This window comes from Quercus lobata, chromosome 2, assembly GCF_001633185.2.
Source record: "Quercus lobata isolate SW786 chromosome 2, ValleyOak3.0 Primary Assembly, whole genome shotgun sequence".
NCBI classification, from domain to species: domain Eukaryota; kingdom Viridiplantae; phylum Streptophyta; class Magnoliopsida; order Fagales; family Fagaceae; genus Quercus; species Quercus lobata.
This window is the reverse complement of record NC_044905.1, coordinates 542139-613623: the sequence shown is the minus strand read 5'-3', so window position 1 is coordinate 613623 and position 71485 is coordinate 542139. Positions and strand designations below refer to the sequence as shown.

Genomic DNA, 71485 nt, shown 5'->3' with positions numbered 1-71485 from the left:
TTAATATGTAAGGTCTTTCAATCATGTATATTTAAATGGATGGGCGTATAATTCTTCACTGATATTATATTGTCAATTGCTGCTAGATTGTTCACTGGAGAAATCACTTAAGATTCCCAGAAGATGCAAAGTTGACACTAGAGGCCAAGGATCTTATTTGCAGGTTGCTGTGTGATGTTGAGCAAAGGCTCGGCACTGGAGGGGCACGCCAAATTAAAGTAAGGTTTTTTTGTCCACCAAAATGTTACAAAGAGTCCATTAGCTTTCTTGTCTGCCTTCTGAAAACTGTTTTATCAGGCTCATCCTTGGTTCAAGGATGTCGTGTGGGATAAACTCTATGAAATGGAGGCAGCATTCAAGCCAGAAGTCAACGGGGAGCTAGATACACAGAACTTTATGAAGTTTGATGAAGTATAAGTCATCTACCACAACTATTATTACTGCTACTAATTTTTCACCATACCATTATTGTTGCTTCTGCTGTCATTCCTTTGCTACCACTAATACCACTTAATCTATTTCCACCACCAAAAGCATCAGATTATCTTGAGTTACTGGCCGTCACTCTCTCTTACTATGATTTAAGAGTTGTTGATAAAAAGCTTTTCCCAAAAAACTGAAGCTAGTAGGAGAAGGTGAATTTAAGCACTTAATCGTTAGTCTAACACTCCTCACGTGTGGGCTACTCTCCCTCAATAAATGAGGTCCAACATGTAAATTTTTTATCTATTTTAAATGGGAGGTAAAGTGGAGACAAGGTGTGAACTTAGAACTACCTACTCTAATATTATGATAAACTACCACTAATCCCAAAAGCTTAATCTGATAGGAAATGATGAATGTAATCACTTAACTATTATTTGTTAACATTTAAGGGAAATTCTAATTAATATAAATGGTTGATAAATTAGTTGATATTATGGTGTTGCAGTCACCACAACAAGCAGCAGCGTTCATAAATGGGTGAAAGCTCAAATTTGCATCAATTGCAAAATTATGACCAAGCTTACACTTTTCTTGAAATTATCATGCTATTTTCATACAATGAACTAGGGTGATATTCATAGATTAGTTACTCTTTGTGTGCATTATGGAGCTTCTATTATTTCTTTCACAGTGGAATGAATGGAAAGGTTTTTCTTTCGTACTCTCTTGATTTTTCTTGATTATTGTCTATACTTTTGGGATCTCTCACCATTTTCTTACCCATGGAACTTCTAATTTGGCACAAATTTAGGTCATACATCTTATATCTTACTATTTTCCTATCTTCAAAATATTGATCCGCGGTTTCACATAAAATAGAGTAAGAGAATGCTGGTGGACGTTACAGGTTAACTCTCTGGAAATGCATTTTAGTAATTGTGCAAATTGAAGGTCCACTAAACATTGACATGTTTAGGTTTTCCCTATTTCATTGTATGTTGTATCTAGATGCTTTCTTCATTACTCATATGTCTATTATGACCCTTTATAGATTCCTTGTCTAACAAATTGGATACTTTGAATTTGCTTTTAGTTGGATCCTCCAGCCCAAGCAAGAACTGGCTCAGGCCCCTCACGGAAGGTTTGTTGCAATTATGCTGTGTGGTGCTTTGATTATTTGCCTGCTTGCTTTCACCTTTCTTAAGATTTCATGAAATGACACTCACCTCCAAACTACGGACTAAATTACATCCTCCCTTTCTTTCTTGCAAGATTAATGTGTTTATTCCAGGGGTAATCTCAGGAATTTTATAGTTTGTGGGCCTTTTTGGTTAAAAATTGTTACTCATGGGAAAATGGTCATTCTACCCATGTAGAAAGGGTAAAGTAGGAGAAATTATAAGGTCTTCATGGTGGACAAGTGATGTGGTCCACCATTCTACTAAAAGACTCTCATTTGTTTAAAATTGTTGAGTCAGAATTTTTTTTTAAAACAGAAACTAATTACGGACTCAAAAATTTTAAACAAGTGGGAGTCTTTTAGTGGAATGGTGGACAAGTGACGTGGTTCACCATGAGGACTGTATAATTTCTCGTAAAGTAGGAAGATTTCTTTTAACCAAGGGGCAGGTAGTCCAAAAAATGCAAATGCTCTTTTCACATAGTTAGGTCAAACCTCAAGTTTATGGTTGATTATCATTTTGATTAAGGTTTGGGAAGAAGTGTCATTTTGTGAAACATCAAAGAGGGTTGTAATTTTACCAAAATTTTAATTGATGCCATATAATATGACTAAAATGTTATTCAACATCTTAGGCATTCCTGTCTTTTGGCTATAGGGTGCATTGTAATTAAAAGAACTTGCCAGTTTCTCCAGACACCATTCTGCTGATTATATGAATTTTAAGCCTTTTTTATTCTTAGAATTAGTATGAAGTTTGATGGTTTTACTCCTTATGTCATGCAGATGCTATTAACCCCAAAAGATCTAAGCTTCGTTGGCTATACATACAAGAATTTTGACGCTGTGAAAGGACTTAACCAAACTTTTGGTATGCATTTTTTACTTTTGATTTCAGTAGTTTGCTTTCTCTGAATAATTGCAGCATTTACTTTTCTTGTATTAGTCAACATGCATGAATTCCTCTCTTAGTAGGCATCTGCAAGCGTAGTTGTTTATGCATCCTCCTTTAGTTTTCTTTCTTTTCTACTTATTTGTGTATTTAGAATTTTCTGAATTCCATTTCAGACCTGTTATGGTTTGTCCATTGGAAAAAAATATTTCAGTATTGGTCTATTTCAGCCAAACATTTCAGGGGTTACCGCTAAAGTTATATATATTAAATAATTTATATACCTTAAGTTTGCATCCCATGATATTATACCATATCAAATTATTAATTCAAAATCAAATAATGTACATTTTTAATATCATCATTACATAATATAAGAATACATGTCATATATAAGTAAAGAAAAAATATATATTAATGAAGAAAAAACAATGTCATATGTGAGTAAAGTAAACAAGAAAAACACATTGTCAAAGGAAAATAATAATAAAATGTCATATGTGAGTGAAGTAATAAAAAAAATTAGTTTAGGAAAAAAATACCGATTCGTTTATATACTAATCAAAATCACCATAATCACCATACCGGGTGGAATTTAGTGGAATGGACCGAAATGGGTGGAATGGAGCTGAAAGGGCCGAAATTTAGAACGAGATGGAATAGAGGAGTGATTTGTACTGGTTAATTAATTGGAATGGAAAATTCCGGCTGTTCTGGGCGGAACTGAACGGAATTCAAAACTATAATTCACCATGTGCATAAAATGAAGTATATATTTCGTGTTATACCAGTGCTGGCATTATGGTCAATTTTATTGTCCATATTAATGTTGATTTTGAACGTGAATGACCTGTCCAAACCCTGATTCTTTTCAGTGCTGAACAAAGATGTCAGTGTAAAGGTTCAGTTTTGGGAGGACAGATTATTGAGAGTAGAGTGTACAGATGCTTTTCAGACAGGAATAGTTTATCCAACAGTTCTTCCCTCAATGGGTTGGTTAAGTTGGGCTGTTAAGTGGGTCCAATGAATTGCTGGTCCTCCTTTTTGTCTGTGTGGGGAACAAAATCTAATGAATTGTGTCTCACAACTGAATGATAGGACAAGACTCATTAGTATGAGAATTGGGGCTACAATCTTTTGTTGGGCATTAGGGTTTAGTAGCATTTATATTTTTTAGTAGGTCACATCAATGAGTGCAACTATGACATGGAACCAACCCAACAGTGGTTGAACCCAATCATGGCCAAAATAATGCCTTTGGGAGGGGTTCCTAGGTAGTGCACTTGCATGGGTGAAATCCACTTAAGGTAGAATGGAGGTTTCATGCTTCCCATAAAATGCTTATGTTCAAGTGGAATTTTTCTGGAAAACAAGGCAACTATTCCCATGATCTCATTGGGTGAATCCAGGGAAAACAGTGTGATAATTAGTGGAATCTGACCAAAAAAGCCCTTTTGCAAGTACTTCTGGTTCAGAGTTCAAATATCCACTCTGTGCCCCAATTTTCATGTTAATACAAGGAGTGGAATTTATAGTTTGAAATATAGTTAATGTCATACTCATATCACAGGATGAGATTTTGAAATGATTATTAAGCATATTTGGAACACAGAGCACCTATTTATTTAATGCCATAGATATCATGCAAGGATATGTGTCTGTGCTATCTCCAAATGTCTTTGTGGTAATTTTGAATTTGTGGTAACGGTAAACTGTTGGGATACTTTCTGAAATTTTCCAATTTTTGTGCTTCTCCCTATTAGGGAAGAAATATGATGTTTTGAACTCTTTTAACCTTTACAGATTTCAAAAGAAGTATGTCACCAAAACGGCCATCTATTGATTCTATATTTAGTAAGGAATCTTCTTTTATCATCTCCTCTGTCAAGTAAAGGATATATTCATAACAACCAGCAAGTTTTGTGTAATTTAAATGAATGGAAAATTGATAGCCAGTATTTGCAGGTAATTCTAGGACAGATTATACTACTAAACAGACAGCCGAGGACACAGAGGTGCAGATGCTTGCATCATCAGGTGATCCCATGTTACCATAAAATAAAATCATGGGGTGACAAAGTGGGAAGTTTGCTTGCCACCTGGATGTTTGCATATGTTGTAGCTTGGCTGCCATGGCAATTTTTACATATAACCACCATTTAAGTGTACAGCAGTATTTGAAGAACTTCTTAAAGAGCCCAGTGGAGGGAAAATGAGGCTTTAATTAGCTGAAAGAATTTGTGTATTAGAATTAAGAATTTAGAGCAGAGAGTTCTGGAACTTGTATCCTGGCTGCCCAGGTTGGCAGAGTTATACTTGCCTTCTCTAGTGGCAGTTTCTGGTCAAATTTTAATTAATGCCAAGTTACCAGGAGAGACTCAATAGACGTGTTAAATTAAGAAATTATTCACTGCAACTGTTTGTAACCCTTGATGGGCACAAGTGACAAACTAGCTATTTAAATATATTGCCGCAAGGTGTAAGACTCGTGAGGTGTTAGAATGTGTCATTTAATTACTTTCTGAATTTAGATTATTCTAGCTGTGGAATGTCTTTTTAAAGTTTACAATACATACAGAGGATTTTGAGTCTTGAATCTTTATATTGCCATGCTCTCTCTCTCTCTCTCCTAATCTTTTGCACTGGCATCCATGGTTTGTACATGAAGTTAATATGCAATGCAAAAATAAGAGGTATCTCATGTATTAGATATGTTATCTTTTCTGATTTCTCGCATAGCTTGTGAGTTTTATGCGATGGTTATAGGATTAACACATTGTGAGAGGAATGATGTATATATCAAATGCATTCGATATTAATTATTAAGGGAAGAGAGATTGTAGTTGTGGTCTTTGGTTTTGTAGGAAGAAATGCTAACAAAGTCACCCGTGGGCTATCTACTAGCTACTCCAAGAATGAGTATACGAGTCACGAGGATCTTACTGTAATGCTTGGATTTAAAATTTATATCCTCTTTTGGCTGGAATCGAGAATACATCTTCAACGAGGATGTCTTTTTATTTTTTATTTTTTTGAGAAGATTGAACGAGGATGCCTAGTTGGAACATTTTCTTGGTAACATTTCCTTGTAGTCAGCAAATATATATATATATATATATATATATGACAAGAGGACCTTCGTAAAAAAGAAAAGAAATTCAGTAAAAAAAAAAAAAACAACATTTTCTAGCTTGTTTGTTTCTTTTTTCATCTCTGTCAAACGATAAAACAATTTTCCCCTTGCAAGGTTGGAACTCCAAGGTCCAAACTCTAGAAAAGAGAAATACCATTAAGTCACGAGACTACTACTATTACTATCCATATAATAAATTGATGATAATGAAAAGCAATAAACAAATCTGTTTTAATTAATAACCCAAATTCAGTTTAAATACACATGCGCGCATGCACATGCACGCATTATCTTTTTTTCCCTCTTAATTAAGGATGGATGGTAATGAAGGATGCATAATAAGTTCATACAGCAAGCCAATGGTTGCAAAAGTCTAAATTTTTCTTCTTTGCACGTGCAATTGTAGTCATGCATATTCATAGAGGAATTGAATTCATTAAGTTGACATTTACAGACAAATTAAAACAAAATAAAGAAGCTAACGCTCTTCTAGATTGAGTCCAATTTATTGGACAATTTTGCCACATACAAGAAGCACGTGATCAATTAAATTCATTAAAGTGTGATATATCAACCTAGCAAATCTAGAGTCTTATTGGTGGCCCACTTTAAATTTGCAATAAATAAATAAATAAAATTCACATGTGTAGGATATATCCCAATTTTTTTATTTTTTTATTTTATCTACACATCTATTTTATTTAAGCTAAAATTAGTTAAAGTTCCTTACATACAACACCTAAGGTTTTTCAATTAAATTAAACTATGTGATAAGTTGGATTTAATTTTCTTTGGAAATAAAAACACTTTTTTTTTAATTTTTTTTTATAATTTAATATTTATAACAATGGGGGAGACATAATTTGGATTATGGATTTCTCTATTGAAAATAGAGAAGAAATGTCATTTAAGCTACAAAGATTTGCATTATGTGCAAATAATTAAAGTCCTTGTGCAAACACAACTATATTTTGTTTGTTTCAAATTCATAACATACTCGCATGTTAATCTATAGTTCACGATTATCACATACATATATGATAACCATTGATAATTGCGGAAAAATAGATTTAAGTGTATCATTCACAAGCTAAATATTGTAGATTTGGGTGTGGAAAAGATTACGTCTCTAAAATTTTCCATTTGGAAAACAACTATCCTTCTAATAATTCAAAGTTATGAAATTCAATAGTATGATGTATTGAAACAAAACCCAAAAGCAATGCAATGCAATGCAGAGTGTGCACTGTTGTGTACGTAAGAAAAGTAATTTTTGGATGGAGTTATTAGGATTGGAAAATGAAAAGGAAGGGTCAAGGAGCATGAGATGAGATGAGATGGGTGGAGATGCTTTAATATGCTCTTCTAGATTTGACATCTGTCCTTCTCATAACTCATCACACCCCCACATACTCTCTCTCTCCTCTTACCTTTTTCTTTTTATTTATTTTCTTTTTAAGTAATAAATATAGTGTTTATTTATTTATCTATCTTCTCTCCACTCCATTTCTTTCTTGCTCTTCCAAGTTTCATGTTTGAGTTTGAAGTTGAAGTTGAACTTCAACGCCCACACCCACAACCACACCCACATCAATACAAATTTATTATTAAAAAGAAAGACTTCATTTTGAGATGTTATTTTTTAATGGTAAGCAAACCTTTTCCATGTATCTTTATTGTTTCTTCATTCTTTTATTCTTTTCAATGGCTTTCATATGTCAAAAAGTCTATGTAAGAGAGAAATAAAGAAACTAAAAGAAAGAAAGAAAGAAAGAAAGAGATAGAAGAGAAGACTCTACTGTTGACAAATTAGGTAGTCACTACTCACTACTGACTTTCTTCTTCTTCTTCTTCTTCTTCTTTCACCTTCTTTGTCATGATTGATTAATTAGTCCATAGAGAGAGAGAGCTGGGTCTTTTACTAGAGGCTGAGGTGGGTTGCCTCAGATCCAGGGAAGTCTAAGTAATAAGTGAAAAAAGGTGCCATCTTTTCTAGGGTTTTCCTGTGATTCTTGGGACTTTGTGTTTCTTTTTCATGACACCCTTTTTTCTCTATCTTTCTTGTGTTAGGGGGATAAGGGGTTGGTTTCAAATTTAATTAATTTAATGCAATTTCGTTATCACAGTTTTTATTTATTTATTTGGCTTTGTATGTGTGTGTGTCCAATTAAAGTTGTTTTCTTTTGTTTCTGGGTGTTTCTCTCTCATTGTAGTTGATGATGGAAGTAGATAAAGAAGAGTCCAGAGATGAAGTTGATAAGGCCCCAACTGAAACAGGTCTATGCTATCCATTTTAGGTTTATATTTCTATATACGGAAGTTGGGGATCCCTTGTTGGTTATGTGTTGACCAGATCTGACTTTTACTACCCATTTCCCTATCACAACCTTTTTAGCTCGACCCTCAAAGCAAAGCAAAGCAAAGCAAGGTAAAGTTTGCATCATAAGTCATAACCTGAATTTTAGGCAATGGGGGGAATTAATGGTGCGTTGAGACTCGCCATTCACATTCCAATATCATTCTTATTAATCAGAAGAAAAGAAGGTAATGGATTAGTAGTTGTAAAATGACAGGCTGTGAAGGTTTGGGGGGTAACTTTTTGTACTACTGCTGCTGCCTAGATAAGGGTTTTGATTTTGATGGAGGAGATGTCTCCGGCGGTCACGGTGCCATTTAGAGTAGGTAACTCAGTCTCAGTGTGTGATAACCCGACCATAGCTACCCACATAGATATCAGTAGTACACTTAAGCTAATGGCAGACACGGCTGGTCTATTATCTGATTCTGTTGCTGCTGGTGATGTGGTGGTGGACTGTACTTGTGGTGATTTGGTGAATGAAGTTAAGGTGTTGGATAACGTATCTCAAAATGAAACCAATTGGGCTGCCGCTGCTGATGATAACGGTGTGATAGCCCGTGGAAGTGAGGAAGATGATACCTTATCATTGGAGTTGGAGGGTGATCAGATTCTTGATAGCTCTTGTTCTTTTTCAGTGGCGAGTGAGACCAGTAGTTTATGTGGAGAGGGAGAGGATATCTTTGCTCTTGATATAAGAACACCGACTTCCATAGACATTGAGAAGAACATATGTGGTGATGTTGATGTTGTTGCTAAGGCCCCCAATTCAGAAGAAGGAAATGATGAGACTAAGACAGAGATTGTGAGTGATCCTGTTGCTGTGCCTGTGAGCCCTGATGAAGAAGCTGGTGATGGTTCTGACCCAAAGCCATCTGCAGTCGTTCATCAGTTACCTCTGCGTCTGGAAAGAGGGGCCAGTGGAACATCATCCGGCCGCAGTGTTTTTGAGATAGAGTTTGTGCCTCTTTGGGGATTTACATCTATGTGTGGAAGAAGACCTGAGATGGAAGATGCTTTTGCTACTGTGCCTCATTTTCTGAAGATTCCTATCCAAATGCTAATCGGTGACCGTGTATTTGATGGCATGACTAGATGTTTACCTGACCAGACTGTTCATTTCTTTGGAGTCTATGATGGCCATGGAGGGTCTCAGGTACTATTTATTTTGTTTCCCTCCTTTACATAAGCTCTCTCCTTTTCTTTTCCTTACTGTCAAATGATGCATAACGGTCTTCGTGACAAGTTATTTACTCCCATGAGGTACTAATTTGTTCAGGTTGCAAACTATTGTTGTGATCGTATCCATATGGCTTTGGCTGAGGAGATAGAATTTGTTAAGAAAGGCCTAACTGATGGAAGTATCAAGGACAATTGCCAAGAGCAGTGGAAAAAAGCATTCACCAATTGTTTTCTTAAGGTCGATGATGAAGTTGGAGGAAAAACTGGTCTTGAGCCTGTCGCACCGGAAACTGTTGGTTCTACAGCTGTGGTTGCCATTATTTGTTCCTCACATATCATTGTTGCAAACTGTGGAGATTCAAGAGCAGTTCTGTGTCGTGGAAAAGAACCTATGGCATTGTCAGTTGATCATAAAGTAATAGACCTCTAATAGTAGTTTTGCATCTTTCTATAGTAATAATTGATTTTAGGAAACTGATAATCATTTAATAAATTTTTTTGTTGATATTGTTTCAGCCAAATCGAGAAGATGAATATGCTAGAATTGAGGCAGCCGGAGGCAAGGTCATACAGTGGAATGGGCATCGTGTTTTTGGAGTTCTTGCAATGTCAAGGTCTATTGGTGTGTGCTTCTTCACCATGACTTTATCCAATCTCATTGCATGTTTTGATCTTTGAGTTTCCTTGAGGTTGGCCCCGCACCAGGGGTTTCTTTTGTCAAAAGCTTTGTTATAGGCTGGTTGCCCCATCGTGATGCTAATCTCTAGTTACATTTTAAATAATTTGTATGGTCTTTGGATGCCAACCTGGAGTTATGTTTATGAATGTATTGCATTTTGTATGTGCCAATTTGTGGCTCACGTAGTTTACAGCATTAAAATTAAGTGCAGTTGTGTGCTGAGGTGTTATGACCTCTGGAGATTCTTCCTCTAAATTTTTTGGGCTAACCTTGAGATGTAAGCTTCACTATGCCGCTGAATCAGGATACTGATTGGATTAGTCCGATTTCAACCTAAATTAATTTGTAAACAGGGAAATGAAGGGAAACTGAAATTAGCAGATCATATTTAAGCAGTTTTTATAACTGGTTCACTTTAATTATTTCACCGTGTTATGAAAGCAACTTTTGAGTTGTCAATGAGAGTTTCTGATTCTTGTGCTCATGGAGGTGCCTTAGAAAGTTTGGAATATCTGTTATATCCTGATGAACTCTATTTTGGGTTGCATTTGATATGTGTGGACAGTTTTCTAACTTCTAAGTCTGCTAAGCTTTCATGTAAGAAGAGTAGAACATTGTGGATAGACACTATTCTTTTAAACTTTTAAAAGCCTACCATCGTTCCTCAAGTATATAGTTTTAATTTGTACAAACCATGTCTTCTGTGTTAATATCCTTAAATTTGGAAATCACATAGAAACTAGAAACTAAATTAGCGGATGTCTTTTTCTGTGGTATTTGAAATAATTTTATTCTGGTTCTGTCAATATTATATAATTAATTTATATTCCAATGAGGGCAGGGGTCTCAGGTTCAACTCCTAAAGTTGACCTGTGAACACTCGAACAATAGAATATTGATATTTGTGAAGGACATTGATGCCTTTCTGAAATCAAACCTCATAATAATTTACTTCTTTAATTGTTTATTGTAACGGTCTTATGCAGATCATTTCAAACTAGCTTCTTCTTCCTTAGAGTTTGTAATTCCTATCATTTTCACTTTACTGTTGGAGCCTTACTTCATCCAAAAAATGATAGATTATGTGCAGTATAACACAATATGATTTTTCCTCTTGTGAGATTTTCATGCTACTTAGACTCCAGAGATGATAATTTATTCTTTTTAGTTAAGTACTTTAGCAATTACATATCAAAAAGAACTTCAGCAATTAAAATACAAGTAGTTTGTCTGACTTGGTTGTGGGTTGTAGGTGATAGATATTTGAAACCGTGGATAATTCCAGAACCAGAGGTGATGTTTATTCCGCGGTCAAAAGAAGATGAATGCCTTATTTTAGCTAGTGATGGTTTATGGGATGTCATGACAAATGAAGAGGTATGTGACTTGGCTCGGAAAAGAATACTTTTGTGGCACAAAAAGAATGGTGTTACTCTTCCCACTGAAAGAGGCGAGGGAATTGATCCTGCAGCTCAAGCAGCAGCAGAATTCCTCTCAAACCGTGCTATTCAAAAAGGAAGTAAGGACAACATAACTGTGATTGTGGTGGATTTGAAAGCTCAAAGGAAGTTCAAAAGTAAAACATGACAGTTCGTTCACCCTCCTATTAGCTGTTTGATTCATGATTGTATGTTGGAGTATAAAATATGATCCAATATGGTTTTGCCCATCTTCTTTTCACCTGGGCTTTATGGCTTATTGAGAATAGCAGTCTGTATTTACTATAGAATATCCATGATTCTAGAACTCCTCACTGTTTCAAGAGTCTTGTTGTACACTGTGCTGAGTTCTGGGTATGTAAATCTTATCAGCTTATTGTAGGACAATAGATGGTGACAGTTCCATGTTTTTAGCATTGTGGCTAAATTGTATTCATTATGCCTCCGAGTTAAATGGCTCTGTGAGGTATTTACCTCGTATTATTTCAACTGTGCGGTACTAATGAATTTTTTTTTAAGTCTCAGACATTGTACCAATTGCTTTTGCTAGAACTCTGCTCATTTTGTGAGATAGCAATGGATATGGTGCGGTATAAGTGGTTGCTCTGCTGATAATGGCAATGGAACAGTGGCATAAAGTGATAAAGTTAGATTTGCAGCAGTCTATGGTTATAACGATTCTGACAACTTTTGTTCATAACAATGAAGTGGCATGTTGTGATTGGTGTTAATAAAAGTGATGTTTGTGTAGGCCACGTGTAATTTACATGTAATTTGTCATGTCAGTCATTGTGAATTGTGAAAAAGGATGGTAAAAATTGTTGTTTCTAGTATTAGTGGTTCAGATAGCGATGGGCAGTATTTGAAGATGATTGAGTGGGATCATTGATTGCCTTTACCTATAGTAAAGTGACTAAATGGAGATGTTAGATGGAAGTTAGGAAACGTGTGTTGTGTTTTCTGCATGCCATTAGTAGCAATGTGTAAATGATTGGAGTGTGTAATGTTCATTTCAGATGCATGTAGATTCCACTTTTAACTTAGATGGATTTGTCATATTTTTGTTTTAGCTCGTACAATTAGAAGCCAACAAAATTTTATGCGTCTCTTACAACAATATGAGTAGGATTCTTGGAAAGCCACTTATTAAAATGTGAATTGGCGTGAGCCACCCATCCAAAAAGACATCTTAGTTGTGTCAACTCAATGAGACTCGAATGGAATCCATTTTTGGTCAACAAGGCTCATGATCATTGAACTGGTTCTATGTAACTTAAGAAATCCAATCAAATAGAATTTGATTGATCAGCAATCTATGGGGTCAAGGATTGAGGGAAAACAGCTGTTGGATAGCAACAAGGGAATTTAGACTGATGGAAATCACCTCCTGTATTACATGTTATCTTGGTTTAAAAATCTCATGGATTAAACGCCCTCTTGTTTAGTTTGTTTTTATGGTAGGGCCATTAGATCCAACGGCTCAACCATGCATTAAACATCCTCTTGTTTCATTTCTACTCACAGAAAGTCTAACAATAACAATAACAATAAAACTTTTGTGTTACAATTTTTATCACAACTAGTTGTGGGTCCACGTGTTGCGTGTGATAATATTTTTAGAATAGTCTCATTAAATTTATTTTTTGCAATTTAGACTAATTTAATAAATAGTAATGTATTTTGTAAGGGTACAGTTTGAGTCCTAAGCTCAAAAGTTAAAAGAATCCAAGTCCCAAGAGCCCAATACAATGAATTTGTAGAGAGTGAGTTGGAAAACTAGGCTCTAATGAGTTAGGTAACGATTATAATGGGTCCAAATGACAATAAAGTAAAAATGGACTGGTTGTATCTAATGAAAATCGACCTCGGAACGGTCCGAGGAGATCAGTTTTTGTATATAATTCTTGAAATTGATTACAAGTACAGTTCTTATTGCTATAGTGTTTTTCTCTTTATTCTTCCATCCCCTTTCTCTCTGGGCTTCCCTTCTATTTTATACTATCTTTTCCCTTTCATCTCTACCATCCATGTGTAAATTAGATTGTTGATGTTGATCCTTGTCATATCAGTACCTTTTTGAAGTCTTTGGGGAGTAGTTGTAAGGCTAAAAACTATTGTTCAGATATCACTTTCTCATTAATGTTGCTAGAGAGTTAGCTGCAGAGCATTCAATATGGTGGTAACAGCTTTCCCTTAGATATTTTCTAGCTCCTATTTGTCCTGTACGTTCACAATGCATATTCTTATCAATAGAACTTCCTAAAACATCACTTTGGATGACAGAACACACTTTCTGACCTCTGTTTCGTTTAGTTGAGGAGATACTCTTTCTCAACCTACCTCCCCAGCCTTCACAGTCATAGTTTGCTTGTGAAGTTCAAAGTCTTACATCTTCCTTGTTGTTGATCTGTCCTCGGACCACTAGGCCTCAAGGTTTTCAGACCCGGACTGTTCATTGAACTGTAAAAGGGAGAGGTTTAAGGTTTTTGAGGTCGAACCGTGATGACGTCATAATTAATTTAATAATTATTTAAATATAAATAAATATATTAAATTTGTAAATATTAGCAAAATTTACTAAAAATATCTTAAAAATTGAAACAAAATACATAAAATAGTACATTATAAGGTTAATAAAAAATAGTACAACATAAATAAGCATAAAAAGAAATTTTTATAATAATCCTTTAAGAGAAATCATTTCAATTAACTAAAAACGACTTTTAAAATTAATTCATAAATTGCATAGGTATTATTCTTAAATAAAAAGTTAATTTAGTAATATTTAATATGTTGAGAAAGATGACATAGAAGTTTAGAAACTATAAATCATGTAAATTTAATAATATTGCATATTAGCTCCCAAGAAGAGCACTTGGTCTATTGGTCATGGCTTTAGTCTTGCTTACAAGGTGTGAGAGCTCAAGTTTAGATCTTGGTAGCCGCATTTTTCTTTAATTTTCCCCTATTCCATGACTGGTTGAACCGGCCTACGGTTCGTCTATTTCTCTCACAACTCATTGATACCCGGTTCTCTAGGCTTAAAAAAATCGAATTTCAGTCCGGTTCCCAATTTTTCCGGTCGGACCGCCCGGTCCGGTCCGGGTTGCAAAACCTTGCTAGGCCTCCTCGGACAAGGCCTAAGGCCCAACATATATTTTTGGGCCCCTTATCCCTACATATTTCATAATCATATTTTCATTTATTATATAAACAATCACAAATGTAATATATATAATTTTTGTCGTACCAAAATGAAAACAATACAATTTTTCTCAAGAATTCAAAAGGTATTAAAAATATTAAATTTTTAATAAAAATTAGGGATAAAACCCTTTTTCGTCCTTACATTTTCACATGATTCTCACTTTGGTCCCTATCTTTTCTTTAAATTTAATTTTTTTTTAAATTTTCTGACGTGGCTTTTAAAAAAAAAAATTAAAATGCTGACGTGGCATATAAAAATGCCAAATAATATTTTTTAATAATATTTTAATCGCCACATTAGTGCTACATAAGCGCCACGTCAGCTAATAGACTATTCCGTCTGCCACCTAGGATTTGGCTGTTAGGGCATTGACGGTAAGGACAAAAATGAGATTGCCTTTTTGATTTTAGGGACTAAAAGCGGTGAAAAAAAAAGTTAGGGACTAAAGTGAGAATCGTGTGAAAATGTAGGGACGAAAAAGGGTTTTATCCCTAAAAATTATTCATAACATTTTGTGTATCATTAAAAAGTATATAAAATTTGATTTTTTTTTTTTTTTTTTTTTTATTTTTAAAAAAAGCATATAATGTAAACAGTTTTTCAAACGTTGAATGCGGGGATCAAGCACAAAAGATCCAGAGGTGGGCATAATAGAATTTCAAGGAAATATTTAATAATATATTTGAAAAGTGACCGGACATAGAAATATGTCATTTTATTCCCAAAGAAAAAAAAGTGTTGTTTTAACGTATAGGTATAGGGAATAGATTGGTAACCAAGGATTTACAAAGGGGAAATTTTGGTAGAGAAAACTTTTTTGTGGGGATGTAAAAATAAGAAGTATTGTGTTAATACCATCATAATCTAATCTAACACCTAATCCAACATATGGAAAATGAGTAGATAAATAAATAATTTTAAACACAAAATTGGATTTTTTTTTTTTTTAATAAAAAAAATCTCAAAGAATACACAAATGAGATAAGGAATATGAGCAATACAAAATATTTGTTGTGGGGCCCGAAATCTGAGGACCCAGCCCACTTTGTATTAAAAGCCCAAAGCCCAGGCCGAGGAGCCTTACTGCTAAGAACGCACAATGAAAGCTCCTTGAAGGTCCAAGGATGTGGCCAAGGACGACTTTACGCCCAATATCTCACAAAAAAGCCTGAAGAAAAGGACAAATTCAGTACAAGAGCAGCACAAGGGAGAAGGCTGCCAACGCCTTAATGTGGAGCCCATCGCCTGACAAACCCATACTCATACCATGCTGTCCAGCTTTTCCCAACTACTCTGATGTGAGGATTGACAAGACGAGTAACCACCCCAAACAAGGAGAATCGGACACGTAGGTGAAGAATGAGAATGAAATACTAGTATAAAAGGGAAGTTCGTGGCATTGACAAAGGGGGCCTTCCTGGGGGAACCAGAAAAAAGGGGGAGGACGAACTCATAAAAAAGGAGAACGGTGAGAGCGAGACGCTCCTCGGACTAATTCCGAGGAGATAGATCCTCACACCACATCCGTGTAAGGCTTAGACATGCAGGCCAAATCCACCTTCAAATGGGCTCCCATGAAAATCCTGACTAACCAGTTACCTAACGACCAAGGTCTAGCCTTTCCAAACCCACTCTCTACAAATCATATTGTTTGGGCCTTTTACATACGAGCCCAAAGTCATCTTTGGGTCGTTAAAAATCGTGTCCCTACATTTGTAAATGCTTAAAACAATTACTCAAGCATCTAAAAATATCATATAATAAAGACATAACAATTTGCTACTAATTTGTTAAACTAAATATTTACAAATAATGAAAGGAAATTGCACAAATACTATCTTCTTCAACTACATTAACTGTTCTTCATCATATTGTCCAAGCTTTTTTACTGTTTTTCAAATAAACTAAAACCTGACAACAACACAAAATATGGACATATTATAAAATGATTTTCCCCTAAATCTGGTCAACAACATTAAAACTATTTTGTGTTGAAAATAAAATGATAAAAAAAAAAACTTGCATTAAGTAACACATATAAATTAGTCAATAATAAGACAATGGGAGTACAAACCTCATAAAAAAAAATCCAACAAAAAATGAAAAAATAAAAGAGAGAGAGAGAGGGGGCGAGAAATAACCTTTTTTTGTGTGGGAAAAATATGCATAAAATGGGAGAGAATGACAAATTTGTAGTAAGAAAATGAGAATAAGAAAAGTCAAAATAAAGGAAGATAAATGAACAAAATTATATGTAAAGTTAAAACCGTCTAAGAAGAATATATATAGACAAGACTTAGTTATAACATCAAAATTAAAGTAGGTGAATATGTAAAGTTAAAACTGTCTAAGATGAATTTGTAAAGCCAATGTATTTATATATTTAATATTGTCAAAAATAAAATTAAAGGTAAAAAATAATTATTGTGGGGGCTATGACCCAAAGTGATGAGTTTGGCCTTGGGCTTGTCCGAGGACACTAGCGAGTTCGAGGAGACAACATGACTTAGATGATCTACGTTACAAGCCTTGTCATGGGAGACAAAGAAAGAAGGTCCGAGGAGGGACCTCTCCTCGGACGCTGAAAATCTGGAGCAAACGTACGTTCAAACTGTTGAGGCATACTCCCTAAACATGTGAGAAGGAAGAAAAAGGAGAGGGAGAGATCGAGAGCATGTAAAAGAACCCTAATACGGTGATTTGTGATCTTAAAAGTTCCAGTCTCCTCGGAAAAAGGTCTTTTGACCGTGACAGATCTTACTTCATGTTCATTTACCTTTAAATCTCATGCAAGTCGTAGTTCAACTTAGATCTTTGACCCATACTCTAAATAAATTCATTGTATTGGACTCTTTGGGCCAAGATTCTAAGAAATCCGGAGTTGGGCTCCAAATCCAGTCCCTACAATTATGAAAAACAATAATGATGTGGCAATGATATGGAGGATGAGGTGGCTTAATAGGAGTGTAGCAATAATAAATGTTATGCTTCAGCTTTTATATATATATATATATATATATAGATTTTGATGTGGTCAACTATGGGTAAAGAAAAAATGGTGAATTCATATGAAAATGAACGCCCACCACTCACAATCAATTTTCGAAATATGGCTATTATAATAACTTTTATATTATTGGCAGAAAAGTTAGTTATTTTTGGTTAAAACTTAAAAGTAGGAAAAGAACTCACCACTTGGTCATTTGTCGAGCCACATTAGCGGCTATGCCATCATTTTCTTCCCATCTTTTAATTAATTAATTAATTAATATATATATATATATATATATATAAATATTAATGTATGCAATAATACATTATACATTTACACATTCTCAAAAGTCAAAACTAATTGTAACTTACTAATCATGATAGGACCATCACTTTTTACTACCATAACTTTACACATTCTTGAACCTAAATGTAACTTATAATAAAAAAATACATATAATACAAACAACTTGGGCAGAGACACCATTTATTTTATATTTAGTTTATACTCACACGAAAAAATCCTATTCCACCACTATATTCATAATTGTATGCTAGTGTAGTATTCAAGGCTACGTTGAAGGGTCCAATTTGGCTCCTACTTAGATAACCACATGTCATTTTCATTAACTTCAAGAGATAGGGATAATAAACACCCACTTTGGTCCATTTCGGTCTATTTCAATTCAATTTAGTTCATTTTGGTCTATTTCGGTCCATTCCAGTCCACTTTGGTTTAATTCAGCCAATTTGGTGTATTTCAATCCAATTTGGTCAAATTTTGTTTAGTTTGGTCCAATTCAGTCCATGTTGGTCCATTTCGGGTGAGTATAAACTAAAAATAAATAAAGTTGTTATCTTTACCATTTCTATCTCTTAAAGTTGATGAGAATGACATATGGTTCTTTAAGCGAGAGCGAAATTGGACATTTCAACTTAGCCTTGAATCATTAGCATACATATATGAATAGAATTGTGGAATATGATTTATTTTTTATTTTTTATTTTTTTTCTAGATGAGTATAAACTAAAAATAAATAAAGTTGTTATCATTTTTTTCTTTGATTGTTAGATATAATCCTATTTTATAATAAATATAGTATATAATAATATAATGTTATTTTATTACACAGCATGACTTGGATTATGTGGTATTTACATCTATACTTTTTATTTTGAATATTATTCTCATTATATTTTATTCTATAAATTTGCTACTCTCTCTTATATTCTCTCCTTAAGAAAAAAGTGGTTATGCTATCTCTCATTCTAGATTTTTAATTCTTTCTTGCAACTTTAGGTTGATGAATTTTTATATTTTTTAATATCTATACTATGGGTTGATATGTTTTGGTGTTGTGTATTTTAACTTCCTCATCATAAGTTCTCTCTCTCCTTCTTATAGCTTTGGTTTGATCTTTTTTTAGTTAATCCTTTGTTAATTTGGAAGTGAGAATTTGAATTTATATAAAAACACAATCTATATGACTGTGAATTTGAATGTGCCTACCTATTATTAGAGTAATATTAATTGTAATTATGTGATAAGTTTTGATTATCATAATAATCTCCTTAAAATAATGATGAATTTGAATACTAAATTTGAAGCTTAAAAATTTTAGTTCCACCCAAAGAAATTAGGAAAATATAATGCATAATAATGATAGTTAGAAGAATATGAATCACTTCAAAAAAAAAAAAAAAAAAAAAAACCAAAAAACCAAAAATGATAAAATTATATATTTGTAAAAAATAAAGAGATAGAAATTACTTTTATAAATTGTTTACTTTTAGTGTAATATTGGTAAGTTCTTAATAAAATTACATTTTTCTTATATGTTATTAGAGTATAGTATTTTTTTTTAATAAAAGTGATGGATTTACTTATATCTACTTCATCTTTAGGCCATTCAAGACATATAGAGGACAGACCATTTGTAAGAAGCACTAAAAAAAAATTTCAACTGCATATTACATTATCTACAAAATAAATAATTGAATGTAAAATGTATTATGTTTCCTTAAAAAAATAAAATAAAAAACTTATAAAATTTGAAACACTTTCAAATAACAAATATAGATTACCTAATTTAAAAAACCTAATATATTATGTCAACTATACTTTGTTAGAAAATAATGACAATATTTTAAGAAGGGTCTGTGACTAATATTTATAAGTCTCATTTACTATTTTCATTTATCATGGGTCTAAGAAACTTAGACTAGTTAGATTATAATATGCAAGTTTTAGCATAGCAGTGAATCTTAAATGATATCCATTGGTTTCCTTTCGACCTTGGATTTTAACTTTTAAGATGGGTTTATTTCTTTAAAAAAAAATAACTGACAAGTTTATTTTATATATATATATATATATATATATATATTTTTTGAGAACATGACGGTTTTATTTTAGTGGTAAACATGTATTAACACATATACGCCCTTTGAATCATCTATCTCCTTCAATAGTGATACTTTGTCAAAGAACTTAATAACTTTTAGTAGCATTGTATGTTGTCTCTTATAAGGATAACCGGAGTTCAAATTCTCTCTCCTATATTGTCTGTGTTGTTGTAACTTGTAACTATCAAACTATTTATAAAAATAAATAAATGAAATAATATGCAATTTGAACTTCTATGGAAGGGGGTAAAATAAATTCATCCATACAGCTGTCATACACGCAACATACAACAGGAAGAAAAAATGAAAAATAAAGGCAAAACCCTAATTAAGAACGGACTCCAGAAAATATTATTAAGAGTGCTGTTGCTCGGGAATCTCTTGTTAGGGCATATTTGAATTTATGAAAACAAAGGAAATTTGATCCACTTGCTTTCTTGTAAAATGACAACAAGGCCAAATAAGGTGTTTCCTAGGACTTCCTGTGTGCCAACTCCTTCACGGCCTCGGCAAGATGTTTCTCATTTTGAACACTCTGAACCCAATTTGCATTGATGTGAATTCGTTCAATGCTCTGTTTCAAAGTTCTTGTGATAGAGGGCATACTGCGGCTTGCAAAATACTCCTCTATTTCCTTGGCCTTCTCGAATGACGCAAACTGGGGGAGTGGAAGAACCAAATGAGACAAAGGCTAAGCATTCGTAATAAATAATTAACTTCATTTGAATTTAAATTCAGCATAACATCTGTAATTGATTAAAAGGGCACAAACTTGATAATAGAGAACTAACTACAGAAGAGATCAGAGGAGGGAGTGAGAGACAAACCGGAGAGGCAATTGCACTGACAAAGCGAGTTATTAGAAATCCGGAACCCCAGGTTTTTGATATATGCTCCCAGTTATCCTGTATTTCAATCATATTTATAAGGGGAAAAAAAAAAAAAATACATCAGATAACAAGCAGCTCATGTATGCCTTCGACTTTTAACAACACTACTCCTAATTGTTTCAAGGACAATATATCAAGCAAATATTATGCAAATCGCAATGTGCTTTTTACATTACTGATCGAGTATTACCTTCAGCCATGTCCAAGCTGTTTCACGTCCTTCCATACTTATAGCAAGTCCAAAAACAGCATCTTGGCTACGAACCTTAATCAAGTGGAAAATGAAGTCCACATCAGTGTCCAGTGTTCCATTTGACTACAAATTATCAACTCAAATGAAAAATTTTTTAACCTCCACAATTATATTAAACCAAGATACCTCAGAAGACAATAAAAAGTTTAGAACTTCAAGAATTATGTTGGGGTCTGGAGAAGATGCTAATGAACCTACAAGCACAATAAGATACATGGTTCTAATTCAGTAAAGAGAATCTGATGCTCAACATCTTAAATAATGATATGATAATTACTTAGGATGCGTGTTTTCTCCTGGCTTAAATCAGTTTCTTTGTACAATCTCAGAAGAGATTCAAAAGCCAATTTGTTTGAGTTGCTGACCCTCCGCATTACAGCCACATATGCTGCCTGCAATCAAACCCACAATATACATCAATAGCAATTGTAAATGGAGAAATACTAGTGGGCCAATGCTTGTTTCACCAACCTTTCTTGTGTCAGGAGGGAGGAGTGGAGTGTTTTTGTCATCCAAGAATGCATGAAAACGCCTGCTTGCTTCATTTAGTGTCAGATCATGTCCAAACAAAGCAAGGGCATTCAAAACCTCTCCTCTCAACATTGCATCTAGATGGCTCTCACCTGTCTTAGGGTCCCAACCAAGCTTCCTGCAAAGAAATTCAAACATTAAAGAAAAAAAATCAATGGAGAAATAAATTAAAAAAGAAGCTAAAAGTTTTTGAGTGCTCATTAATTGGGTTAAGACACACTAGGTTTCCATTAGCATGTAAGGTCTCATATAACTCTTTGATGGTCTTCAATTTCCATGTCAAAGACCTCTTCTCACTAACTTTTCTGACATCCTTGCAGCTTCTTTAGCAAGTATTATACAGATTATACTAGCAACTTCCAAGGTGACCACTAAGGTTCATTCAATATACTCAATAGTAAGCATGACAAATTTTTCCGGACTAAGTATATGTAAGATATCCTCAAAAACAAATATGAATATGAAAATACAATTTGCCTATTAAATATTGCAAGAAAAATCTACATCCTAGATCTTGGGGCAAAACTTTGTAAAGTTATCCCTACAAAATTTATATATATAACTTTTGTACATTTATCTCTACAAAACTTGACAGTAAAACAAAGTAAACCTTAATCGATTGCTATTTTTTTCTTTGGGTCTTTTTCTTCTTCCTTAAAGCTGTTTATATCCACATTTATAAGTGTTAATATTTTCTGAGACATTAATAGATATCTCTAGACGCAATCAAGCATTAACTCCAACTGTTTATTTGCTAATGGCAGCTTTATTTAAGAAAGAAATTTAAATCAGAAAATGTCTCACACACACACACACACACACACACACACACACACACACACACACATATAAAAAGCTTGGAATATGAGGGCTGCCTCTTTGTGCACTACAGTACCTCAAATTACCTAATGGCTAATACTTATAGTCAAGATCTCATTGGACTCTAAAAGGTCATGCTAAAAAAGCAGTCGACAGCACAACCCCACAGACTTATAGACAAGGACCACCATAAGAATTTCAATTATTTGTATGTAAAAATACTTACTCAGCAGAACACTGGAAAAGGCTAATGAAAAATTGTTTAACGTAATCCACTAAATCAGGGGTTGCATCAGCTGCAATTCTTACAATTTTATAACTTATCTGTGAACAAAGACACCAGAATTAGGATTAAGAGCATAACTGAAATAAACATAGATGAGGTAAGATGGTGAACATTACACTAATCAAATTAGACAGCACGGTATATTCAACTTCCTCCCGGTAAGCACCCATCAAGGTTAGCAATGAGGTCAAAGACTGCTGGCGAGCCATACAAAGGGCAAATGAATCATCCAGAATGCCTGTTAAAGGAAGTTGTTGTTGTTAAGTGCTCTTTTCTAGCATCAACGGAAAAAAAGAAAAAAAACAAGTACGATTACAAAATAGCCAATTTACCAAATCTGTCTGTTGCAGATAAGTAATTGTTCTCTATTGCATATCTAAGTCTAGCTGCAAGGTCCTCATCATATTTCACCCTATAGAAACCAGCCTGATCAACATTAAGTTTTATCCAAGCAGATGCTGAATTGCTTTTATCACTCAGTAATTCCTTGATATTAAGAGTTTCAGATTTTGTCTGCAGTAGAAAATTCTTGCATGTATCATATGAGCCACAGCATAATGTTATAGGGACAATCCATTGCCCATCCCCATGGGAACCACTTGACAAAAATTGCGACTGCCATTAAAACAAACATTTGTGACAATTTAGAAACTTCTAAAACATATTATTAAGCGAAACTCATTACAAATTGAAACAGCTGAATACACAACTAAGTTAAAGTTGTTATTTCAAGACAAAAATGGCCAAGAGAGAGAAAACACAAGAAACCTGCTCAAACACCAATGTCTGATCTTTGATTTCCACAGAGACAACTGGGTATCCCTTTTGCTTTGTCCACGAATTCATTAGTTTGTTCACAGGCTCACCAGATCCCTCCTCAAGAGCAGCCCATAAGTCTTCTGTCTTGGCATTTGAGCAAGCATGTTTTTTTATATATGAAGCAAGTGACCTCTGATTACATACACAAATCAGAAAAAAAAAAGGGGGGAAGAAGCATAAATGGTCAATTAAAACTACAAAAAAATTGGTAATTCAAGAAAAAAGATAATTAACTGACAAGTACATCACAAATATTTTTCATCTCAAATGAGCAGGCCATAGTATACTTCTTAATTTCAATACAGAATCAACCACCTAATCACAATTACCATCAGATATAAAAAAACCATATTTGTATATTTTCCTTACAAGCCACCTGAAATCAAAAGGTACAAGGAGATACTTTCTCGTTCTCTACAAAGAATTGATTGCTTGTTAGAAAGGCATTGACATTAACTGACCATATGATGGATGTTAATAATGCTGATCGCGCAAACTCAGATCCAACAACCAGCATACTCTATTGAAGTACGACTTAATCTAATAATTCTTTCAAATAAAATTTGAAAAATTAATCCCATGAATTGCAGAAGGTGATTGGTTGACACCAATGAAAATGAAAAGGCACAAGCCTCAACAGCACTCAATTCAATAATACCTGGTAGCTACTCTAGCAGGGGTTATGTCACCAGATATCGGGTAGATATGCTTTCTAATTATCTCTAATCTAGATGACCATCACAACTTCATCTCAATATAACTAGAATGAAATACTTTTTAAATTATTAATTACATAGTATTCATCACATTATTGGTTATCTCCAAAACCTCTTTCAAAAAATAAATTTTATAATTCCACATTACCATCAAACCATTTTCTAAAAGAAAAATCTCTTAACCTCTTCTGAAGTCGCAGTAAGAAGATTTAATTGCCTATTTTTCTATGTCTGAAAGCTTATAAGGCTTTCTATAACATAAATTTCAGGAGAATTTTGGTTAATGGAGGGAAAAAAAACAAGTTTCTTCAATCATAAGAAATATTTAACTTGTACAAGACACATATAAAAGTGATAAACCTAATGACCAACCTGAAAGCATTCAGCACCAAGATAGCTTTGCAGCATCCGGATAACAGATGCACCTTTTCTATAACTTATGGCATCAAAAATTTCATCGATCTCACTAGCATGATTTATCTCCACCTAAAAAAACAGAGCACTTAAATTAAGATATGCTCATAAAATTACTAATACTAATTCCTTAAAATAGATCATACTGAGACAAAAACATAGCCCATGCACAGTTACCTCAATGGGGTGTGACTCTGCAAGCCCATCCAGCCTCAGACCCTCTGTGGATTCATCAAGAAACTGAGTCCATATTTTCCATTCTGGAAACAAGCTATCAGTTGCTAAATAGCTAACCTGAACACATACAAATAATTGACATAATTTACAAGCATATTTTGCACCTATGTATAAGATTACATGGACATATGACCAATGAATATACCCATGTTGCGAACCCCTCATTCAGCCATAAATGAGTCCACCATTCCATTGTTACAAGATTGCCAAACCACTGGTGTGCCAATTCATGGGCTACGACAGTCGCAACCTTCATAGTATCCAAAAGAAATGATTACAAGTTTTGTGGGGGTGTTATTATATCAATAGCTCCATATTACATTTGCCAAACTAAATACAAACAAAAAGAGCAACATTCACAATTGCACATTACCCTCTGCTTATTGGCAGCTGCAGAATGCCGTTCGTCGTAGAGCAAAGCTGTTTCCCGGTATGTAACTAAACCATAATTCTCCATGGCCCCAGCAGCAAAATCAGGGATTGCAATCATATCCAATTTGGGAAGAGAGTAAGGCACTGCAAAGTATCTGTAGAAAGTATCATGGTTAATCTGAATTCCTGATAAGTGCCAAAATGCAACAACTTAAGGGATCACTAGCACCCACAATCCAGTGTCCAATTATATGTATTTCTCAGCTATATAATTGCAATTCTCTGACAAGCAATTGTTAATTTGGTGGTAATTCACAGAAAATCTTACTCTTTGTATAATCCAAGTGTCTTCACAGCAACATCCAACGCAAATTTCCCTTGATCTGCCTTACCTACCTGACAATATACTCGAACTTTGATCCCTATATGGAGATGTAAGATTACAATGTCAACAAAAAAAAGCTGTAATCTCACAAGACGCAATGAAAATAGCAGATGAAGTGTACCATCAGATGTGTGATCTTCCACATAATCAAACAATCCAACAACAACTGCCACCAAATATGTAGACATTATTGGTGATTCTTGATATGAAACTGTCTTCAGATGCCCATCCACTTTTTCTTCAATGATTGGCATGTTGGAAAGAGCTATTAGTTCAGATGGCACATCCAGTGTGATTTTGAATGTAGCCTACAACACCCAATGCCACAAAAGAAGGGCCAAATAAGCTTTTATTTGTGTTCATTTGAAACATAATCAGGCAGATCTACTTTCAATCAAAGAATTCTTTAGCCACAAAATCAAATCACTAGCTCCATTCTTTTTTATTGACCCAATGGGTCTTAAACCCATGGACTCACCCGCCACCTAGCTCTTACAGGGGGAGGAGATGTCAATTGAGCTAGACCAACGCTATCTTATTTATTTATTTTTTACTAGGTCCAAAACACTATCTTAATGAGAGGAAAAAACTTCATATTTCAGCAAAAGATGCAACAGGAGTACAAAATCTTAATAAACCAAGGGAGAGGGAGAGGGAGAGGGGGAGAGAGAGAGATTCTGAGACCTTGCAGGCAGGTTCATCCCAACATGGAAAGCATCGCCTAGCATCAGCTGGTTCAAACTGCGTAACTGCCATATTCTTTTTCTCACCATTATGCTCATATGTACTACGAAGCAGAAGAAGAACTCAATTAAATAGATGTAACTAATAAAAAGAAGAAGCAAATAGAAACTTCAAATATTGTATAGTACATGTTTCTAAACAAAAGAAAGAAAAAAATAAAAAAAAAATTGTATAGTAGATTAAGAAAAATTCCATGGACATGGACCCAATGAAATCTCCTCCCCCATAAGGTAAACGGTGGATGGTGAAGTCATAGATTCAATCCTATAATAGATATACACATATGTAGGATATTATCTTTAAATTTTGTAACAATTTTTATGGTTCGAAAATCCAAACTTGAAAATTGGAATGATTCAATTATTCTATTCTAGGTAGTACTGAGCTGAGCTGAGAAGAGCTGAGCTGAATGCCAAAAAAGAAATGAAAACGATGTAATTGAATTGAGAAATAAGAGTGGGAGGAATTAGATACATGTTTGTTTGTATAAATATTATTATTATACCTTCTATAGAAGCCCTTCATTTTATCGTTCAAAGTTCCTTGAAAAGCGATATTGAGAACTCCGATTCCAAGGGGAAGCGGGTGAGGGAATTCCAGAACCAAAATCTCATCCGCTTCAACCAATTCAATTTTTGAAGGCTCCAAAACCTAAACGAATAAACATAAATAATATCATCTCAAATCAATCTGAAGATGAAAAGAAAGGTCAAAGATGATGAAGATGATGATTACCTTAGAAGAAGAAGAAGAAGAGTCGAAGGAAAGGGAGGCAGAATGGACGGAGAGATCGGCGGCATTGAGGACGATGAAGGTGGTATCGGCGACGATGTGGAGGTGGATGGCGACGGAGCCGGCGAAGTTGCAGGCGGTGAGGTCTGGTTTGAGGCGTATGTCGTAGCGTTTCGGAACAGCGAATTTGGGGAGGCGAGACTGCCCTTTGAACTGCTCCATAGATTTTGAGATTCTCTTCTCTGTTAAACCAAAACCAAAACCAAAACCAAAAGCAAAGATAGAGATTTTGGATGAGGACACAAGTCACACAACGCAACCAATGCTCTCTCTAGTCTATAGTCTTTACGCAACCGGTGGATCTTTGTTTCTATCCTCCTCTTCTGTTAGGTGCAATATATTAGATAAACTTCCGTCCTCGCAAGGTTTTATTATAAACTTATAATATTTATTAAAAAAAAAAAAATCATAAACTTATAATAATATATTATTAGATTTATCACACTCGTTATGTTTGTGCAATGAGATTTTTTTGTTTTTGTTTTTGTTTTTGAGTTTAATGTAATTTTTTAATTTGAATTTGTCTATTTAGAGAATTTAAAAATGAGTAAATGGTATGTGTTAGTTTTTAGAAAAAAAAAAAAAACAAAAGCAAAGATAGAGATTTTGGATGAGGACACAAGTCACACAACGCAACCAATGCTCTCTCTAGTCTATAGTCTTTACGCAACCGGTGGATCTTTGTTTCTATCCTCCTCTTCTGTTAGGTGCAATATATTAGATAAACTTCCGTCCTCGCAAGGTTTTATTATAAACTTATAATATTTATTAAAAAAAAAAAAATCATAAACTTATAATAATATATTATTAGATTTATCACACTCGTTATGTTTGTGCAATGAGATTTTTTTGTTTTTGTTTTTGTTTTTGAGTTTAATGTAATTTTTTAATTTGAATTTGTCTATTTAGAGAATTTAAAAATGAGTAAATGGTATGTGTTAGTTTTTAGAAAAAAAAAAAAAAGTTTAAAAAAAACTACCCACATCATCTAAAACAAACAAATAAATCACAATTGAACCCTAAATGTCTTATTCAACTATAAAAAACTTTACCAATTAAGCTAGCTGGAATCTACTATATTGTACTTTCTCAACTACATATAGTGTGTGTTTGGTGCGTTGCGTTTCAGTTTCTACGTTTTCTCCTTTTTTTTTTTTTTTTTCACGCGTTTTCCCCCTCACAAGCGGCTACTGTTCATGTATTGTACATGAACAGTAGCCACAACATTTGACCAGTTTTACGTGAACAGTGCATCCGTGCACTGTTCACGTACCCACAAATTTCATTTTTTATCAATTTTTTCATTAAAAATGGGTTCTACGGTACTATTCACACATTTAAAAATTATTTTGCTACAGTGTTTTCAGTTTTCAGTTTCAGCAAAATAAGTTCTATCCAAACACACCCATAATGTGAATTGATAACTTTATAACATTCTATGAAGCGTGAACTATATGAAAGATGTTATAAAAAAATTTGGTTATGAATTGAAAATTATGATATTAAACCAAAAAAAGAAAAGATACTCTATATTTATTCTGATAAACATTACCAAATAAATAATTATTATAATAATAACAAAATAAATAAATTGTATTGGTATAATAATTATTAAATATAAAATAATAACACCTAAATAAAAAACTATTATCTTGTAACAATAACCAAATAAAGGCTCATGTTGGTGCATTGTATTTAATGTGGAGGTGACAACAACTTCGTCAGGAAGTTTCCTCCAAGCCTCATCCAGGCTAGTTACTGTTACAGTGTTACCTTACTTGGATCGATACATTCAGCTCGACCCATAAACTATTTAGCTTCCTCGGCTAATCCATCTCCAAGTTCCTTCTTCGGACTAACTACCTTCTCAGACTCTTCCCCTTGGTTTATATGGGCTTGTGTAGCTCGTTTAGACCTTTAGTTGGGCCCATTTAGACTCAACAGGAGTATAAAAGATGTTACATAGACATGACCAAAAAAAAGAAAAAAAGAAGAAGAAGATCAAATTAACACTAACATCAAAGTCTGAGGATGAGATTTTAAAAACACTAGATGACACTGCTAAAAAAAAAAAAAACCACTAGATGACAATGGATTAGAGAGGACCGAAACCCATTATCACTTTGTTTAATCTTTTTTTTTTTAGGAGAAAGACAGTGCATGTCATTTAAGGGAGGCCGCTAAAATTAGCTTGTAGTACTAGAAAAAAATACACCCGGTTTCGGGTGTATATTTCCTCACACTCACCGTTGGTGGGACCCACTAGCTATGGGACCCACTCAGTTGTGAGTGGGAGGAAGATTACACTTGAAACAGGTTATACTTCATTGTAGTGCAGAGATAATATTTTTAGTCTTTTACAAAAAATAAATTGAAGAAAGAGAAAATAAACAAAAACACATTCACACAAACAAAAGGGAGACCAAAAGCAGAAACTAGAAAGAACCCTCCAAAAGATATGATATTTATATACAAGCAATATATATATATATATATATATATGTTTGATTCATTATTATCACACTTGTTCGGCAAATTTACACTATGAAAAGTTGTAAAATTTATAGTCCACTTGCTTTCTTCTTGAGTCTTGACAACAAAGGCCAAATAAAAGTGTCTCCTAGTGCTTCCTGTGTACTAACTCCTTCATAGCCTTAGCAAGATGTTATTCATTCTGAACACTCTGAACCCAATTTGCATTTATGTGAACTTGCTCAATGCTCTGCTTCAAGGTTCTAGCAATCTTGGGCTCAGCACGATTTGCAAAAAACTCCTCTATTTCGTTGGCCTTCTCAAATGAAGCAAACTAGGGGATAGATAGAACAGAACATTTAAAAAGAAAAAAAATGATAAGCAATAACAATAACAAAGTGTAACTGAATTTAACTATACATTTGTTTTTTTTTTCTTTTTTTTACTAAACTTAACTTCTATGCATATGTAATTGAGATACAAAGGACAAAAGCTGATACTTGTGGAACTAACAACTGAAAAAAGAGAAAGAAGGAAGGGAGAGACAAACCGGGGAGACAATTGAGTTGACAAAGTGAGTAATTAGATATCCAGAACTCCAGGTTTTTGAAATATGCTCCCAGTTATCCTGCATTTCAATCACATGTAAAGTAGAAAAAATGCATTAGACAACAAAGTGGAATGTACTCGTGATGAACATGGGAATAGAATAATAGGGGATCAGTGCCAAAGTAAATCAAAACAAAGTACCCTTTCATTCATGTATACATAAAGAATTTAGCAACAATAAGCTAGAGAAACAATCGTTTAAGACTAGCATCATGGAATTTCTGACCAAGATTAACTAAAACACTACTTTAATTTAAAAAAGCAGTTTCGATATAGATGTGGCTTCATTTCTCAGTTTTCCTTTTTATCAGCAATAAGTACATGAGATGCACAACGACGCATGTTCTTCCCACAGGAAAGAAGATGAGTGCCCTGTCCCCTGTATATGCTTATCAAATCTTAGAAACGGCCTCTCAATTCTTCACATCGATGTGCTTTTTGCATTTTACATTACTAATGGAGTATTACCTTCAGCCATGCCCAAGCTGTTTCACGTCCTTCCCTACTAACAGCCAGGCCAAGAACAGCATCTTGAGTACGAACCTAGATCAAATGGGAAATAAAGCCAGCATCAATATCCCAAGCTCCATCAGACAATATTTATCATCTAGCACGGAAAAACATTTTAACCTTCCCAATTATACCTCAGAAGACAACAAAAAGTTGAGAGCTTCAAGAATTATGCTGGGATCTGGAGAAGATGTTAATGAACCTACAAGCACAAAAAGAGACATGTATCCAACATACTAGAGAGATTCAAATAATTTTGCAACATTTCAAACAATGATATGTTATTACTTAGGACGCGTGTTTTCTCCTGGTTCAAATCAGTCTCTCTGTAAACTCTCAAAAGAGATTCAAAACCAAATCTGTTTGAGCTGCTGACTCTCCGCATTACAGCCACATATGCTGCCTGCAACCACAGCCCATTAGAAAACTTGATAGGTATTGTAGATGGGTAAATACTAGTAATTGACCAATGCTTTTTTTTACCAACCTTTCTTATGTCAGGATGGAGGAGTGGTGTATTTCTGTCGTCCAAGAATGCATGAAAACGCCTACTTGCTTCTTTTAGTGTCGGATCATATCCAAACACAGCAAGGGCAGTCCAAACCTCTCCTCTTAACATTGCATCTAGATGGCTCTCACCTTTCTTAGGCTCCCAACCAAGCTTCCTGCAAAGGAATTCAAAAATTGAACAAAATAAATGGAAGAATGAAAATAAAAGAGAAGCTAATCTTGCCCAATACACACACACACACAAATAATATTTCGATAGTTACAGCAATGTGGGAGGGAGATTTGAATCTTAGTTCTCCTCATAAAGGAGAGCAAATAATGCTACTAAGCAATATAGCTCTTGGACTTGCTCGAAGTTTTTAAGGGCTAATTATTTGTGTTAGTGATACAATCATACAAACTGGGTTTTCATTAGCATGTAAGGTCTCATATAACTCGTTGGTTGTCTGCAACCATCAAGTCAGAGATCTCTTCCCCTTAAAGCTTTCTCTAACATCCTACATGCTTCCTTAGAAAGTTTTATTCATATTATGCAACTTCAAACCTGATGTCTAAGGTTTATTCAATATAATTATTAGTATATATGACGATTTTAATCTTGACAAATCATATATAAAATATCTCCAAATAAAAGAAATAAATATTCATATAAGTCAAATAATGCAAGAAATATCTGTATCCTAGATCCTGAGGTAAAACTTTATGAGTCGATCACAACAAAACTTGAATGAGGAATTGCAACGATCCTTAAGTGACTTTTTGTTCTTCCTTAACAGCACACCTTTTACATTCTGAGACATTTACAGTTGTCTCTTAGATTTAAAGAAAAAAATACCTCTGTCTGCTATTTATTTGGTATTTGCAGCCCTATTTAAATACGAAAAAGATTGACTTAATTCAGAAAATGTCAGATATTTAAATATTATTGATAGTAGCATATCAATCACCTATTAATAATCTAATTATTCAGTATAAAAGAAATGATACACTCATGCTATAAATCTGTGGAAATGTATTTTCAGACATTCTAGTACCTCAATAGTTAACATCGTAGGGGGCTTTCTCAATCAAATAGAGTAAAATCAACTTCAAAGATATCAATTATATCGAAAAAACAGTAGACAGAGCAACCAGAATGACTTATGAACAAGGACCACCAAAGGGATTTCAATTATTTGTATGTAGGACAACTTACATTGCTGAACGCAGGAAAAGGGTAATAAAAAATTGTTTAACGCATTCCAGCAACGCGGGGTTTGCATCAGCTGCAATTCTTTCAACTTTATAACTTATCTGTGAATAGAGGGATTAGAATTAGGACTAACAGCACAACTGAAATCTACTAAGTCTTAAACAAGAGGTGAACGTTACATTGATTAAATTAGACAGCACAGTATATTCAAGTTCCCCACTATAAGCACCCATCAAGGTAAGCAATGAATTCAAAGGCTGCTGGCAAGCCATACAAAGGGCAAATGAATCATCCAGGATTCCTGTTAAAAAAAAAGGGTGTGTTAAGTGCTCTATTCTACCATAAACACATACTATCATAAGATAAGAGCAGGTATGAGTACAAATATCAAAATTACCAAATCTGTCTGTTGCAGATAAGTATTTGTTCTCTATTGCATATCGGAGTTTAGCTGCAAGGTCCTCATCATATTTAACCCTATAGAAGCCAGTCTGATTGACATTAAGTTTTACCCAAGAAGATGCTAATTTGCTCCCGTCACTCGGGAGATCTTTCATATCAAGAGTTTCAGACTTTGTTTGCAGTAGAAAATTCTTGTGCACATCATATGAGCCACGGCATAATGTTATTGGAACAATCCACTGCCCATCCCCAATAGAACCACTTGCCAAAAATTGTGACTGCCATTATTATATTGATTTGTCAGAACTCAGTAAATTCTCAAAATATTATTAAGCGACACTGATTACAAAATGAAACGACATGGTATGCATCAGGGTTAAGAACTTAAGATATGTTATTTCAGGAAAAAACAAGTGAAAGAGACCAGACACAAGAAACCTGCTCAAACACCAATTTCCGATCTTTGACCTTGACAGAGACAATTGGGTACCCCTTTTGCTTTGTCCATGAATTCATTAGTTGGTTCACAGGCTCACCGGATCCCTCCTCAAGCGCAGCCCATAAATCTTCTGCTTTTGCATTTGAGCAAGCAAATTTTTTTATATATGAAGCAAGTGACCTCTGATTTACAGATGCGAGAAAAAAGATAATTAACTGATATACAATTACATAAGAAATATTTTACAAATGAGCAAAAATTGACTAGCTGAGCTTCTTAATCCAATGGAAAAATTAGAACAATTATCTCATATATTGCCGAAGATGATTGGTTGACGAAGATGGACCATAAAAGAATGAACAGTAACTGCAATCACTTAAGTAATACATGGCAGCCTAGAAAGAATCTGGAAGCTAATCAAGCTGAAGGATATGTTACCAGATATCAAGTAGATAAACTTTCTAATAGTATTTCTTATCTAGATGAGTATCACCATTGTTACTATATATAAAAGAAATAAGCACTTTTCAAAATAGTAGTTATATAGTTTTCATCATGATAATGGTATATTCCAAAACCTGTTTCATACTATCCTACAATTTTTTACCAAAACCACTGTAATCTCATCAGAACTTGCAACTAGAAAGTTACTATTGCTCTATCTTTCTCAAAGACAAAATTTCTGAAGGGTTTCCATGACATAAATTTCATATGAATTTGGGATGGAGGGAAAAGAGTTTCTTGGTTAACAAGAAATATTTGTACTTGGGACATGAAACATATACCAAAAGAAAATCCAACAACCAACCTGGAAGCATTCGGCACCAAGATAGCTTTGCAGCATCTGGATAACAGATGCACATTTTTTGTCACTCATTGTGTCAAAAAAGATTTCATCAATCTCTCTAGCATGATTTATCTCCACCTAAAAAATTATGCTTATGTAAAAATATACTCTAAAAAGTAACATTACTAATTTCTTAAAAAGCGCAGAATTACCTCAATGGGATGGGACTCTGCAAGCCCATCCAGCCTAAGTCCTTCTGTGTAGTCATTAAGAAACTGAGTCCACACTTCCCATTCTGGGAACAAGTGATTAGCTGCTAAATAACTGACCTGAACATATTCAAATAACTGATATATAATTTAAAAGCATGCAGTGTAATAAGGAATAATATATAGAGACATGACCCATGCTGGGTGTAAATAACAGATCCATTTACGGAGAGCTTGGGCTACGTTCCACCAAAAATATTTATGTTAGTTTATTTTAATAATAAAGCCAGGCTCAAGCCAACCTTTGAGGCTTGATATATAAACAAACCATATTGAGATTTTAATAAACAGCTCAGTTTGGATCTGTTGCAATCCAATGCAATATATACCCATGTTGCGAACCCCTTATTCAGCCACAAATGAGTCCACCATTCCATCGTTACAAGATTGCCAAACCACTGATGTGCTAGTTCGTGGGCTACGGCAATCACAACCTAGAGAAAAATAATAATTCAACACTTTGTGTAGTGCTATTAAAAAAATAGCTCCATACTATATTAGGCAAACGAAATTCTAACAAAAAGAGCAGCATTCACAACATGCATATTACCCTCTGCTTATTAGCAGCTGCAGAATGCTGATTGTCATAGATCAAATTTGTTTCACAGAATGTAACCAAACCATAATTTTCCATGGCCCCAAAAGCAAAATCAGGAATCGCAACCATATCCAATTTGGGAAGAAAGTAAGGCACAGCAAAGTATCTGCAGAAATTATCGTGGTTAATTGGAATTTCAAATAACACAACACAAGCACCAAAATGTAACAACTTGAAGGATTGCCAATATCCATAATCCAGCGTCCACTTAAAATGCATTATTTTGCTAAAGACTTGTATACTGTGTCTCGTGATCAATAGTTTGGTGATGATTCACAGTAAAACTTACTCTTTGTACAATTCAAGTGTCCTAACAGCAACATCCAATGCGAAATTCCCTTGATTTACTTTACCAACCTGACAGTATACTCGAACTTTAATTCCTGTAAAGTGATGTAAGATTACACTATCAAGAACAAGGATCATAATACACAAGAAACAATGAACATAGTGTATTTTTTTACCATCAGATGTAAGATGTTCGACATAATCAAACAAACCAATTACAATTGCCACCAAATATGTAGACATGATGGGTGATTCTTGATATGAAACTGTCTTCAGATCCCCATCCACTTTTTCTTCAATAACTGGCATGTTGGAAAGAGCTACTAATTGTGATGGCACATCCAATGTAATTTTGAACATCGCCTGCAGTGCCAAATAAGAAGGGCCTAATAAGCTTTTGTTTGCATTCTTTTGAAACATAATGAAGCAAATCTACTTCTGATCCAAAAATAATTTAGTCTCAATAATCAAAACACTAGCTTCATGAGAGGTACGCTAGCTTCTAAAATGCAGTCGGTTATTTTCTTAAAAAAAGAAAAAGGTGCAGTCGGTTATAAAATTTGATTTTAGCAAAAGAAGCAAAGAAGCACAAGATCTTAAATTAACAAAGAGAGAGAGATTGTAACACCTTGCAAGCAGGTTCATCCCAACATGGAAAGCATCGCCTAGCATCAGCTGGTTCAAACTGTGTAACTGCCATATTCTTCTTCTCACCATTGTGCTCATATGTACTAGAAAGCAAAATAACTACTTAAATATATACACATTACTAGTAAAATTCTCATTTAGCAGAGAACAGAAGACATTTAGCTCCATTTATAAGTAAATAGTGAAGATTGAACTCATTGCTAGGTTCAGTAGCCACGTCATCCACTTACTTCCAACTCTCTCTCTCTCTCTCTCTCTCTTAAGTCTCTCTCTCTTTTAACTCTTTTTCTTTTTATTAATTTTCTTAACTTATTGTTAAACATTCTCAAACCTTTTCCCTTCCCTTTTACCCTTTCATCTTCCCACTACTAACTACCCTAACATCTCTCTTCTTCTATCCCTTTATCTTCCTTTATTTTTTGCTCTTCTTATTCTCATCTTCTTATTATAAATTTCCAATTCTCTCTCACATTCGGTGCATAGTTTTCTCACACACAAAATGTTGTTTCTCTCTCTTTCTCTCAATTTTTTTTTTCTTTTCATTTTTTGGTGGTCTTTATCTCCTATTATGTGACTCCTATGGATTTGTTGTGCTAGAGAAATCATGGTCCACTCCCAATCCTTTGTGATCATGGATTAGTGTATCAGAAGGTTTTATTTATTTTTTTATTTTTTTTGTATTTATCATTAATATTTGTTTGCAGCTCATTTGCATCAAGCCACATCATAGAATTCTTGTTTGTGATTTCAGCCAATTTGATGTAGATATGGGAGTAAGGAATAAGTATACCACTAATGCTTGGGAAGCCTAAATATACCACTATTAATTGTCAATTACAATTGTCGTTTATTTTATCATTGTTATGTGTTGAACTGAAGTAATGAACCTATATACTTGGCCTAAATAGAACATGACCGTGCCAAATTTTGATATGCATATCCTTTTGAGTTATCAATATGCCTAGACCATATAAGTTTCTAAGTTTTCATTATTTTTTCTTTGGTTGAGATAATGAGTTCCTTTCCAAAGCATTATTGATAATTGTGGATTGAAAAGTTTCATAATTATTTTCCTTCTTTTATACATTTATTTTTAATTTTTTACATTTTATAATGTGGTTGATGTGGTATGGTTAGCTTTATATTACACTATAAAAAAGTGCAAGTATATTTTCAGTTATTGAATAATTAACATTCTATTGTAGGTTATTGAATTATTTCAGTCTCATATTATCAACGTAAGCTGTTTTCAAAGCTTACTTTAAGTTGATAAATTTTTATGTTTTTTAGAATTTTACTTTAGATTGATGTGAGTTAGTTTTGTATTTTTATGATGGTATTTTTTTTTCTTTGATTTAATAGATGCCATCTTATTACATTATAAAGATAGTATAAAAATATATCATTATTATATTATATAGCATGACTTGAATAATTTTTTTTTTTGTTGAGAAACTATGATTTGAATAATTTGATGTTTATTACTATATCTTATATATTTACTATTTTTGTTCTTATCTTATTTTTTTTTTAAATATGTTTCTCTCTTGATTTTTTATTCTTTCTTGCAACTCTACTTTAGGTTGATGAATTATTGTATTTTTTATAACTTTATTTTGGGTTAATACGTTTTAGTGTTATATTTTTGATTGTTCCATCACAATTAATCTATCTCCCTCTTATAGTTTTAGTTTGATTTTTGTTTGAGTTACTTAGTTATTTTGTAAACTTCTATAGGAATCTCTTTACAAATGTTTAATCATGGTTAATAAAAAAATGATTGACAGATTTAGAATAAAAATGCAAAATTTATCATGTATCAAAACACTTGCAATGGTGAATCTCTCCATAACCCATTGAAAAAAGAAAAAATAATAATAAGCAAAATTCATACTTAGTATTTTTTAAATAAACTTTAATTAAAAATTTAAAACAATGAATTTTAATTCTAAAATGGAAGATAATTTTTGAAAACAAAAGGCAGGTTACCACACAACATTTTAAACAATTTTAATTTAACAAAATTTGGTCAATCGGATGTTAAGATAGGAAAGTGTTTTTTCCCTTCAAGTTTGGGGTGGAATGTCATTTCCCCAAACCTCAAGGGACGAGAGTGTAATTACCCATATTTTATTTTATACTTAAAAATTGACACACACACCCTAATAGTGAGAGTTATGTAATAAAATTTTTAGTATTATCGTAACAAGCATCAATCGAGTATTGTACCTTGTATAGAAGCCCTTCGTTTTGTCGTTCAAAGTTCCTTTAAAAGTGATGGTGAGAAGTCCGAGCCCAATGGGAAGTGTGTCAGCAAAGTCCAAAACCAAAATCTCATCCTCCTCAACCACATCAACATATAAAGGCTTCAACACCTGCCTAAGTCCAAAAATTTATTCATTTAGCGTTTTATTTTTAAACGACATGGCATTTGGTTTGGCATGATAAATGCAAATTCAGTAAGTCAGTCTCGCATTTAGATAATAAAAAGGTTGACTATTTCTTTGATCAGCTTAATAAGCTAGAGCTCAACAACATCAATAGCATCAATAAAGCAAACAAAGCACTAAACTAAAGTTTAACAAGACATTTTTAGAAAGTTTATATGTATGTTAAAGCAGTTATATTAGTTTAAACTAACTTTTAAAGTAAAAGTAGGTAGGGTGATAGAAAGATAAGATAGGTTTAATAATCGTGACCTGGTTAGAATTAGAAGAGTTTGTAGTAGCTGGGTGATGAGTGAAAGATAAAGAGGCGGTATCAATGGAGAGTTCAGCCACATTGAGGACGATGAAGCTAGTATCCGCCACGATGTTGAGCTCGATAGCCACGGACCCAGCAAACTTGCATGTGCTCAGGTTTGGTTTTAGCCATATGTCATAGCGTTTTGGGACAGCAAATTTTGGAAGCCGAGGTTGCCCTTTTAATTGCTCCATCATTTTTTTGTGAGATTCAAATTTTGCCTTTGCATCCTCCTCCTTTTTCCTTTTTGCATCCTCCTCCTCTTTTTTCTTTTTTGCATCCTCCTCTCTTTTCCTTCTTGCATCTTCCTCCTCTCTTTTCCTTCTTGCATCCTCCTCCTCCTCTCTTCTCCTTCTTGCATCTTCCTCCTCTCTTTTCCTTCTTGCATCCTCCTCCTCCTCTCTTCTCCTTCTTGCAGCCTCCTCCTCCTCCTTTTTCCTTTTTGCATCCTCCTCTTTTTGTCTTTTTGCTTCCTCCTCCTCTCTTTTCCTTCTTGCATCTTCCTCCTCCTCTCTTCTCCTTCTTGCATTCTCCTCCTCCTCTCTTCTCCTTCTTGCATATTCCTGCTCCCTTTCCATGTCCTATTACAAAAGTTCACAGTAAGGCATCAATGGAGCAAAATGCATGGGAACTAAGGGAATATATTAAGGAACTTTATTTGACATCTGGCAAGTGTGGAAATGGGACTAGCTCACTCTCAAGTGTTGGTAGTGATTAAATGCTTGGAAGTATTTGATATGTTCAACTAGTGACCTTAATTTATATATATATATATATGTATATATGTATGATGTATGTATGTATAAGTTATTTGGAATTTTTATTATTAATTTTTGTTTTTGTTTTAAGAACCGGTGATTTGGAATTTGTTAAAAGAGAATTTGAGTTTTGTTTATATTATTGGGAGGGCCATGGGTTGAGGAATGAGTTAGCTAAGAATTTTATTTCATTTTTGATGGTTTTTTTTTAATCAAAATTATTATAATTAATATTTTGATAGATTGATTTTGTTGGGTTTTCCTTTTATTGGACTAGTTGAAAATTTTGAGGGCCAATTTAAATTTTGAAAAAGAAAATCTAAAATTTGAGTGGGGTGATGAAATTTTTATTTAATTTGTAATTTGATTTGCGTTTTAAACCCTCCCCTCCCCAATAGTGGACATGACTTTGTATTGTGATAAAGCCGAGCTTTTTTGTAATAGATTGGTTGTTTCTAATTAATATTATAAGCATGTTTAACCAAAAAGAACATGACTTCATATAGATTAGAATGAAAGAAAAAAAAAAAACATAAGTTGAGTCTCACTAGTCTATTGAATATCTATAACCGAACTTTTTAAAGTTTTGACAGTGATGCTATTTATTGTTGTTGTAAAATCAATATAATTAATCTATATACAATTACATTATATATTAAATTCACATCTTTATCCACGCTATCATCCTAGATGGTTTTTCTTTTTTTGATAAATAGCAACCTAGCTAGATGGTCAAATGCTGTTGACAATTTAAATAGGATGAGGAACTATGCAAAAGATTTCAATAATACGGTATTTTTGGATTAGTTAGGAGATAATCTATCTATTATTACTCATATGTTAGCTTTTAGACTTTAGATATGGAAAAACTTAAGGTTAGAAACTAAAGTCTAAGAAAGTTAGGTGATTGGCAAGAGGCTTTTTAGTTTAGTTGGCATATTTTCATGCATGAAGTGCTTGAGAGTTTAGGAGAAAAATGGTTTAGAAAAAAGAAAAGTAATGTGATACATAGTTAAAAAAAGGTTTGTTCATACTGTTGAATTGATAACAAGAAATATGAATATATTTCATACCGGAGGCGGAGAGGATTGTGTTTGTCCCATGACGATGGCACTGCTAACTCTACGATATAACACTTTCTGGGAAATTTTAGAAATACCCAATTAGAGAAAATAATAAAGTCGGATGTTATGAACCAATTTCAGAGCTTTCGCAGCCTCTAACAAGGATTGCTTTATTATTTTTAGGTTACGTTTGTAAGGACAAACAGAGCTTCTTAAATATAGGAGCAGATGAGTGAATGAAGAAGAGATTGAAGCTTAAGCTTGATATGGAATGAAGAAAGCAATCTATTCTTTTCTTTTCTTTCTTCTCATTCTTTTCAAAATTCCAATTTTGATCTTCAAGAAATTTATTTTGTATTTTGCTTCCTTTCTCTAGCATTCCTTATTATAATTTTATATTTTTATATGCTGGTCTCTGTATCAATTTTCTTCTCCTCCTCTCTATTATAAAAAATTATTAAAGAATCAGTTTACTTTGAAAAATGGCAACGAAACTGGTTTGAAACATTCTGATTCTCACTCAGATGCAAAGCCTCAATATAAACCCAAGGTGTTGGATGAAACTGAACTTGTAGCTCACATGAGGGAATGGGAATAATGGAATTTGGAATTTGGAAGAAATCGAGGTTTTGCATAATTTTTTTACTGAGTGCGTATACTATTACTTTTTTTGAGATAAACGCTAGAAAATATTATTAAAAAGAAAGAAATGTCAAACCCAAATACAAGTATAAAACCCCAAAACTCAAACTGGGGGAAAAAAAATACCAGAAACGCCAAAAGAAAACTATTACCCTATTACAATAAAGCCAAGGGCCCTATCAACCAAAGGCAGAAAAATCAGTCATCCTATTGAGTAGCAACCAAACGTTGATACTCGTCTAGATAACCAACAGCACCATCAAAAATAACCTTTGGATGAAGTTGGATCTTTTCAAAATAAAACTTGTTCCGAGCATTCCAAATCCCCCATGAAATAACAGCCCATTTCTCCAGATCTTGTTGAGATAAACGGCCAACCATCTGATGAAACAAACCAAACACATCCTGAGCCGAATTGGAGCACTTCTGAATCCGTCCACGACATAGAGCCCAAACATTCCTAGCCAAAGGGCATTCCCATAGAAGATGACCCGCTGACTTCGTTTGCTGGCAACATAGCTCACACTTGGGGTCTACCCGCACTCGACGCTGGTGAAGGTTATCGCGTGTGGGCAGAATATCGGAGCATGCCCGCCAAACGAATGTACGTACCTTTGGGGGCATATTCAAAGCCCAAATTTTCTTCCATGTAGCACGGTCTAATCTAGCAGCCGAGTGCTCCGCATGCACACAATCCTTAAGCTGGAGAGCAACCTGATACGCAGACTTAACTGAGAAGACCTGATTCTTATTTTCCTTCCACACGAGCTCATCTCTACGATACCTGTCCAGAAGTGGTATGGCCAGAATCTCCATTCGCGTTCTATGATTAAAGAGATCAAATATCTTCTCCCGGTCCCATTGTTTGGTGGTGCTATCAATCAATTCGCAAACCCGCAGATCTGGTCGCTCTTCTCCAAGGAAACGGGGCCTGTGTGGCAGCCAATGATGGGTAAGCACACCAATATGCCTTCCATCCTGTACATGCCAGTATGCCCCCTCCTTGAGAACTTCCCTAGCAGCCAGTAGGCTTCGCCACACATAAGAGGGGTTAGAGCCCAAAACAACATCCATAAAGGAGCACTCCGGAAAATATCTAGACTTGTAAACCCTATAGAAAAGAGAATGAGTGTTGTGAAGGAGTCGCCATGCTTGTTTAGCCAGCATTGCCATGTTAAAAGCTTGGATGTTCCGAAAACCCATACCATTGTTGGCCTTAACAGTACACAATTTTTTCCAATTAATCCAATGGATTTTCTTCTCATCCTTCGTCTGCCCCACCAATATTTAGCTAGGATGGAGTTTATCGAGTCACATAACGCCTTAGGAAGTTTGAAAATACTCATCGAATAGGTGGGAATGGCTTGTGCAACTATCAGAACTTCCCTCCCTGCTTTTGATATAAACTTCTCCTTCCACCCCAAGACTCTCTTGTTGATTTTTTCATGAAGCTCTCTAAAGGTGTTAACCTTCGACTTACCTCCAACCATGGGCAAACCCAAATATTTTTCACAATCCTCCATAATTCGTGCTCCTAACATGTGTTGAATATCTGCTCTTATTTCGGGCCTAGTATTCCTGCTGAAAAAAAGAGATGTTTTTTGTCGATTAATAGCTTGACCAGAAGCTTCCTCATAACTCTCCAAGATGGCCAAAAGGCGATGACATTCATCTATAGTGGCATGACAAAATATGAAGCTATCATCAGTAAAAAGGAGATGGGAGATGCATACTTCATTAGTACACGAGAGGAGGCCATGAAGTCTCTGACTACTTACTGCATTTCAGATCAAAGCAGAAAGACCTTCAGCACATAAAAGGAAAAGGTATGGTGATAAGGGGTCGCCCTGCCGAAGACCCCTAGAAGGAGTGATATAGCCTTGAGGCTCCCCATTTATGAGAATTGAGTAAGAAGCTGTACGAACAGTCTCCATAGCAAGTTGGATCCATTGTGCATCTAACCCCAACTTATGCATAATAAGCTTCAGAAAACTCCATTCAACACGATCATAGGCCTTACTGATATCCACTTTAACAGCCATTTGCTCAGTCCTTCTTGTTCACTTATTCCTCATCCTGTGTAAGACTTCAAAAGCTATAGTAGTATTATCAGTAATAAGACGGTTTGGAACAAAAGCACTCTGTGAGTCAGATATGACATTAGGCAAGATGAGTTTAAGCCTATTAGCTAGAACTTTGGACATAATCCTGGATACAACATTACTAAGGCTAATTGGTCGGTAGTCAGAAACCAGCTGAGGGTCATTTTTCTTAGGAATTAGCATAATGTGAGTGTAGTTCATTTTTTTCAAACAATGGCCAGAACTCAAGACAGAGATTACCACATCAGCAACATCCTTTCCAACAATATGCCAGTATTTTTGAAAAAAGAAGGAAGACATACCATTCGGACCCGGAGATTTGGACGGGTGCATATGAAAGAGAGCTTGCCGAACCTCCTCTTCAGTGTATGGTTGAAGAAGTGTAGAGTTCATTTCTGGGGTGACTACCCTATCCACATCCAGGACTGGTCCTATGTTTCTCGGATTGGAGGAGGTGAAAAGGTCCATAAAATAGTTCTCAACCTCTCTAGCCGTGGCCTCTTCTGATGTTTTCCATAGTCCATTATTATCAAGGAAACCAACAATGTGATTTTTACGGCGCCGTTGACAAGCTCGTTGGTGAAAAAACTTAGTGTTTTTATCCCCGGCGGGCAGCGAAATAGCTCTAGATCGTTGCCGCCAGAAAAGTTCATCCTGAAACAATAACGAGTTTATGTCGGCCTTTACCTTCTTTATCACCTCATTGTTGGTAGTGTTATTTAGTGTTGTGAGCCCCTTAAGCTCCTTTGTCTTCTCCTCCAACTTCTGTTTTGAATTTCCCAGGGTCCTACTCCACCCAACTAGAGCCATGCGACACCTCCGAATTTTGTCAAAAAGACGGAACATTGGACTGCCAGATAATCCCGCTCCACTCCATACTTCTTGGATTACATGTTCACATTCGGGGTAGGCAGCCCACCTTTCCTTAAATCTCTTCGGTTTTCGCTTTCTACGTATGCCCCTGTCCCCCACCTGCGTATTAATAAGAATTGGAATATGGTTTGAATAAGAAGCTTGAATGTGGTATACCCGACCTTGTGGGAACAAGTCTCGCCACGTCGTAGTTGCACAAGCTCGGTCTAGGCACTCTTGAACGAAAGCCTCCCCAGGCCATCCATTGTTCCAAGTGAATATATTCCTAAGAAACCCCATATCTATCAAGCCACAGTGCAAGAGTGCACACCTAAAATCATCCATAAGCCGAAGAGATCTCAGAATACCCCCCTGCTTTTCCTCAGATGATAAAATTTTATTAAAATCACCCATGCACAACCACGGCAACGTATCTCATGAGTGTAGGTGTCTTAGAAGCTGCCAAGATTCATGCTTTCGGTGATGCTCAAGATGGCCATAGAACCCGGTAATCCTCCACGGATTCTGCCCATTAGGAACATAAGCGTCAATATGGTTCATTGAGTATGTTTGGACATGTAAATCCACCTTTTCCTCCCTCCAAAGCATGGCCAAACCACCAGCCCTTCGCACACAAGGGACTACAAGCATGGTAGAATACCGTAAGTTCGATTGAATTTGTTTCATCTCTTTAACCGTTTGTTTCGTCTCCATAAGAAACAGAACGGTGGGAGCTTTTTCCTTCACTAAATGAGAGAACACGGTGCCTGCACAGAGGTGCCCAAGTCCCCGGCAGTTCCAACTGAGGAGAATCATTATGTTCGGCGGGACTGGGACATAGCCTCCGCCATTATACTTGATGGGTTAGAGCTAGAAACCTTTACTCGCTTACTACGAACATTATCAGTCTTCGTTTTCACCGTCTCAGTTGGTTGGTACCTACGTTTCAATCCCTCTCCAACAGTACCATGCACTACATCCGAGTTTGGACTTGTTTTTGGCCTTTCAAGTCTCTTCCACGTTCCTGAGTGGGCCTAAGGGTGGTCTTCTATTGGAGTACTAGAGCACGTAGCATGGTTTTGCATGGTACTCATCTCCATGACATCATATTGTACTGGCACATTAAACAGTGCATCTTTTGGACAGATGGGAGTATGACCAATGTTTCCGGGAGCTTGAGTCTCCTCGACATAGTTGGCATACAACAAAATATCCAAATCCTGGTGGGTACTCAGAACTGGACGTGAGCCTCCCTGTTTGGGAACACCGGTTATCACGGCTAATTGCTTATCTCTATCCCCAGAAAATTCACCGTTCACAGGACTTAGAACGTCTTCCGTATAGGACTCTTGCAGCGGAAACCTAACCCCGGCTTGCTCCTCCTCCCTTCACCTCGTCGACGGACTAAGTGAGTGTCGAAACCCCTGTTCTTGATTATCCCTTTGTCTCCTAGACCCCGCCCTCATCCAGTCACCGTATGGTTTTTGCGTGCATCCCTCAGGCAGCGGAGTAGTACACGCTTTCACCTCATGGCCTAATCTGCCGCATTGGAAACAAAGCCCCACCAAATGCTCATACTGAAAAACAACCCAGACTGTATCACCCTCAGGACTTAAAACCGAAGCACCCCTGCGTAACGGTTTATCCAATGGCACCTCAACTTGAATCCGCAAGAAATGGGCCTGGTCTGAAGCCAAAGATTTACTGTCAATAGCAACAACCGTGCCAATCCCATTCCCAATATCCGTACCGGCCTCTTCATTAAAAAGATCAAAAGGAAGCCCCCACACCTGAACCCAGAGGAGAATAGTTAGGAAGTTCACCGAAAAAGCCGTCATCCCTCTCTCCCAGCGTCGAAGAAGTAGCAAGTGATTATCGAAACTCCAAGGACCGTTCTATAAAACCCGCTGAAGTTGGCTGTCCATGGAAAATTTGAACTGAATTAGCCCGTCGCCGATGTTAGTCATCCGCAGATCTTGCCCGAATTTCCATACCGATCTCAATACGGTTTTCGCATCCCTGATATTTATCGGTTTTGTCGTGTGAAACCGTCCTATAAGGCTGAGAGAGCACTCCTCAAGAACCTTGTCCCGTTTGGCAGACCGAAGCGGAATAACTTCCCCCTCCTCTTTCGTCAACGTACAGCGTCGCAGACGTTCAAGAAAGTCTACGTCCATACGAGCACCAAAAAATAAAAAACAACCAAAGAAACTAAAACGACGTATGGGAGCTTACTAGTTGTTGCAGCTCTAACGTGGAACTTTAGAGAAAAACACTGCCCTACCTCCTAGACGGCAAAAGAAAACCCCACCCTAAGTGAGAGAGAAAGACTCCTAGCGAGAGGCGTATACTACTACTACTAAAAGCAATTTAGTTTGGACAAAATTTAGTTACAAAATTGGTTGTAACTTTAGACTACAACCTTACATAATATCTTTTTATTCAATTTGAATTTTTATAAATCCACCCTGTTGGATTATATCTTCTTCTTATATCCTCGTACTTGTAAACTTTATAGAAAATTAAAGATCAATAACTATGTCATCAATAAATTGTCTAAATTGCAAGTTTTTATAGTTTAAAATTATGCATAAAATATAAGTTTATAGATCATATAGTAAATAATATCTAATTGACACAAAAGTTGACATGTGTATTAATAGTGTAAAGAATATGCAATTCAACAATTAGATTTTCAAAATATGCAGTAATGTTTATTTTATTGAGTAAGGTTGTAGACTTATGCTACAATCACTTTTATAGTTAAACTTTGTCTATTCAGTTTTATATCACATGAATTTTTTTTTTTGAGAAACAAACATATATACACACAAGGGAGAGAGAAAACAAAATATAGCTATGTTAGAATAGGTGCCCTCAAAAATCAATATTATACATTTTTATTTGAAAATAAATTACATTTTCACATACATGATTATTATGGGTATTTTCATTGTTTAAATGTGGCATGTAATGCCACATATGTAAAAAAAAAAAAAAAAAAAAAAAAAAAAAAAAAAAAAAATCATTTTTATGGTTTGGGAACAAAAAACAGGGAATAATGTTTTTTCATAAATTATTTAATTATTCTAAGTGTGAATATTTATCAGGGACATACCCAATGGGGCCCAAGGCCACCCCTAATGCAAATTTTTTTTTAGTAGGTAAATTGGGTATTAAAATCAAGTTTAGGGCCTTAGGGCCCCTCTAAGAAAATATCAACCCAGGCTCCAGCCCTACAAGGAAAGATACGCCATTTAAAAAAATAAAAAAAAATAAATAAAAGAGAGAGACGAGAGAGACTGAGAGATTAGCAAGCATCAACCACAACCACCACCATTGGCCACTGACCCACCGACCATGCCGTCGGCCTCTCCATTCCGATCTACCCAATTTCAAGTATTTAAAACCTAATACTGATATGATTTTTCTCTAATGCTGTTTCTCCGCACCATACGTTTGTAGTTTGTGCGATATGTGATTGTGGTGTTTGTGTTTTTTTGCCAAGGATGATTGTGAATTGAATATATGAATAATTGATTAGTGAACGTGTGAATGTGTTTGTGAATCTGTCTCTCACTCTTAGAGACTGAAAATTATATAACTTTGTTGTGAGTAAAGTTATATTATTATTATATACAAAGATTTGGGGCTGTAAAAAATAACATATATATATATATATATAAAATAATGTTCATTTGTTTGATTGCAACAACAGGAACCTGCACATTGCACAAATAGACCAACAGAGGGTAGTGATTCAGGAAAAAACAATCTGATAGTTAGGAAAAGTGTATTAGTAGCGCATTATAAATTCATAATGTTCTTTTTTTGCATCTATGTTTGTTGTTTTATGGATTTTGTAATGTCGTTTGCTTGGCTTTTGGATTAGGTCCATTTAGGATTTAACAAGTTTGGGTATTGCTGGTTAATTTTGTCTTTTGAAATATGGATGTTTTTAATGTGTTTTTGATATTATCAGTGGTACCGGTATCAGGTATGGAAGTGTGAGTTTAGAATGCTAAAAAATATTCATATTCATAATGTCGGTAGTGGGTAAGTAAGGGTGTGTTTGGGGCGTGGGTGAGTAACAAAGATAAAAAAGACAATTAATTAATATATTAAACACGTCACAATTTTTTTTTTCCTTATATTTCCGGCCACCTTAACTTGATATCTTGGGTCCGTCCTTGATATTAATTGAATATAACCACTAGAGCTTACGCTTGCGTAATGTAAGCTCATTGAGGTAGTAACTTTAAGCAAACAAGTGGGTATAATATAATAAGTACATACATTGAACTAGATTCAATGAAGAACATCTTATGAAGTGATCACTGTTAGTTAAAAGGTTGTTTTATCATAATCATATCATTTCAGATTCCTGACCAATTGTAGCACTAGTTAATGGGGTGAATCACCCAAATCTTGAATCAACTAGTAGATCATCAACACAGGGGCCCAATTCATTCTCCAGATGAGTTGGGAGCTGGGGCAGCTAGCGCGCAACCCATTTCTTATTGTCTTCAAACATGAGAGGTTTGTGTATATTTATTTATTATGCACATAACTTTGACAATGTCAATTGGTGATACTATTTCCAAGGCTATATACAAACATGCTGGTTTATATGTGTAATGAGTATAATATGTAAATGCTCAATAATGAATCTACCAGTTTTTAAAGAAGGTAGTATATTTAATTGATTTTCATATTGGAGTTAGACTCAAGAAAAAATTGGCCAATGACTTTTTTCAAAAGTATTTTTGAAAGATATTTTGGAATCCAATAGAATTATGAAATTAAGGGTTGCATAAGCTAGGGACATGACAGTAATATTAATCCAGTCCTAGTGGCATATGGGGAATATAGTGTGGTGGGAGGACAAATATATAAAATTGTAAGTAACAGGACCTCATATGTAATTCTCTAATCTTCAAGGGTCAATTGCAATGTGTTGATGGACATTATTGCAATTTGTAGAAGTCCAAATATTTTCTTGATATGATTGAGATTATTGAGGAATAATTTTTGGAAGAGTTTTAAGCTAAGTCAATATTTAGTTGGTCCCATAAGAATTTAGTGTTAGTTACCCATGTTGGTGGAGTTAAACTTGTCACATTAAACCAAAGTTTAGGCTGCTGCTTGCTCAATTGCTAAATAAATAAACAAAATATTTTTCCTGAGTTAAATCCAAGCTATTGTTTAAATGGTTTAATTCATTTACAACCTTAACAACAATATGACTTAAACTTACAAAAATTTGGTGATTTTTTTTTTTTTTTTTTTTTTCGATAACTTGAAGTTGATTGTATTGATTTGGAATATCACATCACCTATATTCCTTGAACACCTAATAACTTTCCATTGTTTTGTTATTCATTTTATTTTCTTCTTTATGCCTTTGAAGATACTAATGGCAATATATGCGTGATTGCCAAGCACTTGAGCTTTGAACGATCAAGGAATTAATGACACATTATAATATTATATGCACCTCTAGCAGTTACATGCTTCTCTATTTATTTGGATGAAAATATGATGTGGAAAGATTTTAATGGAGGGTATTTATAGGAAACACCATGTATTCTTCCAAATTTTCCCCCTTTTGCCTTAAGTATTCTCTAGTAAGAGAGATTAAAATGTACAAAATGCCAAGAATGCCCAATATTGTCTATCTATTTCATGCTATTAGGTACCCAAAATATAGGTGACTTGTTACTTCATCATCTTCTTCTTCTTGTTTGTTTTTTTTTTTTTTTTGGAAAAGGGTTATTCCACATCAATACAACAAGTGATTAATTGCAAAAATATAACATAAACTCAAAAAGTCTGGTAAAAAAAAATTGTATTAGGTAACTTAATTTTATTGGTTTGGAGTATTATGGGACAAAATGGGCTTCTGCCCTTTTCGGGCAAATTAATTAGCCTTTTGCCCTTCTTTCCATACTAAATAGGGAAATATCCCTCTTTTGAAAATCGAGTTTTTCAAAATCGATTCAAGCCCTATAGTGACTTTTTTAAGGACCTATAGTAACATTTTAAGAACCAATAGTGACGTTTTATAAAATTGCCTATAACTCGATTTCATGGATATCAAGTTACAAAATGCCACTATAGGTCTTTATAAACGTCACTATAGGGCTCCAGAATTTTTTTTTTTAAACTCGATTTTGAGAAACTCGATTTTTAAAAGAGGGCCATTTCCCTATTTAGTTTGGGAAGAAGGGTAAAATGCTAATTAATTCGCCCAAAAAGGGCAGAAGCCCATTTTGTCCAGTATTATGTTACCTCTACTCTTGAAGTACCTAGTGATTTTCCTATGTTTCGTTATTCCTTTAATTTCTTCCTTATGCCTTTGAAGATACTTAGCCATGAAAAACCATATGAGTTCAAGATCGATGCAAATATGTAGTGTTTTATTTTTTGGCGCCCATGGTAGTAAAGTTTTCGTTGGATAGATAATAAAAGGGTTAATTATACTTTTTGAATTTGAAATTTGGTATAGGTTTGATTTTAGCCCCTCAAATTAAAAATATCCCAATTTGGTCATTGAAATTTTGAAAAGGAAGCAATTTGGTCCCTCCATTTTTTTTTTTTTTTAATTTTTATATTTACATGACCAGCTACCATTAATCCAAGAACACCATTTTTAAGGGACCAAATTGGACCGTATATAACAAATATCATGTACCAGAATCAAATCGACCTGTAGATGGAGGGACATAAATTTTTATTTTTTTTTGAAACTTCATGGATTAAATTAATCTGAATTTTTTAAATTTGAAGGATCAAAATTGAACATATCCTAAATATCATGGACCAAAAGTATAAGGTAGAAGAACTCATATACTCACCATGTGATTAAATTTCATTACTCTTTACTGTAAAATATCATAAATGTAATATGCAATGGGTTAATTATTTAAAACAAGAATAAAATTTTCTGATTAGTAAAAAAAATTGAAAAAAAAAAAAATCAAATTAACAGTGACGTCAAAGTCTAATTAGTGAGATTTTAAAAACACTAGATGACAATGGATTAGAGAGGGCCGAAGCCCATTATAACTTTGTTTAATCTAGGAAACATACACTAACACCAAAAACGCTATTAGGAAGAAAGAGAAAATAAACAAAAACACTTTCACACAAACAAAAGGGAGACCAAAAATAGAAAGAACCAACTCCAGAAGATAATAATATTAATGTACAAACGGTATATATATACACACATACATGTATGTATGTATGTATGTATCTGATTCATTATTATCACACTTGTTCAGCAAATTTACATTATGACAAGTTGTAATAATTTAGTCGGATCCAAAAATAATTTAGTCTCAATAATCAAAACACTAGCTCCATGAGAGGTAAGCTAGCTTCTAAAATGCTGCATTAAGTGCAGTCGGTTATTTTCTGAAAAAAAAAGAAAAAGAAAAAGGTGCAGTCGGTTTTAAAATTTGATTTTAGCAAAAGAAGCAAAGAAGCACAAGATCTTAAATTAACCAAGAGAGAGAGAGATTGTGACACCTTGCAAGCAGGTTCATCCCAACATGGAAAGCATCGCCTAGCATCAGCTGGTTCAAGCTGTGTAACTGCCATATTCTTCTTCTCACTATTGTGCTCATATGTACTTGAAATCAAAATAACAACTTAAATAAATACACATTACTAGTAAAATTCTCATTTAGCAGAGAACAGAAGACATTCAGCTCCATTTATAAGTAAATAGTGAAGATTGAACTCATTGCTAGGTTCAATCCCATTAAAGAGAGTATATACATCAACTTAAATCTTTAATTGCTATGGTCAAAGGCCTGCCTGATAATCTCAATCATCATTGGAAATAAGAAATCTAATCATTCTAAGTATATTTGAAAGCACTTTTAAAAAAAAAAAAATTTTAATAAAAATTTTAAATAGAGGTGAAAGAACTCTTAGGGGAGACTGCAATTGAGTAGTTTATATAACACATGAAGACACTACTTAACCCAAAAGCTTAAGCCAATGGGTATGAGCCAAACTATATTATATTAACTACTAACTATTCTCATTTGTCTTTGTTGGTGCAAAATGCAAAAAACAATATTAATGGTAAAATGCTCAAACAGTCTTCATTGTGGACTTCACTACTTAACCCACGCTATTACGCACATCTATATATATATATGTATATCTCTCTCTCTCTCTCTAAAAGCTGAAACATAGCATTTATTGTTACTACACTTCTGTTGAGACACATTAGCAGCCATGTCATCCACTTACTTCCAACTCTCTCTCTCTCTCTCTCTCTCTCTCTTTTAACTCTTTTTCTTTTTATTAATTTTCTTAACTTATTGTTATACATTCTCAAACCTTTTCCCCTCCCTTTTACCCTTTCATTTTCCCACTACTAACTACTTAATATCTCTCTTCTTCTATCCCTTTATTTTCCTTTATTTTTGGCTCTTCTTATTCTCATCTTCTTATTATAAATTTCCAATTCTCTCTCACATTCGGTGCATAGTTTTCTCACACACAAAATGTTGTTTCTCTCTCTTTCTCTCAAAATTTTTTTTTTTTTTTTTCATTTTTTGATGGTCTTTATCTCCTATTATTTGACTCCTATGGATTTGTTGTGCTAAAGAAATCATGGTCCACTCCCAATCCTTTGTGATCATGGTTCAGTGTATCAGAATTTTTTTTTTTTTTTTGGTTGTATTTATCATTAATATTTGTTTGCAACTCATTTGCATCAAGCCACATCATAGAATTCATGTTTGTGATTTCAGCCAATCTGATGTAGATATGGTAGTAAGGAATAAGTATACCACTAATGCTTGGAAAGCCTAAGTATACCGTTGTTAATTGTCAATTACAATTGTTGTTTATTTTATCATTGTTATGTGTTGAATTGAAGTAATGAACCTATATACTTGGCCTAAATTGAACATGACCATGCCAAATTTTGAGATGCATATCCTTTTGAGTTATCAAATATGCCTAGACCGTATAAGTTTCGAAGTTTTCATTAATTTTTTTTTTTGGTTGAGATAATGAGTTCATTTCCAAAGCATTATTGATAATTGTGGATTGAAAAGCTTCATATTACACAATAAAAAAGTGCAAGTATATTTTTAGTTATTGAATAATTAACGGTCTGTTGTAGGTTATTGAATTATTTCAGTTTCATATTATCAACATAAGTTGTTTTCAAAGCTTACTTTAAGTTGATGAATTTTTATATTTTTTAGAACTTTACTTTAGATTGGTGTGATTTAGTTTTGTATTTTTATGATGGTATTTTTTCTTCTTTGATTTAATAGATGCCATCTTATTACATTATAAAGATATTATAAAAATATATTATTATTATATTTATAGCATGACTTGAATAAATTTTTTTTTTTGAGAAACCATGACTTGAATAATTTGATGTTTATTACTATATCTTATATTTTTACTCTTTTTGTTCTTATCTTATTTTTTATAAATTTGTCTCTCTCTCTCTCTCTCTCTCTCTCTCTCTCTCTCTCTCTCTCTCTCTCTCTCTCTCTCTCTCTCTCTCGATTTTTTATTCTTTCTTGCAACTCTACTTTAGGTTGATGAATTATTGTATTTTTTATAACTTTATTTTGGGTTAATACGTTTTAGTGTTATATTTTCGAGTGTTCCATCACAATTAATCTCTCTCCCTCTTATAGTTTTGGTTTGATTTTTGTTTGAGTTACTTAGTTATTTTGTAAATGAGAATTTGAATTTATATAAAAATAAAAATAAAAAGTCTTGGCTATGCATTTGAATGTGTCTATCAATTATTTGAGTAATATTAAGTGCAATTTTGTTATGATTTTTTATTATCATAATAGTCTTCTTTAAGAAAATGAGGAATCTGAATGATTTATTCAAAAAAAGTTTAATTGCACAAGAAAAAAAATTGGAAAAAATAGTGCACTATAACATAATTTCGAATAATATGGACCACGTCATAAATGAATAATATTAATCAAACGCAACCCAAAATAATAAAATGATATATTGGTAGAGTTAGAAAGATGAAATAATTTTAGAAATTGTTTAATTTTTAGGGAAAACAAAATTATCTTCAACAAAATTTAGAAAAAAAATTATATTTTATATCACAATTATAAAATAATTATCTATTCCCACGCATTGTGTGGGTCTATGACTAGTGTGAATAATAGTCCATCAATGGGGTTAGCATGTTATTTTTTTATTGAAAGAATTACACTCCTATCCCTTAAGGTTTGAGAGAATGACACTTTATCCCAACTTAAAGGGGAAAAAAAAAAAAAAAACACTCCTCCCCCTTGACATTTGAAAAAGTTAACACTACCACATTTTGTTTATATTAGTAATGAAATATTCTAAACTTCTATAGGAATCTCTTTACAAAATTTTAATCATGGTTAATAAAAAAATGATCGATTGATTTAGAATAAAAATGCAAAATTTATCAAGTATCAAAACACTTGCAATGGTAAATCTCTCCATAACCCATTGAAAAAAAGAAAAAATAATAATAAGCAAAGTTCATACTTAATATTTTTTAAATAAACTTTAATTAAAAATTTAAAACAATGAATTTTAATTCTGAAATGGAAGATAATTTTTGAAAACAAATGGTAGGTTACCACACAACATTTTAAACAATTTTAATTTAACAAAATTTGGCCAATCGGATGTTAAGATAGGAAAGTGTTTTTTCCCTTCAAGTTTGGGGTGGAATGTCATTTCCCCAAACCTCAAAGGACGGGAGTGTAATTACCCATATTTTATTTTATGCTTAAAAATTGACACACACACCCTAATAGTGAGAGTTATGTAATAAATTTTTTAGTATTATCGTAACAAGCATCACTCGAGTATTGTACCTTGTATAGAAGCCCTTCATTTTGTCGTTCAAAGTTCCTTTAAAAGTGATGGTGAGAAGTCCGATCCTAATGGGAAGTGTGTCAGCAAAGTCCAAAACCAAAATCTCATCCTCCTCAACCACATCAACATATAAAGGCTTCAACACTTGCCCAAGTCCAAAACTTTATTCATTTAGCGTTTTATTTTTAAACAACATGGCACTTGGTTTGGCATGATAAATGCAAACTCAATAAGTCAGTCTTGCGTTTAGATAATAAAAAGGTTGACTATTTCTTTGATTAGCTTAATAAACTAGAGCTCAACAACATCAATAAAGCAAACAAAGCTCTAAACTAAAGTTTAACAAGACATTTTTAGAAAGTTTATATGTATGTTAAAGCAGTTATATTAGTTTAAACTAACTTTTAAAGAAAAAGTGGGTAGGGTGATAGAAAGATAAGAAAGGTTTAATAACCGTGACCTGGTTAGAATTAGAAGAGTTTGCAGTAGCTAGGTGATAAGTGAAAGATAAAGAGGCGGTATCAATGGAGAGTTTAGCCACATTGAGGACGATAAAGCTACTATCTGCCACGATGTTGAGCTCGATAGCTATGGACCCAGTAAACTTGCATGTGCTCAGGTTCGGTTTTAGCCATATGTCGTAGCGTTTCGGGACAGCAAATTTCGGGAGCCGAGGTTGCCCTTTTAATTGCACCATCATTTTTTTGTGAGATTCGAATTTTGCCTTTGCATCCTCCTCTTCCTCTTTCCTTTCTGCATCCTCCTCCTCCTTTTTTCTTTTTGCATCCTCGTCCTCTTTTTTCTTTTTTGCATCTTCCTCCTCCTTTTTCCTTTTTGCATCCTCCTCCTCTTTTTTCTTTTTTGCATCCTCCTCTTTTTGTTTTTTTGCTTCCTCCTCCCTTTTTTTCCTTTTTGCATCCTCCTCATCTTTTTTCTTTTTTGCATCCTCCTCCTCTCTTTTCCTACTTGTGTTCTCCTCCTCTCTTTTCCTTCTTGCATTCTCCTCCTCCTCCTCTCTTCTCCTTCTTGCATTCTCCTGCTCTCTTTCCCTGTCCTATTACAAAAGTTCACAGTAAGGCATCAATGGAGCAGAATGCATGGGAACTGTTAGTTTTTAGACCCCTTAAAACACCAATCATATTAACCTAGGTAATTAGCCAAGTGATTATTTAGTCAAATTAACAAATCTAGGTTAACACAAATATATCATATCAATGTATAGCAGCGGAAAATAAAAAACACAACGATATGATAACCCAGGAAAACCAAACCGGTAAAAAACCTGGGGAGGATTTAACCTAGTTATCTTCAACGTAAAAAGCAAATCCACTAGAAAGAGTCAAAATTTTACAATAGCGACTTAGACCACTAACATCTTATTGCTACCCACCAGTAGAAACTTACTGACACGATGGATAGTAGTTAGGATTGAATTTGTTTAATGAACATTAATTTTTGTAAAGGGCTTTTATTTTGTAAACTTTGAGCTTCTAGTTGTGTTTTGTTACGGATTGCCAAAGGGGGAGTTTGTTAGGTTCTAAAGACTTAGGATTTTATGTATTTAGAACTCTAATGTGTATTGTTGGCAAACCATGATCAAAACAATGTGTTTAGAAGTGTTTTAGTCTTGCTTAAAGTTGTGTATTTTATGTAAAGTTGGAATCGAGCTAATGCAGAAAGAATTATGCATTTCGGCCTGGCTCGATCGATCGAAGCTCGGGCAGAATGTTTTTTTCTGCAGATTTCCAACTCAGCCCTAGTTGTTTTAAAAGGTTTTAGGGTTTTCTAATTTTTCCTAAGTATAAAAGGCAAACCCTAGCCACGTTTAAGTGTTGCTCATATTGCGGTTTGTGTAAATCTCTTGTGAGATCTAGAGGAGCTTTCCTTTACACAAACTTAGGGTTTTCAAGGAGAAGATTTTATCACCTTGATGATCAACTCGGTTGCTGCCATTGAAGCTGAAAGAAAACACAAGTGGGTGTGCTTGTATCTAGTGGTGAATCCAAGAAAGAAGGAGTCCGTGGATTCGGAGCTTGCACGTGGTCGTGTCAGTAAGTTCTACTGGTTGGTAGCAATAAGAAGTCGAGCGTGGGGGCTTGTAAGTCTTATTGTATGAACTTCGATTCTTTCAAGATAGTGAATTCAAGTTTACCTTGAGGATAGCTAACTCAAATCCTCCCCAGGTTTTTATCGATTTGGTTTCCTGGGTGATCATATCTTGTGTTATTTATTTTTCCGTTGCTTTGCATGATATGATCTTTGTAATTGTGATAACCTAGATTTGTTAAATTGGACTAAGTAATAATTTGGCTAATTACCTAGGTTAAATCAATTGTGTTTTAAGGGGTCTAAAAACTATCAAATTTTATTTTGTATTTTGCTTCCTTTCTCTAGCATTCCTTATTATGATTTTATATTTTGATATACTGGTTTCTGTATCAATTTTCTTCTTCTCCTCTCTATTATAAAAAATTATTAAAGAATCAGTTTACTTTGAAAAATGGCAATGAAACTGGTTTGAAACATTCTGATTCTCACTCAGATGCAAAGTGTTGGATGAAATTGAACTTGTATCTCACGTGAGGGAATGGGAATAATGGAATTTGGAATTTAGAAGGAATCAAGGTTTTGCATAATTTTTTTTTTCTTAGTGCGACTACTAGCTACTACTAAAAGCAATTTAGTTTGGACAAAATTTAGCTACAAAATTGGTGTAGCTTAAACTATAACATTACATAATATCTTTTTATTTAATTCGAATTTTTACAAATCTACCATTGTATTACATCTTCTTCTTATATCCTCATACTTGTAAAATTTATAGAAAATTAAAGTTCTATAACTATGTCATCAATAAATTGTCTAAATTGCAAGTTTTTGTAGTTTAAAATAATGCATAAAATATAAGTTTATAGATAATATAGTAAATAATATTTAATTGACACAAAAGTTGACATGTGTATTAATAGTGTAAAGAACATGCAATTCAACGGTTAGATTTTCAAAACATGCAGTAATGTTTATTTTATTGAGTAAGGTTGTAGACTTATGCTACAACCAATTTTGTAGCTAAACTTTTGTTGTGAAATTTTAAAATACTCGCAAGTGTACGAACCGTATCGAAGTATAGTTGGACAAGAACGAGGTCGAACCCACAGAGACTTGTATGAATGTAGGAAAATTAATTAAACCTCAACCAAATTAATCCTAATCTAGTTTAAATAAAAATTGGTTGGTTACAATAAAATAAACTAAGCAAATAATAAAATCAAGCAAATAGTTAAACTAAGCAAAATATATAAAGCAATAAAAAGATGTAAACAATCAAGAGAAAAGAATTAAGGTTTTGGAATCCGCCTTGTAAGTCATATCAGCATATATTTATGATCATTAATTTTTCCCAACTCACTACATGATAATCTAGAAATCAATCTTGTTATCATGGAAAATATCATCATTTAAACCCTTATTTTAAAAATCAAAAGCATGTTCTTCTTCGCTTCTTAAGTATAAAATCAAATCATAAATTGTATCCGTAGTCAAACAAATCACAAGATATATCCGATTTTATAATCAAGAATTAATAAACCAAGCATTCAATTAATTAAGACAAATCCTAAATCATGAGAAAAACATGATTGAACTCATATCTAGAATCTCATCTTAGTCAATTGATATGAAGCAAGAACATTTTAAATCATTAAAGAACAATTATTGTGAGAAAAATCAAATCACATAAATATTACTAATAATCCTTAACAAGGTTTCATCCTCAACCCTAATTATAAATTTAGCTACTCATAGTAATTGAAAGAAAACATAAAAATAAAATACTAATCATTAAACTAAACAAATAGAATAGAGAAAGAAATAGTCACAGTGCTAGAGAAGAGCCATAGACAAAAAGAACACGTTCTGCTCCTACGCACCAGTCCTAGCCGCAGCCTCTACACATTCAGTCCTCGGCCCTCAGCCCTAGCACTAGCCTCCCTGAATTTTGCCCTAAAGAGCCTTTAAATAAGTTAAAGAATCCTATTACAAGTTGAATACCCGTTTGGAGAAAATTCCAGATTTTTAGGCTTCACTTAACCGACTATTTTGGCCCATTTAACGTAAGAATTTGGACTTTTAGTAAACTACAAAGTTGTAGCCCTTTAAGTTATCGTTCCAGCCCAACTTGAATCATCTTGATTGGACATCTGAACCGAAAGTTATGCCAAAAATACTAACTGATGTGCAGTCTGGAATCCTAATCCGAATTGGACTTGGATTTGGCGCAAATTTCCTTTGATTCCTTACTCCAATTGGACTTAAATTTAATTGGGTTGGTCTTTTCTTGAATTCATGCCTGGCTGGATGTAAGTTGGCTTGATTCAATTGGCCTAGCCCCATTTTGCATGTAAAGCCCTTGTTACCTACAACACAAAGATATTATATAATTAGTCACAAAATAACATAAAAGTAAGGCTAAATATGTAGATATGTGAGTACTTTATTGTATATATTTCATGCACATCAACTTTGTCCATTCAATTTTATATCACATGAATTATTTTTTGAGAAAAAAACATACATACACACAAGGGAGAGAGAAAACAAAATATAGCTGTAGGGTCACAATTTGCGGCCCAAGCCCAAAATGTATGGAGCCTTGGTCAAATGAGCCCAATACAATAAATTTGTAAAGAATGGGTCAAAGGACTAGGTCCTAATGAGTTGGACAACAGCTAGTTTGGAATTGCATGACGATCAATCACGAACAAAGTATGCTGTTATCAAAAAACTTTCAGTCCGAGGAGGTTAAATCTATATATAATGATCACTCTTAGATATCAGAATGATTTAGATTGCTATACTATTTTGTCTCTCTCTGTTTTTCCGATCCACTTCCATGAAAAGTCCTACCCCTTATATCTTCTTTTGAATCATCTTTACCCTCCACTTGTTGATCATCTGAACCTCTACTTGAGTTCTTATCCCATTAGACACCCTCTCTAGCTCTCTATGAGTTGCGGTAGCCAAGGTAGCATTGTTCAGAGGTATTCTCCACATAAATGCGGCTAGAAAAGTAGTTGCAGTGCATTTAATGTGGTGGTGACAGCCTTCCCATAGATATTTTTAGGTTTTCTTCCTTCTCATGTTTCCATGAAGCACATCCCTGTCATTGAAGCTTCCTGGAAGGTCACTTTAATTGCTGGATTATATATTTTGAACCATATTCATTAAGTCCCAGGAGGATGTACTCCTCGGGCGACCTTTCATTTGCTCTGTACTAATGGGAATTGGTCTGGGAATATCTCATAATTATTTGCTTCTCCTCGGATCCATTTGTATCCTCGGATAAAGCCCAAGACCCAATATACGGTCTTCGGCCCTTGCCCCTACAATAGCCCCTCAAAACTTCGGTTTTTTCCCCATCCGAGGAGAAAAGTGAGGTTTTGATTTTCTAAATGCTAATACCATTTGAATTTGTTGATCACACGTGTGAAAGTTCCGTTTTTTGTGCATTATGATTACCCCTGACGCTTCGCAGCCCCTGAAGCATCATTAATTGCTCTAGGAGGCGTGTTATCCCCCAGATCCAATGGTGAAGCTTAGATCCAACGGTTGAGCCTCTTTTTGGAAATTTGAGAGGGATAACTCTCACTCATTTCCATTCCCTATATAAAGCCTCGAGAGAACTTGTTTTCCCTTTACTTTATCAATCTTCAAGCTCTCTAGTGATCTCCAGCGCTCCAACTCACATAACTCTCTAAACGATAAAGCTTTCAAAACCTTTTCTTTGAGACTTCTTCGAAAGTCTTTTTTTAAAAAACAACAGAGATAAACATACTCATTCTCGTAAGTTCTTATTCCTTTATATTCTCCCTTTTAATCTCGGCCTTCTTTCTTTTGTTTTAAAAACTTCTTTCTGCGTCATTTCCTTTCGTTCAAATGGGTAGATTTAAGTATTTGGTAGACTCCCCGGCTAGTATGGAGAGCTTTAGGGCCAAGTACCACATCCCCCTAGGAGTAGGCCTACAATACTGTCCCCAAGACAATATACTCACAGATAGAAAAGAAGGTGAAGTTATCATTCCAATGATCGCCTTTATAGAGAGAGGAATGACTCTTCCTATGGGTAGAATAACTAGGACTATCTGCTCAATCATAGGTTATGCCCACATCAATGTGCCACCAATATGTTTAGAGTCTTAGGATGTGTAAATGCACTAAACGACCAAATGAACCTTAGTCTTACATGGCACGACGTTGCCCATTTGTACGAGTGTCACTCCTTTTTAGGGGGATATTATCTCAAATCTCGGTCCGATGAAGTGAGACTGATATCCTGCCTCCCTAAGTCCAACAAAGGCATGAAGGACGATTACCTAGTTGTCTCCGGGGGATGGCACGGTGGTCTTTACTGCCCAGTTAGGGCAGGAACACCAGGAGGGGTACCCTAGGATCAGGTCTCTCGGCTTAGTTTTCTGAGCTTTCTTTACTCATTTTTGATAGTCTGTCTTCTCGGATAATGTTCATTATTGGTTTAATAATGTTTGCCTTCTTGGATGTTTTTGCAGATTAAGATCATGTTTCTCCGAAGCTCAGTTTTGTCAACATCCCCAAGCTCAACTTTTTGCTGAGATTGGAGATATTCGTGAGTGAGGATAATCAACTGCGAGTTGCTCACCTTATCTTAGGTTACGAGCCCTTGTCGCGCATATACTAGGACGCAAGCCAAGCATTGAGAGCAAGTAACCCCCGTCTTCCTCGGATAGATGTTTCCAAACCGGGATTCCTCGTGAGGTGGGATCTACCTCCCGTGGTATTGCCTACTCAACAAAACCCTCCATAGTTTGCGATACCGCTCCAACAAGTTCAGTTCGCAACCGTAGCAGTAGTGGAAGGGATAGCCTTCTCCTCGCATTTGTCACTTGAGGAGGAGATAGACAAATTTCATTTTGTCGAGGAAGAGAGAAAACTCAAGAGGCCTGTGGAGATTTTGGATTCCAAGATCGAGTTCGACAGGCTTTCTACAGCTCATCAGCCAGGACAGACCGCCGCTTTGGTTGAAACAAGCTCTGAGGAAGCAGAGATCATGGACCTTAAGAAGAGGTCGAGCTTGAGGGGTCTGATTGCTAACAGGGGTAAGGGAGCAACTCCACCTGAAGCTCCTAAGACCTAAACTTCTGCCAACCTTCCTCTTCCCCCTCCTCCTCCTCCGTTGACCAAGGTTTGCGCGTCAATCCTGACCCGAAGAAGAAAAGACCACCTCAGGAGCTGGAAGAGGGGGAGGTGCTTCCACAGAGGAACGCAAAACAACAAAAGACTAAAGTCCCTCGAGACAAGAGGTCTAAATCTGTGGAGAGCTGAGACGATGCTGAGGTATGTCGATAGCAGTGTACATGGGCGCCTATGATAGAGATGGACGGGGCCCCTACCCCTTTTGATTCCATGATAAGGGAATCCAATAGGGGGCACTCCACGTATCTGGCCCAAGCCTTAGAGCAGCCCCTCCTCCTACCAAAGGATATGGATGCCCTCTGGCGGATGAGATAGCCTGACCTATTTATGTCTCTAAAAAGAGACCTTGCAATGGTGAGTATAGTTTCATAAGTATTTTAATTCATTTCCCTTTTCCATTCACATATATTCTTTATGTGTAATCCCCTTGTTGTTTTTATGCAGGTCACTCAACAAGTCTTTGTGACCGAAGAATGCATTAGAAACGCCCACAATAAATTTGAAGCCGAGTCTAATTTCCGGCGTGAAGTGGAGAAGGCGTTCGGGTCTGTTAAGGAGGAAAAGACTTAGCTGGCCGAGAAGCTCAAAACCTCTGAGCACGAGCGTTTAAGCGCTGTGGCAGGGCTTAAGACCGCCGAGTGCCTTTTCCAAGCCCAAGCCCAAAATGTATGGAGCCTTGGTCAAATGAGCCCAATACAATGAATTTGTAGAGAATGGATCAAAGAACTAGGTCCTAATGAGTTGGACAACGGCTAGTCTGGAATTGCATGACGATCAAACACAAACAAAGTATGCTGTTATCAAAAAACTTTCAGTCCGAGGAGGTTAAATTTGAATATAATGATCACTTTTGGATATCAGAATGATTTAGATTACTATACTATTTTGTCTCTCTCTATTTTTCCAATCCACTTCCATGAAGAGTCCTTCCCCTTATATATCCTTTTTTGAATCATCTTTACCCTCCACTTATTGATCATCCAAACCTCTACTTGAGTACTTGTTCCATCAGACACCCTCTTTAGCTCTCTGTGAGTTGCGGTAGCCAAAGTAGCACTGTTCAGAGGTCTTCTCCACATAAATGCGGCCAGAAAAGTAGCTGCAGTGCATTTAATGTGGTGGTGACAGCCTTCCCTTAGATATTTTTAGGTTTTCTTCCTTCTCATGTTTCCATGAAGCACATCCTTGTCATTGAAGCTTCCTGGAAGGTCACTTTAATTGCTAGATTATATATTTTGAACCATATTCATTAAGTTCAAGGAGGATATACTCCTCAGACGACCCTTCATTTGCTCTATACTAATGGGACCTGGTTTGGGAATATCTCATAATTATTTGCTTCTTCTTGGACCCATTTGTATCATCGGATAAAGCCCAAGGCCCAATATACGATCTTGGGCACTTGCCCCTACAATAGCTATGTTAGAATAGGTGCCCTCAAAAACCAATATTATACATTTTTATTTGAAAATAAATTAAATTTTCACATACATGATTATTATGGGTATTTTCATTGTTTAAATGTGGCATGTAATGTCACCTATATAAAAAAAAAAATCATTTTTATGGTTAAGGAACAAAAAATAGGGAGTAATGCTTTTTCATAAATTATTTAATTATTCTAAGTGTGGATATTAATCAGCAACGGATCCAATGGGGCCTAAGGCCACCCCTAATGCAATTTTTTTATTTTTTATTTTTTTAGTAGGTAAATTGGGTATTAAAGTCAAGTTTAGGGCCTTTGGGCCCCTCCAAGAAAATATCAGCCCAAGCCCCAGCCCAACAAGGAAAGATACGCTGTTTAAAAAAATAAAAATAAATAAAAGAGAGAGACGAGAGAGACTGAGAGATTAGCAAGCATCAACCACAACCACCACCACTGCCGAGGATGACTGTGAATTGAATATATGAATAATTGATTAGTGAACGTGTGAATGTGTTTGTGAATCTGTCTCTCACTCTCAGAGACCGAAAATTATATAACTTTGCTGTGAGTAAAGTTATATTATTATTATATACAAAGATTAGGTGCTGTAAAAAATAATATATATAAAATAATGTTCATTTGTTTGACTGTAACAAGAGGAACATGCACATTGCACAAATAGACCAACAGAGGGTAGTGATTTAGGAAAAAACAATCCAATAGTTAGGAAAAGTGTGTTAGTAGCGCATTATAAATTCATAATGTTGTTTTTTTGTGTCTATGTTTGTCGTTTTACGGATTTTGTAATGTCATTTGCTTGGCTTGTGGATTAGGTCCATTTAGGATTTAACAAGTTTGGGTATTGTTGGTTAATTTTTAATGTGTTTTTGATATTATCAGCGGATATGGAAGTGTGAGTTTAGAATGCTCAAAAATATTCATATTCATATTCATAATGTCGGTAATGGGTAAGTAAGGGTGTGTTTGGGGCGTGGGTGAGTAATAAAGATAAAAAAGACAATTAATTAATATATTAAACATGTCACAATTTTTTTTCCTTATATTTCCGACCACCTTAGCTTGAAATCTTGGGTCCGTCCTTGATATTAATTGAATATCACCACTAGAGCTTACGCTTGTGTAATGTAAGCTCATTGAGGTAGTAACTTTAAGCAAACAAGTGGGTATAATGTAACAAGTACATACATTGAACTAGACTCGATCAAGAACATCTTATGAAGTGATCACTGTTAGTTAAAAGGTTGTTTTATCACAATCATTTCAGATTCTTGACCAATTGCAACACTAGTTAATGGGGTGAATCACCCAAATCTTGAATCAACTAGTAGATCATCAACACAAGGGCCCAATTCATTTTCCAGATGAGTTGGGAGCTGGGCAGCTAGCACGCAACCCATTTCTTTTTGTCTTCAAACATGAGAGGTTTGTGTATATTTATTTATTATGCACATAACTTTGACAATGTCAATTGGTGATACTATTTCCAAGGCTATATACAAACATGCTGGTTTATATGTGTAACGAGTAAAATATGTAAATGCTTAATAATGAATCTACTAGTTTCTAAAGAAGGTAGTATATTTAGTTGATTTTCATATTGGAGTTAGACTCAAGACAAAATTGGCCAATGACTTTTTTCAAAAGTATTTTTGAAAGATATTTTGGAGTCCAATAGAATTATGAAATTAAGGGTTGCATAAGCTAGGGATATGACAGTAATATTAATCCAGTCCTAGTGGCTTATGGGGAATATAGTGTGGTGGGAGGAAAAATATATAAAATTGTAAGTAATGGGACCTCATATTTAATTCTCTAATCTTCAAGGGTCAATTGCAATGTGTTGATGGACATTATTGCAATTTGTAGAAGTCCAAATATTTTCTTGATATGATTGAGAATATTGAGGAATAATTTTTGGAAGAGTTTTAAGCTAAGTCAATAACCTTAAAAAATGCTATTTATAATTACAAAAAATTAAAAAAAAAAAGAAAAAAAAAAAACGAAACACTGTCTACAATATTTAGTTGGTCCCATAAGAATTTAGTGTTTGTTACCCATGTTGGTGGAGTTATACTTGTCACATTAAACCAAAGTTTAGGCTGCTGCTTGCTCAATTGCTAAATAAATAAACAAAATATTTTTCCTGAGTTAAATCCAAGCTATTGTTTAAATGGTTTAATTCATTTACAACCTTAACAACAATATGACTTAAAACTTACAAAAATTTGGTGAAAAAAAATATTTTTTGTATTCGGTAACTTGATTGTATTGATTTGGAATATCACATCACCTATATTCCTTGAACACCTAATAACTTTCCTTTGTTTTGTTATTCATTTTCTTTTCTTCTTAATGCCTTTGAAGATACTAATGGCAATATATGCGTGATTGCCAAGCACTTGAGCATTGAACGATCAAGGAATTAACGACTCATTATAATATTATATGCACCTCTAGCAGTTATATGCTTCTCTATTTATTTGGATGAAAATATGAAGTGGAAAGATTTTAATGGAGGGTATTTATAGGAAACACCATGTATTCTTCCAATTTTTCCCCCTTTTGTCTTAAGTATTCTCTAGTAAGAGAGATTAAAATGTACAAAATGCCAAGTATGCCCAATATTGTCTATCTATTTCATGGTATTAGGTACCCAAAATATAGGTGACTTGTTACTTCATCATCTTCTTCTTCTTCTTTTTTTTTTTTTTTTTTGGAAAAGGGTTACTCCACATCAATACAACAAGTGATTAATTGCAAAATTATAACAAAAACTCAAAAAGTCTGGTAAAAAAAAATTGTATTAGGTAACTTAATTTTATTGGTTTGGAGTATTATGTTACCTCTACTCTTGAGGTACCTAGTGATTTTCCTATGTTTCATTATTCCTTTAATTTCTTCCTTATGCCTTTGAAGATACTTAGCCATGAAAAAACCATATGAGTTCAAGATTGATGCAAATATGTAGTGTTTTATGTTTTGGCGCCCATGATAGTAAAGTTTTCGTTGGATAGATAATAAAAGGGTTAATTATACTTTTTGAATTTGAAATTTGGCATAGGTTTGATTTTAGCCCCTCAAATTAAAAATGTCCCAATTTGGTCATTGAAATTTCGAAAAGGAAGCAATTTGGTCCCTCCATTTTCTTTTAAAATTTTTTATATTTACATGACCAACTACCATTAATCCAAGAACACCATTTTTGAGGGACCAAATTGAACCGCATATAAGAAATATCATGTTTAGAGGACCAGAATCAAATCGACCTGTAGATGGAGGGACATAATTTTTTTTTTTGTTTGAAACTTCATGGATTAAATTAATCTGGATTTTTTAAATTTGAAGGATCAAAATTGAACATATCCTAAATATCATGGACCAAAAGTATAAGGTAGAAGAACTCATATATTCACCATGTGATTAAATTTCATTACTCTTTACTGTAAAATATCACAAATGTAATATACAATGGGTTAGTTATTTAAAACAAGAATAAAATTTTCTGATTTGTAAAAAAAATTGAAAAAAAAGATCAAATTAACACTGACGTCAAAGTCTAATTAGTGAGATTTTAAAAACACTAGATGACAATGGATTAGAGAGGGCTGAAGCCCATTATAACTTTGTTTAATCTAGGAAACATACACTAACGCCAAAAACGCTATTAGGAAGAAAGAGAAAATAAACAAAAACACTTTCACACAAACAAAAGGGAGACCAAAAATAGAAAGAACCAACTCCAGAAGATAATAATATTAATGTACAAACGGTATATATATATACACACACACGTACATGTATGTATGTATATATCTGATTCATTATTATCACACTTGTTCGGCAAATTTACATTATGACAAGTTGTGAATTTAATCCACTTGCTTTCTTCTTGAGTCTTGACAACAAAGGCCAAATAAAAGTGTCTCCTAGTGCTTCTTGTGTATCAACTCCTATGATGTTATTCATTCTGAACACTCTGAACCCAATTTGCATTTATGTGAACTTGCTCAATGCTCTGCTTCAAGGTTCTAGCAATCTTGGACTCAGTACAGTTTGCAAAAAACTCCTCTATTTCTTTGGCCTTCTCAAACGAAGCAAACTGAGGCACAGATAGAACAGAACATGAAAAAGAAAATGATAAGCAATAACAATAACTAAATGTAATTGAATTTAACAATATATCTGTTTTTTTTTTTTTTTTTGTTTCGAAACTTAACTTCTATGTATTTGTAATTGAGATACAAAGGACAAAAACAGATACATGTGGAACTAATAACAGAAGAGAGAGAGAGGAGTGAGAGGCAAACTGGGGAGACAATTGAGCTGACAAAACGAGTTATTAGATATCCAGAACCCCAGGTTTTTGAAATATGCTCCCAATTATCCTGCATTTCAATCAAATGAAAAAGCAGAAAAAATGCATTAGACAACAAAGTGGAATGTACTCGTGATGAACATGTGAATAGAACAATAGGGTATTAGTGCCAAAGTAAATCAAAACAAGTTACCCTTTCATTCATGTATACATAAAAATTTTAGCGACAATAAGCTCGAGAAAGAATAGTTCGACTAGCATCATGGAATTTCTGACCAAAATAAACTATAACTGTACTTAAAATTAAACTAGCAATTTCGATATAGATGTGGCTTCACTTGATATTTCTGACATAAAATCAGAGATATATTTCAGAATCTAAAGATCCTACAACTTCATCTACTCTGGAGCTCAGTTATCAGGTTTTGATCAATCCAATGGGATTTCACAAATACTCGAGCCCTAAATTTATTTAAAAAAAAAAAATCGGACAACACTTAGGCATAGAGGTCGTAAAGGTTCAATGGCAGCTCTTCTTGTATTCTTTGAAGCCAGGAAAAGCTAGAAGGACTACTAGTTACTTTCTTTAAAATTAAAAAAAAATTATATACTATTTATTCCTTTGTCTTCCTCAAATCCACATGTCAAATCTTAGATCAGTCTCTAAATTGTTTAAGAACAATTTTCATCAATGTGAAACATGGATATTGTGCATGCACATGATCGTCTGAATTTCTTCACTACAATGTGCCTTTTGCATTTTACTTTACAAATGGAGTATTACCTTTAGCCATGTCCAAGCTGTTTCGCGTCCTTCCCTACTAACAGCAAGTCCAAGAACAACATCTTGGGTGCAAACCTAGATCAAATGGGAAGTGAAGCCAGCCTCAACATTCCAAGCTCCATCAGACAATATTTATCATCTTGTATGGAAAAACATATTGACCTTCGCAATTATACCTCAGAAGACAACAAAAAGTTGAGAGCTTCAAGAATTATGCTAGGATCTGGAGAAGATGCTAATGAACCTACAAGCACAAAAAGAGACGTGTCTCCAACATACTAGAGAGATTCAAATAATATTTTGCAATATTTCAAACAATGATATATTATTACTTAGGACGCGTGTTTTCTCCTGGCTCAAATCGGTCTCTCTGTAAACTCTCAAAAGATTTTCAAAACCAAATCTGTTTGAGCTGCTGACTCTCCGCATTACAGCCACATATGCTGCCTGCAACAACAGCCCATTAGAAAACTTGATAGGTATTGTAGATGGGTAAATACTAGTAATTGGCCAATGCTTTTTTTTACCAACCTTTCTTATGTCAGGATGGAGGAGTGGCGTATTTCTGTCGTCCAAGAATGCATGAAAACGCCTACTTGCTTCTTTTAGTGCTGGATCATATCCAAACACAGCAAGGGCAGTCCAAACCTCTCCTCTCAACAATGCATCTAGATGGCTCTCACCTTTCTTAGGCTCCCAACCAAGCTTCCTACAAAGAAATTCAAACATTGAACAAAATAAATGGAAGAATGAAAATAAAAAGAAGCTAATCTTGCCCAATATACATATATATTATTAATATTTCAATAGTTACAGCAAAGGGGAGGGAGATTTGAATCTTGGTTCTCCTGATAATGGAGAGCAAACAATGCCACTAGGCAATAAGGCTCTTGGACTTGCTCAAAGTTTTTGACTGCTCATTATTTGGGTTAGTGATACAAACCCGGTTTCCATTAGCATGTAAGGTGTGATATAATTCGTTGGGGGTCTACAACCATCTAGTCAAAGATCCCTTCCCCTAAAGCTTTTTCTAACATCCTACATGCTTCCATGGAAAGTTTTTATACATAATATGCAACTTGAGAACTCAATGGTTTATTCAATATAATTATTAGTATGTATGATGATTTTAAGCTTGACTAATCATATATAGAATATCTCCAAATAAAAGAAATAAATATGCGTATAAGTCAAATAATGCAAGAAATATCTATATCCTAGATCTTGAGGTAAAATTTTGTGAGTCTATCACAACAAAACATGAAAGTGGAATAGCAACAATCCTTAAGTGACATTTTCTTCTTCCTTACAGCACACTTTTTACATTCTATTTAACATTTACAGTTGTCTCCAAGATTTAATGAAAAAAATTACCTCTGTCTGCTATTTATTTGGTATTAGCACCTCTATTTAAGAAAGAAAAAGATAACTTAATTCAGAAAATGTCAGATATATATTATCGATTCGTCCCTCCCAATCCCCACCTCAAAAAGAAAAAAAAAAAAAAAATTCTAATTATTCATCATATAATGAAATGATACACTCATGCTATAAATCTGTGGAAATATATTGTCAAACATTCTAGTACCTTAATTTAGTTAACATCTACGTGGCTTTCTTAATGAAATGGAACAAAATCAACTTCAAATATATCGCTTATATTGAAAAATGGAGTAGACAGAGCAACCAAAATGACTTATAAACAGGGACCACCAAAGGAATTTCAATTATTTGTATATAGGACAACTTACATTGCTGAACGCAGGAAAAGGGTAATAAAAAATTGTTTAATGCATTCCAGCAACTCAGGGTTTGCATCAGCCGCAATTCTTTCAACTTTATAACTTATCTGTGAATTAGGGATCAGAACTTGGACTAAGAGCACAACTGAAAATCTGAAATATACTAAGTCTTAAACAAGAGGTGAACATTACATTGATTAAATTAGACAGCACAGTATATTCAAGTTCCCCACTATAAGCACCCATCAAGGTAAGCAATGAATTCAAAGACTTCTGGCGAGCCATACAAAGGGCAAATGAATCATCCAGGATTCCTGTAAAACAAATAGGTTGTGTTAAGTGCTTTTTCTACCATAAATACATACCATCATAAGATAATAGCCGGTATGAGTACAAATATCAAAATTACCAAATCTGTCTGTTGTAGATAAGTATTTGTTCTCTATTGCATATCGGAGTTTAGTTGCAAGGTCCTCATCATATTTAACCCTGTAGAAGCCAGTCTGATTGACATTAAGTTTTACCCAAGAAGTTGCTAAATTGCTTCTGTCACTCGGGAGCTCTTTCATATCAAGAGTTTCAGACTTTGTTTGCAGTAGAAAATTCTTGTGCACATCATATGAGCCACGGCATAATGTTATTGGAACAATCCATTGCCCATCCCCAAGAGAACCACTTGCCAAAAATTGTGACTGCCATTATTATATTGATTTTTCAGAATTCAGTAAGTTCTCAAAATTTTATTGAGTAATTACAAAACGAAATGACTCAGTATGAGGGTTAAGAAATGTTATTTCAGGAAAAAAAAGGGTGAAAGAGACCGAACACAAGAAACCTGCTCAAACACCAATTTCTGATCCTTGACTTTGACAGAGATAATTGGGTACCCCTTTTGCTTTGTCCATGAATTCATTAGCTGGTTCACAGGCTCACTGCATCCCTCCTCAAGTGAAACCCATAAATCTTCTGATGTCACATTTGAGCAAGCAAATTTTTTTATATACGAAGCAACTGACCTCTGATTTACAGATGCAGGAAAAAAGATAATTAACTGACAT

At 34.4% G+C, this 71485-nt stretch overlaps 5 protein-coding genes across 11 annotated transcripts in view; 2 read left to right on the top strand and 3 right to left on the bottom strand.

Moving 5' to 3' along the window:
- Window positions 1–5084, top strand: part of LOC115969256 (serine/threonine-protein kinase tricorner) — a 12105-nt gene extending 7021 nt beyond the window's left edge. Inside the window, exons 8-13 of the mRNA XM_031088866.1 lie at window positions 87–218; window positions 298–411; window positions 1520–1567; window positions 2393–2477; window positions 4302–4352; window positions 4464–5084. Coding sequence (XP_030944726.1) covers window positions 87–218; window positions 298–411; window positions 1520–1567; window positions 2393–2477; window positions 4302–4352; window positions 4464–4555 — 522 coding nt within the window. The 3' untranslated portion in view covers window positions 4556–5084. The remainder of the gene's footprint in view (window positions 1–86; window positions 219–297; window positions 412–1519; window positions 1568–2392; window positions 2478–4301; window positions 4353–4463) is intronic.
- A 2026-nt stretch (window positions 5085–7110) lies between these two features.
- On the top strand, window positions 7111–11811 carry LOC115969244 (protein phosphatase 2C 77-like). 2 transcript variants are annotated; one of them, XM_031088855.1, is made up of 5 exons: window positions 7111–7279; window positions 7845–9143; window positions 9267–9584; window positions 9686–9791; window positions 11101–11811. In XM_031088855.1, exons 2-5 carry the CDS (start codon window positions 8271–8273, stop codon window positions 11433–11435), a joined length of 1632 nt encoding a protein of 543 aa, XP_030944715.1. In that variant the 5' UTR covers window positions 7111–7279; window positions 7845–8270; the 3' UTR covers window positions 11436–11811. The 2 variants fall into 2 exon arrangements, with proteins under 2 accessions (XP_030944715.1, XP_030944718.1); XM_031088858.1 differs by lacking the exon at window positions 7111–7279 and adding an exon at window positions 7343–7444.
- An 8291-nt stretch (window positions 11812–20102) lies between these two features.
- LOC115969204 (aminopeptidase M1-like) lies at window positions 20103–27487 on the bottom strand. 2 transcript variants are annotated; one of them, XM_031088812.1, is made up of 19 exons: window positions 27094–27486; window positions 26864–27009; window positions 26299–26401; window positions 25736–25922; window positions 25558–25651; window positions 25231–25384; window positions 25003–25107; window positions 24798–24914; window positions 24579–24692; window positions 23440–23622; window positions 23004–23286; window positions 22788–22909; window positions 22612–22709; window positions 21507–21684; window positions 21313–21427; window positions 21162–21229; window positions 20973–21047; window positions 20720–20797; window positions 20103–20550 (listed from the first exon to the last, which is right to left on the bottom strand). In XM_031088812.1, exons 1-19 carry the CDS (start codon window positions 27310–27312, stop codon window positions 20365–20367), a joined length of 2625 nt encoding a protein of 874 aa, XP_030944672.1. In that variant the 5' UTR covers window positions 27313–27486; the 3' UTR covers window positions 20103–20364. The 2 variants fall into 2 exon arrangements, with proteins under 2 accessions (XP_030944672.1, XP_030944666.1); XM_031088806.1 differs by having other exon boundaries at window positions 25558–25922; window positions 27094–27487.
- A 2171-nt stretch (window positions 27488–29658) lies between these two features.
- Window positions 29659–38886, bottom strand: LOC115969186 (aminopeptidase M1-like). Of its 3 annotated transcripts, XM_031088786.1 has the most exons (19): window positions 38574–38886; window positions 38104–38249; window positions 35855–35957; window positions 35403–35589; window positions 35228–35321; window positions 34891–35044; window positions 34670–34774; window positions 34284–34400; window positions 34093–34209; window positions 33284–33466; window positions 32841–33123; window positions 32623–32744; window positions 32447–32544; window positions 31229–31406; window positions 31030–31144; window positions 30876–30943; window positions 30700–30774; window positions 30173–30250; window positions 29659–29956 (listed from the first exon to the last, which is right to left on the bottom strand). In XM_031088786.1, exons 1-19 carry the CDS (start codon window positions 38811–38813, stop codon window positions 29816–29818), a joined length of 2604 nt encoding a protein of 867 aa, XP_030944646.1. In that variant the 5' UTR covers window positions 38814–38886; the 3' UTR covers window positions 29659–29815. The 3 variants fall into 3 exon arrangements, with proteins under 3 accessions (XP_030944646.1, XP_030944639.1, XP_030944652.1); XM_031088779.1 differs by having other exon boundaries at window positions 35228–35589; XM_031088792.1 differs by lacking the exon at window positions 34670–34774.
- A 28476-nt stretch (window positions 38887–67362) lies between these two features.
- LOC115969160 (aminopeptidase M1-like) overlaps window positions 67363–71485 on the bottom strand; it is a 12028-nt gene continuing 7905 nt past the window's right edge. For 2 of the 3 annotated variants that reach the window (XM_031088740.1, XM_031088756.1), the window contains exons 10-19: window positions 71263–71445; window positions 70837–71119; window positions 70620–70741; window positions 70437–70534; window positions 69217–69394; window positions 69018–69132; window positions 68862–68929; window positions 68686–68760; window positions 67894–67971; window positions 67363–67685 (exon numbers count right to left, since the gene is read on the bottom strand). In XM_031088740.1, coding sequence (XP_030944600.1) covers window positions 67545–67685; window positions 67894–67971; window positions 68686–68760; window positions 68862–68929; window positions 69018–69132; window positions 69217–69394; window positions 70437–70534; window positions 70620–70741; window positions 70837–71119; window positions 71263–71445 — 1341 coding nt within the window. In that variant the 3' untranslated portion in view covers window positions 67363–67544. The remainder of the gene's footprint in view (window positions 67686–67893; window positions 67972–68685; window positions 68761–68861; window positions 68930–69017; window positions 69133–69216; window positions 69395–70436; window positions 70535–70619; window positions 70742–70836; window positions 71120–71262; window positions 71446–71485) is intronic. The other variant, XM_031088748.1, reaches the window with a different exon arrangement.

Excerpts from the sequence above, each read along its gene's own strand:
- LOC115969244 (XM_031088855.1), top strand. The coding sequence starts at position 8,271 with ATGGAGGAGATGTCTCCGGCGGTCACGGTGCCATTTAGAGTAGGTAAC. Across the intron at positions 9,144-9,266 it reads ATGGCCATGGAGGGTCTCAG|GTTGCAAACTATTGTTGTGA; the intron begins GTACTATTTATT and ends TAATTTGTTCAG. Across the intron at positions 9,585-9,685 it reads CATTGTCAGTTGATCATAAA|CCAAATCGAGAAGATGAATA; the intron begins GTAATAGACCTC and ends ATATTGTTTCAG.
- LOC115969204 (XM_031088806.1), bottom strand. The coding sequence starts at position 27,312 with ATGGAGCAGTTCAAAGGGCAGTCTCGCCTCCCCAAATTCGCTGTTCCG. Across the intron at positions 26,402-26,863 it reads ATGAAGGGCTTCTATAGAAG|TACATATGAGCATAATGGTG; the intron begins GTATAATAATAA and ends TCTGCTTCGTAG. Across the intron at positions 23,287-23,439 it reads AGACATTGGTGTTTGAGCAG|TCGCAATTTTTGTCAAGTGG; the intron begins GTTTCTTGTGTT and ends TTTTAATGGCAG.
- LOC115969186 (XM_031088779.1), bottom strand. The coding sequence starts at position 38,813 with ATGATGGAGCAATTAAAAGGGCAACCTCGGCTTCCAAAATTTGCTGTC. Across the intron at positions 32,545-32,622 it reads TGCTGTCTAATTTAATCAAT|ATAAGTTATAAAGTTGAAAG; the intron begins GTAACGTTCACC and ends CTCTATTCACAG. Across the intron at positions 30,944-31,029 it reads GGAGAAAACACGCGTCCTAA|GTTCATTAACATCTTCTCCA; the intron begins GTAATAACATAT and ends TTGTGCTTGTAG.